At 44.3% G+C, this 72,089-nt stretch overlaps 1 protein-coding gene across 2 annotated transcripts; it reads right to left on the reverse strand.

Annotated features, from left to right (window-relative positions):
- Positions 1 to 55,356: 55,356 nt before the first annotated feature.
- LOC120937530 lies at positions 55,357 to 58,173 on the reverse strand. Of its 2 annotated transcripts, none has more exons than XM_040350820.1 (2): positions 57,237 to 58,173; positions 55,357 to 56,129 (listed from the first exon to the last, which is right to left on the reverse strand). In XM_040350820.1, the coding sequence occupies exon 1, from the start codon at positions 58,082 to 58,084 to the stop codon at positions 57,332 to 57,334; it is 753 nt and encodes a 250-aa protein (XP_040206754.1). In that variant the 5' UTR covers positions 58,085 to 58,173; the 3' UTR covers positions 55,357 to 56,129; positions 57,237 to 57,331. The 2 variants fall into 2 exon arrangements, with proteins under 2 accessions (XP_040206754.1, XP_040206753.1); XM_040350819.1 differs by having other exon boundaries at positions 55,357 to 56,137.
- Positions 58,174 to 72,089: the final 13,916 nt, after the last annotated feature.

Below are 72,089 nucleotides of genomic sequence, written 5' to 3' on the forward strand. Positions count from 1 at the left end.
TAATGCATTTGGATGGCAAAAATATGAATGCAATCTATTCACTAGAGCAGGCATGTCCAAAGTTCAGCCGGGGGCCAATTGCGGGCCGCATTCCGGTTTAATGTGGCCCCACTGGTAATTTAGATATATATCTATTTTGTAGCCCCCAACAAATCCCAGAGCATCGTGCATTCAGAGGCTGCATTCATGTAAATGGTGAGGCTGCATTCATGACAATAGTGAGGCTGCATTCATGGCAATAAGGAGGCTGCATTCATGGCAATAGGGAGGCTGCATTCATGGCAATATGGAGGCTGCATTCGTGGCAATGGTGAGGCTTTGTTCATGGCAATGGTGAGTCTGCATTCAGAGGCTGCATTCATGGCAATGGTGAGGCTGTATTCATGGCAATGGTGAGTCTGCATTCAGAGGCTGTAGTCATGGCACTGGTGAGTCTGCATTCATGGCAATGGTGAGTCTGCATTCAGAGGCTGCATTCATGGCAATGGTGAGGTTGCATTGATGGGCACTGTCCCTTTTTTTGCTTCACAATTCTTTATTTAAAATTAAATTTTCTTCCTGAAACTTCCCTCTTACAGTTAAGGTGCGTGTTATACGCCGATAAATACAGTATATCCAAATAACACGCCCGAGCTCATCCCTAGAATCTTGACCACACACAGCCAAAAAGGCATGAGAATTCTTGTTAGGCAGTGTATTAGTTCATTTGCATTTATTTTAATGGTTCAAAAGGCAAAATGGTCGGCCCTCACTCATGTTCACTTCATCAAATATGGCCCTCTTTGAAAATTTTGGACACCCCTGCACTAGAGGGTGAACCTCTGCGCGAATCTAGGATGGAAAATTACCTGGGGGTCCTAGTAGATGATAGGCTCAGCAATGGCATGCAATGTCAAGCTGCTACTAACAAAGCAAACATAATATTGCCATGCATTGACCTAAAGGTCTTCTTAGATAATCTACAAAACAATATTTACAATTTGAAGTTTACACACAACTGTAGCCAAGAGCGGATCACTTTCCTAGATGTGGAACTGTATGTGGACACAAGGGGAAACCTTTGTTTAACACTCTATAGGAAACCGACAGCAGGCAACACTTTGCTTCATGCCTCCAGCTCACATCCCAAGTCATTAGTTACCAGCATTCCTTTCAGTCAGTATCTGAGACTTAAGCGTAACTGCTCGCAGGAGCAAGACTTCAAAAAAGAATCAAAACAGCTTTACGGCCGCCTTAGAGCTAGGGGCTAAACTAAAAGCTGCCTTTGCAAGGCATACAATAAAGTGAACGCTCAGGACAGGAATGCCCTGATTTATGCGTCTAAAATAAAAACGAGCGCCTCCACCCTCGGCCTCTGATCTCCGTCAGCTCCACATCACACCAGGTAGGACGCTCCCCCCTTCCCTCTATCCAATCCCATGGCTAAGATACTGTCCCCGAACGTACATGGTCTAAACTCAGATAGGAAGAGGCATCTGGCACTGAGGGAATTTAGACAGTCGGGCGCTGACGTAATTTTTGTCCAGGAAACGCACTTTGATAGCGGGGGGTCCTTCGCGTTCGCCACCAGACAATTCCCACAAATTTACTCCTCCTCGGGCCCTCGTAAACGAGCTGGGGTTGCGATACTTCTCAAACGTGGATCTCCGTTCACCTGTTCTTGCTGCTATAGCGACCCCCTGGGACATTTCGTTATCCTTAGAGGCATGTGGCAGACACAGGAGGTTACTTTTTGCGCACTCTACGCCCCGAATGTCCAGCAACATAGGTTCCTAACTAGGTTACTCACCCGTCTCTTTAAATCAGACCATGGACTACTGGTGGTGGGGGGGATTTCAATTTGACCCAATCTGCAACTGCCGATCGCCACGTGGTGGGCCCCCGGGTGCCGTCAGCTCGAGCCCTCAGAGACTCGAAGCTTTTCCGCCAAATCACTAGACGATATGCTCTCTTCGACGCCTGGAGGGCCCTTCACCCGGGGGATCGGCAGTATACCTTCTATTCGACCCCCCATAGAGCCCATTCCCGTATCGACTATTTCTTCACTAATAGTACCACACTCCGGGCGACGCGTGAGACACAGATTCTTCCGATATCATGGTCAGACCACGCTCCTGTCCTCCTAACACTGGACCTAGGTTCCCCCACCCGTAGGCCTTGTAACTGGAAACTAAATACTTTCCTCCTCCAGCACCTGCCTTCCAAGACAGAACTCACTTCCACTCTCCAGCTTTACTTTGCGGAGAACAACACTCCTGACATTTCTGTTTCCACGCTCTGGGAGGCCCATAAGGCAGTCCTTCGAGGTAAATGCATAGCACTATCCGCCGCCTTGAGAAAAGATGCACAGGCCGCTAAACAGAGAACTGAAAAGGAGCTAGTGGGTCTGGAGCGCCGCTTGCAGCTAACCCCCTCCATTGCCCTCCTTAAGAAAATCACAAATCTGCGAGCAATCTTGAGGGACTTAGCTCTTGGCTGCATAGAGAAGGCTCTGGTTAGATTGCGACAGAACTACTACGACAAGGGCAACAAGGCCCACTCACTGTTAGCGAAGAAACTACGTGACACACATCTTGCGACGGCACCTCACCAAATCAAAGACAGTTCGGGATGCCTTCAGTCCCACCCCAGAGACATAGCCCAGACATTCTCAGACTTTTACACAAAACTTTATAACAACCCTGACATCCCCGGTAACCCACCTCCCCCGGACGTCTCTCTTAGTATAAGACAATATCTGGAACAGAGTGGGGTCTCCCGTCTCCAGCCCTCCGATCTGTCATCCCTCAACTTGCTGATCTCAGAAGAAGAGATAGAGCAGACTATTAAATCCCTGCCCTCCCGCAAGTCCCCAGGCCCAGATGGTCTACCCTATGAATATTACAAAGCCTTCCTGCCCCTCTTCCTCCCTCACATGTGCAAACTTTTTAACGCTTTCCTCCGAGACACCCCTGTCCCGGCAGACATGCAACGCTCCTTTATTACTCTGATCCCCAAGCCAGACAGGGATCCCATACTCTGCGCTAACTATAGACCCATCGCCCTGCTTAATTCGGACCTGAAAATTTTTACAAAATGACTCTCTATCCGTTTGAAACGGGATTCTCCCCTCCCTTATCCACAAGGATCAAGTGGGCTTTGTACCCCTTAGGCAGGCGGGCGATAACACCCGAAAGGTGATTGATCTGGTGGATGTGGCGAACAGGGAAAATGCGGCGTCCCTGCTTCTTAGCTTGGACGCCGAGAAGACCTTCGACCGGCTTGGGTGGCCCTTCATGTTTGCTACATTACGACATGTAGGGATTCGGGGCCCATTTATGAATGCAATTCGCCATCTCTACCTCGATCCCTCGTCCCAGGTTAAGACACCCTTTGCCCTTTCGCCCTCCTTTCCCATTACCAATGGCACCCGACAAGGGTGTCCACTATCGCCCCTCCTATTCGCACTTTGTGTTGAACCCTTAGCAGCCACCATTCGGGGAAACCCGTCTATTCAGGGGGTGACAGTCCGGGGTAGGGAATTTAAAATATCCCTGTTCGCGGACGATATCATCCTTTCCCTCACGCAACCCAGGATTTCCCTCCCAAACCTCCATGCAGAGTTGACCCGATATGGAGCCCTGTCGGGCTACAAAATTAACACCTCTAAATCTGAGGCCCTCCCTGTCAACATCCCTACCGTGGAGGTCGATCACCTACGGGCCAACTTCCCTTACCAATGGAAGACAACTTCCCTGAAATATCTAGGGATACATATCACCCCAAGCTTCACTACCCTGTATCAAGAAAACTTCCCCCCCCTATTTCGATCTATCCAATCCCTGCTATTACAATGGAAAAAGCATCATATTTCCTTGCTTGGCCGGATCGCCTCGATCAAGATGACGATTCTCCCGAAGCTCCTTTACCTTTATCAAACACTGCCCATTCCGGTCCCCTATAAGCATCTGAGAAAACTTCAAGCTGACCTACTTAAATTTACATGGAATTACAAGAGACACAGGGTACCCCAGAAGGTACTAATGGTAGCGCACTCGGATGGCGGCCTTTGCTTTTTCTAATCTGGTCAAGTACTATCAGGCTGCGCAATTGCGCGCAGTGGCCTCCTGGTTCACCCAACGGTCCTACAACAGGTGGACGGAGATCGAGAAGTTGTGGCTGGCCCCGACCCACCCTAATAGTCTACTTTGGGGCGCGGATGCGGAGGCTCCCCCTGAACGCCTACTGGGCTCAGTGTCGCAGCTTCGACGACTATGGCGTCGACTGTCGCGATCGTGTGGACTCTCAGCGGAGCGCTTGCTTTTGAATTCATTTATGTACAATCCCAAGGTGCCAGATAGCCTCACCCACCAAATGTCTCATCCGTGGACGTCACAGAACTTATTTCATTTTGGGAACCTGGTGGATCCCCTGTCGCGTAAACTCCTGCCCTTTTCTACCATCCAGGCCAAATATGATCTCCCCAAGACGGTATTCTACGGTTACTTGCAAATTCGCCACTACGCTTTGTCTATAACACCCAATCTGCAATTCTCCCCCCCAACCCCCTTCGAAAGATTGGTCCTGGCCGGATCGACCCAGAAAGGCCTAATTTCTGATATCTATAAAATACTAAATACCTATCCCCTGGAATCCCTAGGCAAACACTCCTATATGTTAAAGTGGGAAAAAGCTCTTAATGAGGAAATACCCCTGGAGCAATGGCGGAGTATCTGGTCCCAAGCAGCTAAGAGCTCCCTCTGCTCCCTATACAAGGAGAACACGTATAAAATACTTCTCTTCTGGTATATGACTCCCGATGTGCTCCATGCCATATATCCTGTTAGTTCGCTGCTGGCGATGCCAAGGGGATAGGGGCTCCCTCTTCCATATCTACTGGAGCTGCCCTTTGATTACCCCCTACTGGTCTGAAGTTCAGCAATTGCTTAGCTGCCTCCTAGACACTCAGATCCCCATGTCCCCCAAATTTTTTCTTCTGGGTCTATCCCCCTTGAAGATTTCCACACCTTGCAAAAAACTGCTACGCCACATCCTCACGGCTGCCCGCTGTCTTGTTGCCCTGAACTGGAAAAACGGTCTCCCCCTACCCCTGAGGCCCTGCACGCCAGGATTAAGGATGTGGAGCTGATGGAGAGAATGACTGCCAGGATACAGGATAGACTGGAGACCCACGACACTGTCTGGGAACCATGGCGCCTTCGGGAGGATGCATCTTGATCAGGTAGTTGTACTATTCCGATGATCGATTCCCCCTCTTTCCACCCCTCACCTCCTATCTTTTCTCTGTTCCTTTTCTTTTCTTTTTCTACAATAAATTCTGGTACTTGCTAACGTCAGATGAGAAAATTAGCAAATTTATAAACACATATCCTGAGATTACCTTTAAGAGATCCCGATCCATAAGCGACAGCGCTGTATCAAGCCACTATGCAACTCAGACCATCCCCAAACCGACAAAAACAGGGACCTTTCCCTGTGCAAAATGTAATTTTTGCAGATTCATCATTAAAGGCCCAAGCATCAATCTACCAAATGGGGATGTTTGGACACCCAAGTTTCGAGCTACTTGCCAGACTATTGGAGTGATCTATATTATGAAATGCAGTTGTGGAGCTTTCTATATCGGGAAGACCAAAAGAAACTTCTTCTGTCGGATACGCGACCATATGTCAGCTGTCTCTAAGAAATTGCTAGAAACACCAATTAGTCGACACATGGGCCTTTTTCATGGTCACAATTTGAAAATGATGGGCTTTTTTGCCCTTGAACACATTACCCTCAATGAGAGAGGAGGAGAAGCTGATAAACGCCTCCTCCAAGTCGAGGCAAAATGGATATACACTTTAAAGGCTACCAAATACCCAGGCCTAAACGAAAGTATTAGTTATAAACCATTTTTATAGGAACAACTATGGTTACTGCCATCTTGCACTAAGTCATTGGGCATGCTCTGTAGACTTCCCCTTTTTAACATCTATACATGCTACTGAAACCCTTAAATTTAATCTAATTTATATTATTTTATATAATTTCCACTTCCTTTATTCTACATCCCCCTTACTCTTGTCTGTATGGCTATACCAACCTCGCATTAGGCATGCCCTCTATGGGTCTCCCTGGGCACAGCCATGTTCCTCTAATCGGGGGAGGATATGCTGCTCCCAGATACCCACTGTAATATGTAATTTAATATCCACCTAAGATATATGCATGTAATGTAATAACCTTTGTCTTTATACAACTTTTTATGCTACCAAAGATTGGTGTGTAGTGTATGTATATTTAACTCCGATTATAAAGGGTTTCTCTCGATCCAGCATTAATTTGCTCAACACATTTAAACTGTACATTTTTTTATCTTCGCAGACCTGAGGCAGATGCAGGACTCCCATATGATCGTTTATCCTCCTCATATTATGCTTTACTTTATTCCATTCTTCACCTTCATCCCTATCTAACATCGGAAGGGTATATGGTGACTCTATTTTCCTAACCAACATGGACATTAGTTTATATATTGAAGATGTCATTACAATGTACCACCGTGACCCATGTGCCCGTACCCAGCCACTGCTAACTTGGTAAGTGGGCGCCCAGGGGCAATCACCAGCATTTAGTAACATAGTGCTGAATCCTAGCGGAGGCATGGATGTTGTGTTTGCCCTATTTTGTGTCAATCCCAAGCATCCATCCTTTCTATCTATCCGCATCTGTGTGCAATATTTTGCTGCACACATCCCGCCCCTTGCATGCGCAAATAGTGGGACACTTCGGTGGAGAGTCCCACGTCATCAATGCTGCACCCACACACGCGCTATGACGCCCTCCGCATCACACGCCATTGCCTCTCCAACGCACGCGCGAGGACGATATATAAGGGCTCGCCAGCTTCTCCAGCTGTACGGGCCCTGCCGGGTGAGACCACGCCGCATACCACTCTGGGAAAGGTAATTGCCTTTACTTCACTATTAATTAACCTCTGGTATTTGCCTAAGTCCTGTGCCTCAGCTGTAAGCACAGTGACTATGTAATACCGCTGGACTAATGCATTGGTATACTTGCACTCTTCCAACTCTAGATCTACACTTCCCTGAGGAACCAATGGAGTAATCCATTTCCCCTCTGGGACAACGATCTATTTAGAGGTATCTACCTAATCCTCTTAATATATTCTCTCTCATTAGATATAATATACAAATATAAGCATTTTGACCATTTTAATATCACTTCTCATTTGTACCTTACTTCATCTAATATATCCTTTAGGTAGATGTCCAGGTAAACCCTTAGCGTTCTGCAGTATCCATCCACAGGTGCATTCCATGCACCTGTTGCTCTCCCCGACATCAGTGTTTCCTAGCAGTTCATACAATCATATGTAAGTGGCCATTAGTATCCTCATATAATTGATCAAACACTTTGTGCTTTATCGCTACTGTTACAATTTATATATATATTTCTTTCATCTTCCTTTGGTTGATGACAGAGATTACACTTGGTAAGCAACAATAATTGTTTGCTATCAATCAAGGTGGGCAACGGTAGGGACTTGTGGTCCCACGGAGTGCCCATTTAAATATCTTATTATTTAATTATTAAAAAACGTTCTATCTACCTATATACAATCATGAACAGTAATATACCAATTATTGAGGAATCTCTTCCCACTCCATATAGACAGACTGCTTAGACCACCCTCTCACATATATATATATCTCTCACACCAGGTCATTTGGTTGGATGCGGTTCACTCGGGTCAAATGTGATGTACTGCTGGTTGCACACCTACACAACAGATCACTCTGTTGTGATTGGGACACATACACTTCATATACTAGAAGGATTCTTGATCACTTTGGAGGTACTTACCTGCTTCATGCTCATGCGAAGATTATTACAATGATGATATTTGTGACCACTCTATCTACTTTATATTTATATATTTACCTATTTCGTTTTTGTTTTCTTTTTCCCTCATTTTTTGCTGTATGTAATTAACTTCTGAGAATTCTATATGGACATTTGCGCTACGGCGCATCTCTCTATGTTTACTTATGAAGTCTCTATTTATTTTAGATTATTTTCTATGTCCGTGCGTCCCTGAAGAAGCCCCCTGTAGGGCGAAACATGTAGGACTACTAGCATGAGACACATATGAAAGTTGCTGCACGGTGTTGTATTTCTCCTTTATGTGATCCTTTTTATCTTATGTACTTCTGTACAAATAGATTATATTTATTATTAAACATTTATATTTTTTTATTACTACAATTTCTGAATGATTTCTGTGGTCATCAAATCGATGATATAATTTATTATTTAAATATTTACCATATTAATCCAATATGCATCCATTAAAACCCATGCCATACCCCATTATTGGGGATCTCTATATATTTTTTCCATATCAGGGATGGTAATGCAGTTGGCTACTACTACTTATTTCTAGTGCATGCTCTATATACTTTTCTCTATTTCTGTAAGTCTTTCATAATGTGCTAGTATGCATTGCATACTAGCACATTACGCTCTTAACTTGATTTTTTTTCAGTTTTCTACTGTTTTAACCAACAAAATGTTTTTCTATCCCTCTGTCCAGCTCATGAGATGGAGATTTCCCTTTATTGTCTTGATGTTGTTTACACTGTATGGCCCGGATTCACAAAGGACTTACAACGGCGTATCTCCACGTATGCCGTCGTAAGTCCGAATCCGAGCCGCCGTATCTATGCACCTGATTCATAGAATCAGTTACGCATAGATTTGGGCAAGATACGAGCGGCGTAAGTCTCCTACGCCGTCATATCTTGGGGTGCATATTTACGCTGGCCGCTAGGTGGTGCTTCCGTTGATTTCCGCGTTGAATATGCAAATGAGCTAGATACGCCGATTCACGAACGTACGTGTGCCCGGCGTATCAAGATACGTTGCTTACGTAAGGCGTCTGACCGGCGTAAAGTTACCCCTCATAAAGCAGGGGTAAGTCATGTTAGGTATGGACGTCGGAAACGTCCGAACAGCGTCGTATTTTACGTCGTTTGCGTAAGTCGTCCATGAATAGGGCTGGGCGTAGGTTACGTTCACGTCGACTAAGCATTGAGCGGGCATAATTTATTTTGAAAATTCGACGTGATACTGAGCATGCGCGTGCATGCGCCGTTCGTTAAGCGCGTCATTTACATGGGGTCACGAATCATTTACATACAACACGCCCCCTACCAGCCTACTTTGAATTAGGCGGGCTTACGCCGGCTCATATGCGCTACGCCGACGTAACTTAGGGAGCAAGTGCATTTTTTTAGGGGTCCGGAGGTTCCCAGGGGCCCGGAGGCCCACAGGGCCCCAGATGGCAACCCCCCATTTTTTGATTTTTTTTTTTTTTACTTATCTTTTATTTATATTTTTTCCAACAAATAACCAAAAATACTACAACTGACAAGATGTAAATACAAGTTCAATACATTCTCCTTCAGTACTTTTTCCCTTAACAGTCATCATTCCTATTACCACGTTTATTTAATACCCCCAAACAACCGACCTCCTCCCCCCCCCCCCAAAAAAAAATTAAAAAAAATCCTATAGAAACCCCCCCCTCCCCCCTCTCTCCTCTCACGAGACGTAGGACTAGTACTTTTAAATTCCTTCTCTTCACCTCTGCCTTTACTCTAATAACTTCCTCCGATCTAATAAATACATTCCATCCTGACCATGTTTCTTCATACTGTGTCCTCCTATTCTGCGCTGAATGCACCAAATCTTCCATTGCACCAACCTCTTGAATCCTTTTAAGCCAACCTGCAATAGAGGGGGGGCACAAGTCCCTCCACCTCAACGTTATTCCTGCCCTTGCTGCATTAACCATATGGGGCACTACCGACCTCCTGTACTTCTGCACCGGTATCTGTGAGCTATGTAACAGAAAAAAAACAGGATCATCCGGGATCAACTCTTCCTCAAATTTTTGTGAAATTCTTCTCACCCCCTCCCAATAATGTCAAATTTTTTGGCAGGACCAAAAGATATGGATCAAAGTTCCTTGCTCTCTGCCACACCTCCAGCACCTTTCATCTGCTTCTTTATCAAATTGATGTAATCTTTCTGGGGTGTAATACCATTGTATAAGGAGTTTGTAGTTAGCTTCTTGTATCTTTGAGCATACCGAAGAGTTGAATGCTAGGTATATTATTTGTTTATGCTGACTTGGGGTGAAAGTTCTCCCCAAGTCCTTCTCCCATTTCCGCATACCCGGCATCACAAATTCTTCCGCTGGCATGTTCAAAAACCCATACATTTTAGATAATACTCTTGATAATGGTTCCACCCCATTACAACAATTCTCCATTGTTGTCAGCTGCCTTTGAAATTCTGTTACCGAGCCCAGAGATCTTAAAAAATGGCTTACCTGAAGCGCCTGCCACATTGAGAGTTCAAATAAACCTCCTGCCTCCGTCAGATCTCCGATTGATGGCCAAGCATTTGGCTTTAAAAAATCCGAGACCTGTCGGAGGTTCTTTCCTTTAAACTTTTCAACTATGTCCTTCTCCATCCCTGGGATAAAATTAGGATTACCAATTATGGGTAACAGTGGTGATTTACTTGATGTATATTTCTTATCGCCACATACTTTTGCTGAGATTAACAGTGTGGGGCCTATTATAGGGTGTCTCTTAAGTTTTCTAGGGAGAGCCGCATAGCACCAAGGTGCTCTACCTAAAGGTATCTGACTTATGTACTGCTCTATATTTACCCAACGTTTAAACTCCCCATGTCTACACCAATCTACCAACCTGGTCAAGTGTGTTGCTCTATAGTATTTTATTATATTTGGGACTGCCATCCCTCCTGCACTTTTAGGCATTCTCAACAGATCTCTTTTAATTCTGGCTTTTTTCCCTGCCCAAATAAATTTCATAAACAAGGTATTCACCTGTCTAAGAAAGGTTATTGGTATAGAGATTGGCAGTGCCTGAAATAAATACAGAACCTTTGGCAAAATGCACATTTTAACTATACTTCCTCTCCCAAACCAAGAGTGCATTCCATTTCTCCATTTATCTAACAAAATTCGTATTGCATTGTACAGTGGGGGAAAATTCAATGCGTATATATTTTTGATCTCTGATGATATATATGTGCCTAAATATTTTAATACCTTCCCCCATTTAAACTTAAAATTCTGTTTTATTATGTCGCCCATAGGTTCTGGGATCGCCACCTTCATTGCCTCAGATTTTGTATTATTTATTTTCAGGTTCGATATTCTCCCATATTTCTCTATTTCTCTTACCAGGTTGGGGAGTGATACATGAGGGTTGGTCACTGAAAAGAGCAGGTCGTCCGCATATGCAGCTACTTTATGTACCTGATCTCCCATCTGAATTCCCTGGATATCCGCATTTTGTCGAATTCTATTTAGCAGGGGCTCTAATGTAAGAGCAAACAACAGGGGCGATAGGGGCATCCCTGTCTTGTTCCGTTCGTAATTCTAAAAGGGGGTGATATTACTCCATTAACCCTTACTGAGGCACGTGGGCTTGTGTACATACTCATGATCTATCTGACCATCCGTTCACCCAGGCCTACTTGTCTCAGCACTTGCTCCAAAAAATGCCAACTCACCCTGTCAAACGCTTTTTCTGCGTCAGTGTTCAAAAATACACAGGGAATTTTTTTCTTTCCGACATAATGCACCAGGTTAAGGATTTTAATCTTATTGTCTTTTGCTTCCCTCCCTGGCACAAATCCCACCTGGTCCATGTCCACTAGCTGTGCTATCAATGGTTGCAGTCTAGACGTTATTATTTTGGAGAAAAGTTTAAGATCTGCGTTTAACAGTGATATAGGCCTATAGCTACCACACTCCGCCGGATCCTTCCCCTCTTTAGGGATCACAGTAATATGGGCCAACAGTGCCTCTGGGGGAAAAACCGCCGTACCCCCCACTGCATTAAAGAATTTTGTCATCTGCTCATTTAATATTCTGGAGAATTCCCTGTAGTAACTTATCGAAAATCCATCAGGACCTGGAGATTTCCCTAACTTCACTTTCTTTAGGTTTTCCCCTACCTCTTGATTTATTTTTTATAAAAAAAATATATATTTTTTAATATATATTTCTATTTTATTTTTTATTAAAAGGGACAATTTTTTTTTTTTTTTAGAGGTCCAGAGGTCCCCCCAGGGCCCCGGATGGCAACGCCCACCTTTTTTTTATTTTATTTTTATAAAGAAATGGGACAATTTTTTTTTTTAGGGGTCCGGAGGTCCCCAGGGGCCCGGAGATTTCCAGGGCCCTGGATGACAACCCCCTTTTTTTTTATAAAAACAATCTTTTTTTTATATATATTTTTTATTTTTATATATATATATATATATTTATTTTTTATTTTTTTATAAATGTTTATTTTTTTATATATATTTTTTTATTAACCACTTAAGGCCCGGACCAAAAAGCTGCCTAAAGACCCAAGGGGGTTTTACAGTTCGGGACTGCGTCGCTTTAACAGACAATTGCGTGGTCGTGCGACGTGGCTCCCAAACAAAATTGGCGTCTTTTTTTCCCCACAAATAGAGCTTTCTTTTGGTGGTATTTGATCACCTCTGCGGTTTTTATTTTTTGCGCTATAAACAAAAATAGAGCGACAATTTTGAAAAAAATGCAATATTTTTTACTTTTTGCTATAATAAATATCCCCCAAAAACATATATAAATTTTTTTTTTCCTCAGTTTAGGCCGATACGTATTCTTCTACCTATTTTTGGTAAAAAAAATCGTAATAATCGTTTATCGGTTGGTTTGCGCAAAATTTATAGCGTTTACAAAATAGGGGATAGTTTTTTTGCATTTTTATTTTATTTTATTTTTTTACTACTAATGGCGGCGATCAGCGATTTTTTTCGTGACTGCGACATTATGGCGGACACTTCGGACAATTTTGACACATTTTTGGGACAATTGTCATTTTCACAGCAAAAAATGCATTTAAATTGCATTCTTTATTGTGAAAATGACAGTTGCAGTTTGGGAGTTAACCACAGGGGGCGCTGTAGGAGTTAGGGTTTACTTTGTGTGTGTTTACTAGTGTAGGGGGGTGTGGCTGTAGGAATGACGTCATCGATCGTGTCTTCCCTATAAAGGGAATGACGCGATCGATGCGCCGACACAGTGAAGCACGGGGAAGCCGTGTTTACACACGGCTCTCCCCGTTCTTCAGCTCCGGGGAGCGATCGCGACGGAGCGGCTATAAACAAATAGCCGCGCCGTCGTCCCGGATCGCTCCCCGAGCGGACCCGACCTCCGCATGTACCGGGGGGGGGTCCCGATCGGACCCCCCACCCACGTCTAGCAGAGGACGTACAGGTACGTGATTGTGCCTGTCCGTGCCATTCTGCCGACGTAAATGTACATGAGGAGGTCGGGAAGTGGTTAAAGGGCCCAGAGGTTTCTTGTTTAATTAAAGGGCCCCAGATTGTAACCCCCCTTTTAAAAAAAAAATATATATATATATTTTTTATATCTTTTTTTTATTTCTTTTTATTAAAGGCCCCCCCGCTTCTCAAATCGCGGCAGCCCCCCCCCCTTCTCAATTTCAGGCGGCAGCACCCCCCCCCGGTTCTCTGCTCCAGGAGGGCCCATGCCTGAAGCTGTGTAAGGGGCCCCATAATTCCTGATGGCGGCCCTGCCTCCAGCACAGCATGCACTAGAGCTTTGTTACATTTTTTTTTTTTCGGTTGCCAATATTTTTATTATCATGCAGTTCATGCAGATTTATTTCTATAGAAGATTCATATGTAAAATACAGAAAAACAGAAAAACCAAAGATCATTAGAGAAAAACACATTTTAATTTAGGCATGCCTTTGCTTTGCTAATGTATGTTTGGACACTAGCACTTCACTACATGGTGAACCACACAGCCTGTGCACACATCTCCACATGCATAGTAAATGTCTTCCATAACCTTTAGTAAAACAAGGTCTTTTGGCACACAAACAAAAGCTATGAGGGACCACATTTTGCAGGTTACTTTATTTATTGCTGGCAAGGGAAAGAGAGCCTATTAACCACTTAATAGAAATCTATATAGACCTCATTGTCCCCTGCTTAGGAAACACATGACCTTAAAAAGAAACAAAATGTGGATGTTTCTTTCCATTTTTTACTTTGTGTCAGCCAGGACCTTGGGGGCTCCTTGGAATCTATTTATAACTGACGGCCCTCAGGAAAAATAAATTGCTCTCTATTCATAGAATCACCCTCTCATTGGCACTTGTCACATCTCATCCGTATATTGGAATGACTGTGCTAGTGCTGCAATATTGAAACTCCAAACATACAGTATTAAACCTTCCAAGACAGATGCAAAAGGTGCCTGATTATTATTGAAATTACTGCTTGAGCTAATTTATCTTCTTAGCTGTTTCTCAATATGAAACTAAAGCTGTGAATCTGTGTTTATTTACAACAGAAGCTAGAATCACCATGGCATAAATTTTACTTCTAAGCATATTTTTCATGGTTAAAGCAACATAACATATCTTGTTCTCCTACTCACATTGTTCCATCAAATTTATAGAGGTTTAATAAAACAAAATGCATGTATTTCCATGAGTGGAGCTCCAGGTCCCACGGTGGTCTGTCATGTGATCAAAAGGAGATTAGAGAAATTATAGGAGAGGAGAGTCAATCAGTGGCTCTTTCACACTTAGATATGCATCTTTAGAATATATCACAGAGCCTGAAGGAATGTTCTCTGATATTTTATTTTGTATTTTAACATCTTTGAATTTAACAGGTTGATCAGAAAGGCAGTAGGGTTTTTTTTTTAACTGTAAATCTATCTTACATTAAGCTGGCATTACACGTGTAGAATTTTGTTCGAAAATTGTTGTTTTCAGAACATTTATTCCATTATCTAAAAATTAAAAAGGACATTTCCATAAATCGTTTTGACCAGAATGAGCAAAAAAATCGCAGGGCAAGGATGGAAAAGTTTTGTAGAATCTAATGGGATCAAACACATTTCTATTTGCTGAAGCAGCAGATCTCCTGGCCAATCTCTCGGCCAAGAAAAACTTGTCTTACTGTATGTACATGCACTTGACTGACAAAGGTAATCTGGAAGAAGAATATTAACCTCCCTGGCGGTATGATTCTTTCAGATTTTAGGTGCTGAAAGCGGTACCATTATTTTGCATGGAAATTTGGCGTTTTATATTGTAGGCCTGTAATTCTTAGGAATAACGCACTTAAGTTTGTCCAAACAAGAGTCTAGTAGACTCATGCAACTAAACCTCTGTTTAATGCATACAGCTAGACAGATTAATTTGGTTTAGTGCTTTTTTGGTTGGTAACTTTGAGCCTGGCTAGCATGGAAATTGTTTTTATATCCCATATATATATATTTAATCGCATACTGCTAAAAACGCATCTCATTTAAAGTCCCAAAACCTCCCCCCCTTTTATCCATTTACAGGGATGGAGGCCTGTGGTAGTTCCTATCATATGCCTCATATAAAGTCCCAACCCTATCTCCCCCTTTTTTGACACTATCCAGGGATGGAGATGCGTTTCAGGAGTGGAATAAAGTGCCTCCACAGATCTACCACCGACAGTTGATTATGCATTTTCATTTTTTGACTGGCTGACCCAGTTTGATGTGGTCCGCCTTTAGTTTGGTGGTATTTTGGTTTGGTAGGCATGTTTGGTTCCACTCCTGCATTTCTTTTGTTTTTCCAGTGCTCTTTTTTGCCAGACCAACTATAGGTAGGGGCGGGTTTAGAAGATCACCTTCCCCCTATATATTGATTAGCATGCCTGTGCTCCTTTTTAGGAGACTTAAAAATTCATTGTTAGGACTGCAGCACACGGAGTGCCTTGACGTTGGCCTGCAGCTTACTACAGGTTTTTGCAAATACATGCAACTAAACCTCTGTTTTTAATGCATACAGCTAGACAGATTAATTTGGTTTAGTGCTTTTTTGGTTGGTAACATTGAGCCTGGCTATTATGGAAACATTTTTTATATTCCATATATACATATTTAATCGCAAACTGCTAAAAACGCATCTCATTTAAAGTCCAAAAACCTTGCCCCCTTTTATCTATTTACAGGGATGGAGGCCTGTGGTAGTTCCTATCATATGCCTCATCTAAAGTCCCAACCCTATCCCCCCTTTTTTGACACGATCCAGGGATGGAGATGCGTTTCAGGAGTGGAATAAAGTGCCTCCACAGATCTACCACCCACAGTTAATTTTGCATTTTCATTTTTTGACTAGCTGACCCTGTTTTTAATGCATACAGCTAGAGAGATAAATTTGGTTTAGTGCCTTTTTGGTTGGTAACTTTGAGCCTGGCTATTATGCAAACCTCCCCTCCTTTTAAAGAGTCTAGTAGACATCCCGGGTATGATAAAGTTTGAAACACAAAATCATAAATTATAATATAATAAATAACTTTAAATAATTATAACAAATAATAATATAAAAATAATAAAAAAATATTCAATAATGTAATCAAATAAAAAACACTGAAATGTGCTCAGTTGCAGAATTGTCGCTGTCATTAGATTTAGTATTTGATGACGAATTTCCCCACAAATCACAATCCCTCAATTCTGCAAGTGATTGTAATTTATTATCGCTGTTTTCTAGCTGGTCTAAAAGCACTTTTGACATAAAGGGACACTTTTTGGTTGCTATGGACAATCTACAGTTTCCAGGCAGAAAGAACAGTTTTTATTATATACAAGTGCATGCAGGGTGCTGGACAGACTACTAGGGACAAAGGGGGTGTGTATTTATTTTATACAGTACTGTAATCTGTAAGAATACATGTATACTGTATGTGTATTGTGTTTTAACTTTTTTGGATTTGGTGCCGATCTCCGCCTCCGTGTGTCATAACGTCGAAGGGAATGGAGCTCGGCGGCACTGGGCACTGTGTGAATCGAGCTAGGAGACAGCTCGATCACACAGCGGGGAGGCATCGCAGGATCCAGGGACAAGGTAAGTAACTCCCTGCCTGTATCCTGCGATGCAATCCCAAGTCTGGCTCGGGAATATCACTAGGCAGGTTAATTCTAAAAAATTTGAAACAATGACATGGTACTCAAATGAAACATTTTTCAAAATTAGTTGAGTCCTAGAAGGCACCATTAAATGGCCAGACAAGAAATTTTGTATACTTGCTTTTCTAAACAACTTTTTACAGGTGAAAGGCTAGCATTAGAATATAGAAACTTCATTTTGTGGCTGTTTTCATACTTGTTGTTCAGCTGGACATGGATTACTTATTTATTTCCCAAGTAATTCATAAGATTTAGACCCAATCCATGGTAGGGGTGGTACTATTATATTAAAGTAAAAATATATGGAAAAAGTGTAAACATTTACAGGACTTTATGGGGCACCAAAATAAAACACATATAGGGGTATGTAATGTTAATACTTAATAGTAATACATAAGAGTGATTGCTAAGAACAAAAAAAAAACAATCATATGACTAGGACCAGGGATCCTAATATATTTGGTTAGAAAAAAATCTCAGTAGAAATTGTGTATAAAAAGTTACATAAAGGTGTTTACAGCAGGTTAGGGACCAAACTCATAGACTGTACGAAAAAGGTATGTCTAAAACCTGTCCCAGGTTTAAACACCCTCCCTCTTTCTATTGTGGTGGCAAACATGCCCCAAACAATGGGTGGTGACTATCACAAACCATGCATACCTGCACAGAATGTGTTCCAACACCCAGATACGACATCAGACCAGACACCAGAAAGAATTGATGCATGGAGAGCAGGCAGAAATCTGCCTAAATCAGTGGGAACTATGGAGATACCAAATCGAAACTAGATGTCATGCCACAATTGGTAATATTGATTTATATAGTGCCAATGTTTGCGCAGCACTTTACAAAATGAGGGCAGACAGTACAGTTACAATACAATTCAAAATCAGAGGGCCCTGCTCGTCGGAGCTTACAATCTAATAAACCAACCTTACATCTACTGGCCACACTGATGTCACAAATATGGTATCACAGAAGCAAAAAGGACAGTGCAAAAGCAACATACCAATAGCACCTCCCCCAAGTTCAAATTAAATGGATTTTCGGCTTGAACTGTAAGTGTTGATTCACCTAAAGTTGTTATTTCAGCGTTAAGTACATTTATTTAATTTGGATCACCATCCCGCCTCTTTAATCTGCAAAATTCATGTTCTTGAGCTATGAGGACCCCCTCTTCCTGTTTTGAGAATTCCTTATTCCCTTGCTGGACTATTAATTTATTTTATACTATATAAAATGGTATTTAGGGAAGGGATGCTTACTGGTACATGGCAAGTGTTCACCACAGAAATATTGTTCTAATTAGTACCCAGATAGCAAGCAATTGTGTTGCAAGTTTGAAAATGACTTGCTAAACTATTGCTAGACTTGCCAGGCTTCACAAGTTTGTTGCAAAATTGCAGCAATTCTGCATTGCATGACTCCAAATCAAATTTCTTTGCAAACATTCTGCAAGTCAGCTGCAAGTTCTAGTTCAGTTATTTGTAGACTTTCAGAGCTCTCGCTGTAGACATGCCACACAAATTTGCTACAAATTGGAAAAGTATCAACTAGAACTTGTGCTTCAAGTGCTCTGCAAGTGTACAACTTGCCAGTGAAAATATGCAGAAAGTTAACAGACTTACAATTTAACATTGCCACAGTGGCAAGTTATCATTGCTTTCTGTGTATGGAAAAAAATGAATAAACATGGTAATGTGAAAGAACAAATGCACAAATTTAGGGCTAGATTCACGTAGAATCGTGCAACTTTGTGCGGGCGCAACGTATCCTATTTACGTTACACCTGCGCAACTTTTACAGTCAAGTGCCATATTCTTAAAAGAAAGTTGCGGCGGCGTAGCGTAAATAGGCCGGCGTAAGCCCGCCTAATTAAAATAGTGAAGAGGTGGGCGTGTGTTATGTAAATTAGGCTTGACCCGACGTGATTGACGTTTTTCCCGAACGGCGCATGCGCCGTCCGTGGAATTTCCCAGTGTGCATTGCTCCAAAGTACGCCGCAAGGACATCATTGGTTTCGACGTGAACGTGAATGACGTCCAGCCCCATTCACGGACGAATTACGCAAACAACGTAAAAAATTAAAAATTTGACGCGGGAACGACGGCCATACTTAAAATTGGTACGCCGCACTTACGCCACCATATAGCAGGGGTAACTATACGCCGGGAAAAGCTTAACGTAAACGGCGTAAATGTACTGCGTCGGCCGGGCGTACGTTCGTGAATTCACGTATCTTGCTGATTTACATATTTCGACGCGTAAATCACCATACACGCCCCTAGTGGTCAGCGTAAAAATGCAGTTACGATCCGACGGCGTAAGAGACTTACGCCTGTCGGATCTAATAGATATCTAGAATCAGGCGCATAGATACGACTGGCCGGACGCAGAGATACGACGGCGTATCTGGAGATATGCCGTCGTATCTCCTCTAAGAATCTGGCCCTTAGAGAATAGGCAAAATATTTTTCAGCAAGACTTTGCATCTTTTTTTTTATTTCACAAAACTTTTTATTGAAAAGAAAAAAATAAGGTTACATGTACAACATATTTAACATATTGAACATTCCCAATGTAAGTAAGACATTTTGATCAGGCCACAGAAATCATAGGGAGTATAACAATAGGAATGTGGATATAAAAAGAAGGTCCTTTAAGCTTATGGGAATTTTATGGATTATCAACATGTAAACCAAGTTGTAACAGGAATCTAAGTGAGAGCAAGTACGCCTGCTAATGATTGCAAAGACCTGCATAGACCAATATCAACAGGTCTATCCGTGGTCATGGAAGAGCTCTCAAGCTCGATGTTACTATGGCCTTATAACCATTAGGAACCTGTGGCAAGGTTCCTAGCCAACATATGGTCAATTATATCGTTATTGGGAAAAAGAATTAATAATTAATAAAAAAAAAGGGGGGAGGGGGAGGAAGACTTTGTGTACTTTAAAATTTTAAGCGTCGTATCTTTAGTTTGAATCCTCAAACCAAGATACGACGGCATTTCGGTAAGATCCGAGAGGCGTACGGCTTCGTACGCCTTCGGATCTTAGATGCAATACTTCGGCGCCCACTAGGTGGAGTTCGCGTCGTTCTCCGCATCGGGTATGCAAATTAGCGATTTAAGACGATCCACGAACGTACGCGCGGCCGTCGCATTTTCTAACGACGTCTGTAGTCGGCTTTTTCCGGCGTATAGTTAAAGCTGGTATTTTGCGGCGTATAGATAGACTTGCCATGTTAAGTATGGCCGTTGTTCCCGCGTTGAAATTTGAAAAAAAAAAATTGCATACGTCGTCCGTGAATAGGGATGGACGTAACTCACGTCTAAGTTAAAAAAATGACGTCGTTGCGACGTCATTTCGCGCAAAGCATGGCAGGAAATTTCTGGACGACGCATGCGCAGTTCATTCAGCGCGAGGATGCTCCCAACCCGCCCAATTTGAAATCCGCCGCCAGAAATACACTACGCCGCCGTAACTTACGGCGCAAACTCGCTGAGGATTCGAATATACGCCAGGTAAGGTACGGCGGCGTAGTGTATCTCTGCGATCCAAATGTATGTGGATCTGGCCCTGTCTCTTTAAGGCCTTACAGACATGTGTATCACAAGCGGTAAAAACATGTTTTCAAGCGGTAAAAACGTGTTTTCAAGCAGGAAAAACACGTTGGAGTGGTACACGTGCGGGGGGGCTATATAAGCCCACCGCTCTGAGGCTTAGGTCAGATGATTATTACAACAGCGTGCTGTGCTCCACTGAGTATTTACTTTTACCTACTGTCATGAAGACTCGTCCAGAAGGTCCTTGCGAGAGCGGCAGCCGAAGGAGGGGCAGAGTGGCTAAAGAAATACCTGTCAGAAATAAATACGGAGTCGGCTCTTGTCCCGGAGATGGCGCGGCGGGTCCATGGGCTCATGAGGCGGCTTGTGACCCTCTCCAGCTGCAGCCGTCCCCATTACCGCGCTCTCAAGCCCGCAGGATCCCTAGAAGCCACCCACCTAAGCGTCCTGCGAAAGCTTCGTCATCTCGCGAGTGTGAAGAATCCCACCCACTGGAAGCCGAGGACATATCAATGCAGTTGCGGAGCAGCCAGCGTATCAACAAGAAGAAGAGGCTTTCATCCCTGTCTCCAGTCTGTGTCACTACAGGGTGGGGTAGAGCTCATCAGGCTACAACTCCAGGAAGGCAGTGTGCTTTTTCTTTTCAGGTGCCGTCAGATACAGAAGAACATGCAGCGTCACGTGTATCCAGGCAGCATCAGCTGGATCCTGTGTCGGCTCAGCAGCGGCAACAGTCTCCTACTGGACCGGCTGTGTTACACTCCAGGGCACAGAGCAGTAATACTCCGGTGCTTCAGCCAGCTTCAGGAGCAATACAAAATGGTGAGTCTGCTAATCAGCAGCTAATAACACAGTTGTTAATTTCCTTGAATAAGTTAAATGAGTCTTTAAATATCCAAAAATCTTCACCTACATTATCTCCTGCTAACGTTTGGTCAGAGCAAGTTTTACCTGTTGTTTCTCAGGATGCAATCAATCTAGCTAATGTTGACTCTTTACAGGAACCTGTGAGCAATGTGCCAAATTGTTCTCAGGTACCTGAGAATTGTTTTAAAGAGCCCCTGCCTTTTGAAATATCTCCGTTGGGTTTTCATTTAACAACTAGTATAAAAGAGAAAATATAGAAAGGTGATTTCATTGATTTATTAACTTTACTGCCAGGTTCAAAGGGAAAAAAACGGAAGAGGTTTCAGAGGGCAGGCGTCGCACAGCCCCAAGGTCTTTTCACAATTGGTTGCAGGCCTTTTGTATATATTCTGCTATTATGGGTGAAAACTTTTCTGAAAAGTGTAGTGGTTTATTTCAACACCTTGAGAATATTCTTGAAGCTTACAGAAATTTTGGCGGGTTCGGTTTTTATAGTTATGATGAATCATTCAGCCAAAAAATGTCTGTTTATCCCAACCTTAAATGAGGGATGAAGGATGTTGGTTTATGGTTAAACCTCATTTTACCTTAAAAAACGGTCTTTTCAAGAGAGCCACCAGTTAGTCAAAATAATTCTTCAATCTACAAGAAGGGTATTTGCTATGCTTTTAACGAGTCCCAGTGCAAGTGGTCAACGTCATGCCGGTACAAACATGAATGCTCCTTTTGTTACAAAATGTTACAAAATGTTTTAAAAGAACCTATCCTCATACCCAGAATAGAGACAATTCCAAAAGCTTGCACGCCAGTGAAGCTGGAAAAAATGTACCCGTGGTTAATACTGTACCCAGACAAGGAGAAGGCAGAGGTTTTAATTGAAGGTTTTTCCTTAGGTTTTAAGTTGCCATTTTTTTCTGGTTACGGTTGTAATGTGGTAAGTAACCTTAAATCAGTTTTGATTCATAGTCAGGTGGTAAGAGAAAAATTGTTAAAAGAAATTGCAGCTGATCGTGTTGCTGGTCCATTTGTCTCTCCACCTATCAAAATATTTTGAATTTCCCCTTTAGGTGTTGTCCCCAAAAAGGAACCCAATTCATATAGTTTAATACATCATCTCTCTTATCCCAAAGGGGGTTCTTTAAACGATGAGATTGATAATTCATTATCATCTGTGTCATATACTAGCTTTGACGATGCAATAAAACTTATAAAAAAATTTGGCACAGGCACTTTATTATCAAAATATGACATGAAATCTGCTTTTAGGTTATTACCCATTGCTCCCGAATCATTTAATTCATTAGGTTTTTGTTTTGATGGTACATATTTCTACGATATGTGTTTACCCATGGGCTGTTCACTGTCATGTCGGTATTTCGAAACCTTTGCAACCTTTTTTGCAGTGGGTTTTCATTTATGAATCGGGTTGCGAGGGAATTATTCATTATTTAGATGATTTCCTTTTTATTGGTCCCCCTAATTCTCCTATTTGTTTTTTGTTATTAAAATAATTTTTATCCATCGCCCAGACTTTCGGTGTCCCTATTGCTTTTGAAAAAACTGTTCTTCCTGTTACTTTAATTGAATTCTTGGGTATCAGCATTGATACCACACTATGTCAGTATCAGCTTCCTTTATTAAAAATAGCTAGGATTCAAAACTTAATTTGTCTTTTTTTTACGCAAAAAAAAAATTTTGTTAAAAGAACTTCAGTCTATTTAGGATTACTGGCTTTTGCTTCTCGGATTATGCCATTATGCCAGATTCAAATCTCCTTTTTCTCATATTCGCCTTACCTCAGTGCTCAAAGATGATCTTTTAGTTTGGTCTCAGTTTTTGATGGATTACAATGGTCGGACTTTCTTTCAGGAAGATTTCATTTTTTTCAGCAGATTTGGATCTATATACGGATTCAGCAGGTTCTCTTGGTTTTGCAGCAATTTGGAGTACTCATCGGTGTTGTGGTTCTTGGCCTCCTTTTTGGGTGGCTAACAAAGCAACCAAAAACATTGTGTTGTTAGAACTATTCCCTATAGTAGTAGCTTTTGAGTTATGGGGGGAATTTTTAGCCAACAAGCAAATTTTGGTTTATTCAGATAACAAAGGTGTACTGTTCGCACTGAATTGCCTTTCTTCAAAATCCATATTGGTGATAAAATTGTTAAGATATTTTGTATTATTATGCTTAAGATTCAATATTTGGGTGAAAGCGGAGTATGTTCCTGGAAAGCTTAATGTGATAGCTGACGCATTATCTCGTTTCCAGATGGCTCGTTTCAGGCAGCTTTTTCCCGAAGCGGACCTAGTTGGTTGCACTTGCCCAAGTCATCTATGGGACTTGATATAACTCCTGTTCTTTTGGCTATTCAAAGCTCTATTGCCCCTAAAACATGGATCGAGTATTCGGACGCATGGAAAAAGTGGCTTTTGTTTACTGAAGAATTAGGGTTATCTGGTTTCTCACCTACTGAACACACAGTATTAGCTTTTCTTTGTTCACTCATGCAACAAAAATTTTCTTTCAATCACATTAATAAGAATTTAGCAGGAATCTCCTTTTTTCTAAAACTTCATAATTTACCAGCTTGCTATAGCTTCTTTTCTGTATGTCAGGCTCTGAATGGTTATAGAAGACAGACCTTTACTCCAGATATGCTCAGACCCATTTGTATAGATCTATTAGGAAGTATGTCGTTCAGAATATGAAGCGTTGCTTTTTCATGCTGCTTTTGTACTGATTTTCTTTGCAGCCCTTCGTATTTCTGAACTGGTACCAAATAATACAATAGGTGATTCTGGCTTAAAATTTGGTGAGGTTTGTATTTCCCTGGGCAAAGTACAGGTTTTTGTTAGCAAATCCAAAACAGATTTGGTAGGTTGAGGTCATTGGCTCACTCTGCATTCTTGTGGCGACTCCATTATCTGTCCTTACATAATCCTTTCTAGGTATGATTCGGTTAGGCCTTCCTGTTTGGGTAATTTTTTTGGTACATTTAGATTTTTCTCCACTTACAAAGTTTCAATTTTCAACTATATTTCAGCATTGCATGGTGTTATTAGGACTGGCACACTTAAAATGTTCTTCTCACTCCTTCCGCATTGGAGCCACCACCGAAGCAGCTAGATTAGGCCTAGATGATTCCGTTATTAAAAGTTTAGGTAGATGGGAGTCTAAGAGGTTTAGTTTATATATCCGTCCTAATTTATCTCTCTAATTCTAGGGCCAAAGTCGTCCGTCTGAATTATTGGACATTCTTTTGTTCACTGGGCTCAAAAACTAGCCTGTCAACGTTGTTATACTTCTTAGGCCTCGTACAGATGGGCAAACATGTACGATGAAAACGGTCCGCCGAACCGTTTTCAGCGTACATGCCCGCCCGGAGATTTCTTTATGATGGCTGTACACACCATCATACAGAAATCCGCGCGTACACGATACGCGGAGACGAGGCCGTGCCGTCGCCGCGGCGATGACGCGGCGACGTGTGCGGCCCGGGCAGTTCAATGCTTCCACGCATGCGTCAAAGTCATTCGACGCATGCGAGGGATGGTGGCCGCTCGGACATGTACGGTAAGTCTGTACAGACGACCGAACATGTCCGACGGACAGGATTCCAGCGGGCATGTTTCTAAGCAAGTTTAGAAACATTTGCCCGCTCGAAAACGGTCTGGCGGGCAAATGTACGCTGGAATCCTGTCCGCTCGGCTGTTAAGACGACCGAACATGTCTGCTGAAACTGGTCCGCGGACCAGTTTCAGCAAACATGTTCGGTCGTGTGTACGGGGCCTAATTTGTCTTTATCTCCTGATTCTTTTGAAGTTTTTTGGAAGGGTATACGTGGACTTCATTGGAGCAATCTTTTCATTCATCTTTCTTCGTTAGTTCAGTTCTGGCCCTATACAGATATTTTGATAATTCATCTCGGAGATAACGATGTAGGTAAAAGTACAACGTTGGATCTGATTTTCATGATAAAGCGTGATTTGCATCGTATTCAAGTTTCTTTTCCTGGTACTAAGGTAATTTTTTCAGGGATAGTCCCACGTCTAGAGAATAAATCTTTGGAAAAGATACGGAGACATGTTAACCACTCTATTGAAAAATGTATGCCTAGTTTGAATAGTTTCTCCTTCCGGCATATTGATTTGGAAGGAGTGTTGCGGGCCTTTACAGACAAGATGGTATTCACCTGTCTGATGTAGGCTTAGATATTTTTAATCTGGATTTACAAACTATGATAGAAATGGCAGGGGTGGTGGGGTAGGCCGTTTTTGTTAGCTGACAAAACCGGCTGGTGGGGACTTGAATTTTTTTTATTATTTATGGTATTCGCTCGAGTTCTATGACTGAGCGAGATCTTGAGAGATAATTTAAATGTTTTGAAAGTTTTATTCATTAATGATTTAAATAAAATAAATTAAATATTTATGTTTATATACCAATGAAAGGTGCCGCGGCCAATTTTATTACCAAAAAAAAAAAAATTATGAATATTTATTAATAAAGTTTGTTAAATCTATATATGGTGTGTTGGATTTTTTATTATTTATTTATTCATTCTGAAGTTTTATTTGTACGGCCAACACTCCTATGAGTTTTCTCTTCAACCACCAGCGCTACATTTATATTTCTATGTGTGTGTTTATGTTGACTCCGGTTTCCATATCCCTTGCGTTCCCTAAGAAATACATCTAGAAGTTTTATTTTATATGTACACTCCCCACTTATACCACTTAGGCCCCGTACACACGATAGAATCTATCCGCAGATAAATCCCATCGAATGGGTTTCTGCGGATAGATTCTATGGTGTGTACACTCTGGCGGATATTTATCCGCGGATATTTCCGAATTCCAGCAGATAAATATTTGTCGACATGCACAGAATATCTATCTGCTGGAATCGGATCCCACGGATGGATCCGCTCGTCTGTACAGACTCACCGGATCCATCCGTCCAAAGGGATTCCCCGCACGCGTCGTAATGATTTGACGCATGCGTGGAATTCCTTATATGACAGCGTCGCGCCCGTCGCCGCGTCATAATAGCGGCGACGGCGCGACATGTCATCGCCAGAGGATTTCAGCGCGGATTTCAATGCGATGGTGTGTACACGCCATCGCATAGAAATCTGCTGAAATCCTCGAGAGGATTTATCCGCGGATACGGTCCGCTGTGTGTATGGGGCCTCACTGTGGAAGGAAGTTCTACATCTTTACAGCTCTAACAGTAGGTAACTATTTACGCAGTTTAAGATTGAACTGCTTCTCGTCCTTCATTTTGTGGCTGCACGTCTTCTTTAGAGACCTTATATTAAACTATATTTTACCACGATTAATAAAGATTTGTATATTGTGATCAGCACCTCTTGTCCAGGGAGAATAAGATTGATTTTTGCAGTTGTTCCTTTTAACTGAGGTCCTCCAGCCCTATTGGAAGTTTGATATCTTTTAGATATGATTAGATAAGGATTCACAGAAATACTATAAGAACATAAGACATTTGTTCTTGTTGTATCACGTAGAATGTTGGATGATATAAACTAGGAGTTGCACCTCTCTCAAGAAAAAAATTCCCATTGTGTCTGTTAATATGGGCAGTAGTGTATTTAGATTTTATGCTGCCCTAGGCCTGACTAAACTTGTGCACCCCCTAATTTAAATATGACCCACCCCTTTCTGGCAAGGCCACACCCCTTGCTTTTTAAGACCCGCCCTGAAATTTTTGAGTGGGGACACTAGTTCTGAGGGCCTGGGGGGAGCAATTAATTCCCTTAATTTACATGGATTTCCTCTCACTTCCTGTCTGGCTATGGAGCAGGAAGTGAAGGGAAATCTCTGCAACAGGACAGGGATGGTAAAAAATAAACTGACAGGGGCTATAACCCTCCTTTACTCTATCCAAAATGGGAAAAAAAAAGTGTTCCCTATAGTTTGATTTTAAGCACACATTTCTGATAATTTACTAAGAAGATATAACCATGCCAATGGTGCAGCAGAAACATATAGGGGAAGGTTTGTGGTCCAGGACGATAGAACAGTCAAAATTAGAAGCAGCACCCCCCAGTTGCGGAATGCCAGTTGCCTGCATACCGGAATAAGTGCGGCTGCTTTATGGGGGCACTATACTAATTTGCCTCTCAGCCCAGTCCGCCCCATAAGACTGGCGCTACACTAACACTAACTGTAGCGCAAGCCTGCGGGGACTCTTTCCGTGCTGCCCCCCTGCAAAGTGCTGCCCTAGGCCTAGGTCTTTTTGGCCTAGGCCAGGATACAATGTTGGATTTGTGATGTTAGCCTGCATAGTCATACTTACAAGCTCAGAGCATCCCAATTTGTCCACTTCTCACTCACCAATCTTCTGCTGCAGATTCCTTCCCACTCTGCCATCTTTGTTTTTGTCATTGGGAGTCAATGGGGTTCATTTACTAAAGGCAAGTAGACTGTGAACTTTGCAAAATGCAGTTGTACTTTGCAAGTGCAGTTGCTCCGGAGCTTAGTAAGTTAGGTAAATCTTCACTTTGCATAGAATACCCAATCACCTGCAAGGAAAATAAAAACTGCATTTTTCCTTGCACGTGATTGGATGATGGAAGTCAGCTGTGGTTTTTCTCATTTATTAAGCTCTGGAGTAATGGCACTCGCAGAGTGAAACTGCACTTTGCAAAATGCACAGTCTATTTGGCATTACTAAATCAATCCTAATGTGTCTTCCTGGTGCTTTCAGCTGGCCCCCAGTGGTTTGAATTAGGAAATATTTTTTTTTTTATTTCCTTTACACATGATGGGATATGTTAAACTATATTAAATATGGTCAGCCTTCTATTTTATTTCTGATTACTGTATTATTTGAATTAGTTCTTCACTTATATACATTACCTTAGTTCTGGAATTCTCAACTTCTGTACCAGGCTAGGATAAGAAAAAGTGCCAAAGGCTTTTATTAAATTTCAAATATGTAACATTACCATAATTTCCTCATCCAATCCACATATTGCTTCATCAACAATTGAATCATGTATAGCCATTACCTATATATCATGAAACCGTGCCTCTCTGTTGTTTGAATATTCTCAGCTGTACATTTTGGTGTATCATCCCTTTGTATACTTTCAGAAATTTGTATTTGACAGATGCCATACTTACTGTTTTACAGATTTACAGATTTTGGTTACATTTCACCTTTCCAAAATGAGGATACAACAGCAGTTGTACTTTGTTTTATGTAGATATATACCCAGTTTTAAGGGAATTTAACAAAAAAAGGCATTAAGTGACCTATAAATTTCATTTCCACACAGGATGTCATATAGACCAGGTGCTGTGCACATCTGTCTTGATATTCTAAGGTGTAACCCACCTGGCAACAAACTTCCACCATATGTTCTGAAAACAGTCAATTCTTTCTGCAAAAGGAAGTAAAAAGGTCCTCAGACTTTTCTTCATCATATACAACATTATTTCTTAAAAGTGTCTTAAATCATCAAATAATATTCATAGAAACCTGTTTACACATTTTGAAATTTAACTTAACATAATTAGCTATTGGCTTTCCCCCTTTAGAGCCCATTTAGAATTTTTGTTAAATACTGTACTTTTTATTGGTTTTCACAAAAGGCGTTACATAGACCAGTGGTTCTCAACCTCAGTCCTCAAATACCCCCAATATGCCATGTTTGCAGGTTTTCCTTTATCTTGCACAGGTGCTTTAAATCAAAGTCAATGTTTTGGTATTTTGGAATTTTGGACAGCGATTTTATCTAAGAAATTCCCAAAACATGGCCTGTTGGGGGTACTTGAAGACTTATGCCTAGTACACATGATCGTTTTTTCTGTCAGGAAAACTGCTGTGTTTTCCTTTGGCCGGGAAAACCGGTCGTGTGTATGCTTCTTAGCAGTTTTCCCGACAGCAAAACTGCAGGTTAAAAAATGAGAACATGTTCTATTTTTTGTCGCCGCGAATCGCACCGTTTCTTTCCCTGCAGTTTTCCTATGGGAAACACTGCTAGGGAGTATACACACGGCCGGTTTTCTCGACCAAAGTTATCCTGGCAGTTTTCCTGTCGGGAAAACCGGCCATGTGTACAGGGGAAAAAGGACCAAGCCGATTCCCGGTTTTCCCCTCGGTTTTCCCGGTGGTCTTTTGACCACCGGGAAAACTGATCGCGTGAACTAGGTATGAGGTTGAGAACCACTGACATAGACCATGCTGGCTGTGATGTTGAAACAGAGTACTAATAAGGTGGAACATCAAAGTAAAATTACATTGGCAAAGGACATAAAACTATATATGGTAACTATGGGGGATATTTACTAAAACTGGAACTACTGTGTTTGGTAGCCAAGCAACTCCTAAATTCAGCTTGTTCAATTGTTGTAAGCTTTGACAATAAAACTTGTAAGCTGATTGATTTCTGTGCTGAACTGCACCAGTTTTTGCATGTTCTTGGTTCAGTAAATCCTCCCCCGATGTGTTTTAAATTGAGCATTTACAATTTTGCATTGTGATAATGCGATCGATAATGCACATTATGTGCATTGCGACATCACACATTTAATGCCTTACTGCATTGTGGTGCCATTCATTTTGAATTAACCCCAATATACTAAGACAACCCATGTGTGCTGCATTGCATTATAAATGTTATGGCATATCCAAATTCCAATTTCACTTTTTCTTTACCATAATAACAGTCCCCTGTTCAAACATTGTATTGTTTCTATACATATTAGTACTATATAGGCAGCTTTTTCCTTTTACAGTATATCAGATACCAATTTAATTTCCCCTCAACAGAACTTTTGTAATAGAATATTAAATACAGTAATTTTATTTAACATCATTATACATTTTACAGTCTGTCTGTACAATCTTTCTAAAACCAATTTGAGATTTACCAAAATGATGTAATCTGAAGACCTACCTAATCTTGTATAATCAGATTGCAACATGTGCGGTAAACTCTATCTACACTTTGTCACAAAATTTGTCTTTTCTTGTTCAATAAGTTCATTGAATATAAAGACTGACAGAACAGTACAGTTTGCCATTCTTGAGGTAGTGCCATACCAAAAGATAACAAATAAATATTACAAGAAAAAAGCACTAAAGTTCTATTAAAAGCAGAGCTGAACGCAGGAGATAATCATACACGTCTTTTGTTGAGGAACCCGACTCTCGGGGATAACCTTGCTTAAAGCGGAGTTCCACCCAAAAGTCTGTGCCATGGAGCTGTGACATCACCGCGGGGCTCCCTCCTCCTCACCCGGGCGCCGGGCCAATAGGAGAGAGGAGCCGGGGGCCTCGCGCCTGCGCAGTAGGGTTCCCGGCATGAAGCCGAAAGGCTACATGGCCGGTTTCCCGTACCCGCAATGCCAGTGGCAGCATCTGACAGCTGATGGAAACATCAGTTGCAGGTGCCGAGATCGCTGGACTCCAGGACAGGTAAGTGTCCTATTATTAAAAGCCAACAGCTGCAGTATGTGTAGCTGCTGGCTTTAAAAAAAAAAAAATTGGGGCGGAACACTGCTTTAAAAGCTCCACACTACTGGAAGTGCAAAATATTATTTCAAACTCACACTGCGCAAGAGAATAGTCAATGGGGTAAAGAAACAAAGAGAAAGAAGAGGGGTACAGTGGTAGCCGCAACCACAAAATGTGTATTTTAAAATAATTATATTGATAAAATATTATTCTTAGAAACCTGTGTACACGTTTTGGAATTCAAGTAAAAAGAAAAAAAAAAGTTTAACATTTGCTTTACTGGTTTGGACCAGCTGTACTAAAAAAAATTCTATGCATCTATGGGCAACTACAACAGACTGTGTATGACCAGACATGTAGCACTATACTTTGCTGGTTCATTGGTGTATTCTACAGATGCGTCGGGATGCCATACAAAATGAATGACAAAATACCGCACTGTGCTTGGCACATGATACTACAATGCAACAGTGTGAATAGGCCCTCAATGAGTTGTGAAAAAGATGATTGCCAACAAGCAGTTATGGCTGGTGCTAAACTTTTTTGGGGGCGGAAAACAAACCCCCCTCAGTTCCGCACTCAGCCCTCCACGGTCCCCTCACCTGCACTCAGCCCCTCCACGACTTCCTCGGCTACTCCTCTTGGCAAGCCCAATCCGCCTTTTGTCCTGATATGCCGGGAGGAGAAGTCGGAAGACAATATCGAATATTGATTCGCTAGTGTCACAAGTGGGTGGGTTTGAGGCACAGTGCTCTGCACCCCAAGCCCAACCTTTTTCAAGCTTGAAAAAATCCTCATACAAACGTATGAGTCCGGAGCGCTGCATGCATCCCTGCATGTAAACTAGGGGGGCAGCACCCCTGTGCCCCTTATGGACCGATCACCTCTGCCAACAAGCACTAACATCTCCTGTGTGCATAGGTGTTCACAGCCTGCTGCATTAGGGTGTGCACCTCAAAGCTCAAACACACATCATGCCTTTCTCTGCAGCCACATCTGCACTGGACAGTGAATAAATGGGAAGTTTTGTGCTTCCGGTTCATTCACAAACTGAACAATAGTGAACAGAGTTTTTTTTTTAAATCGGTAAAGTTTTTATTTAGAAAAAAAAGAAAAACAGTAGCAGTACAAAATAACAGACATGTACATTGCATATAAATGACCTAAAGAAAGCAATGCCACACCCGGGGCAAAGCTATTCAAGCATAAAGCCAAGGAGCAATACATTAACACAGTAATAGTTCTGATGCGATCTTTCCATACATCTGGTGTTCCAACTGTAGGCACTTTAGACATAATATAAAAAAAAAAGGGGGTAAAAAAGCAAAACAAAAAAAATATATAATAAAAGAAGGGGGGCAAAAAAGGAACAAAGAACAGGGGAAAAAACAAAAACAATAGGGGGGAAAACCAGCAAGCCTGATGCCATAGGTACAACATTCATTAGGTCACACAGCCCAATTATTTCTCACCCAGTAGTTTATAGAGATGACCCCATCGCACCATTCTACTTAACCAAGATTTTAACCCATTAACAGCCTATCAAGTACCAGTTGTGGAGGGGCTACTTCCGGAGACCCCAGCCACCCCTGCCATATGTTGGCAAACTTCTGTGGTGCCTTTCTATGCAAGTATGTGTTCTTCTCCCTTATAAGGATCCTATTGACCTCCTGTACCCACTGTCGGCTCGACGGAACCCGAGCAGACAACCAGTATCTTGCTATAAGTTTCCATGCCAAATATAGCAGTCTAAGCAAGGCAGTGTAGACAGGAGGCAGGTACAGGTCCTCATCTATACCCCCCAGCAAGCACACCAGTGGGCTTACCGGCAACTGGACCTGATAGGTAGAATTAATGATTTTGAGCACCGCATTCCAGTACCTTACTAGCTTGGGGCACCTCCAAAGCATGTGGATGAGGTCTCCCGGATGTGCCTGGCATTTGGGACATATGGGTGTATCTCGTCTACCCCACCGGTGTAATTGTACTGAAGTTCGATAGACTCTGTGAAGAATAAATAAATGCGACAGTCTTTGGGCCGCCGAGACTGAAACCAAGGGGCCAATACTCAGTATTTGCTCCCATTGTTCCCCATCTATGGGTCCTATGTCACTCTCCCATTTCCCTCTACAGGGAAGAACATCGGGTGCTTGTATGGGTGCGAGTAGCTGTAGATATGACCTGGAAATAAAGCCCTTTTTTTCTGTATCTGCAAAAACTGAGCCCAAGAAGCGAGACTCTTCCTGGCGCAGCGCGGAACAATAACCCTGTGCTCTAATCGCGTGGGCTAGTCTAATATATTGATAATGTGTTCCTCCCCATAAGGGGAATTCCTCCTTCAGCCTTTCGAATGATTTTAAGGTCCCCCCATCAAAGATTTGACTTAAGTATAGAATGCCCGCAGCCTCCCATCTAGAACAGTCCTGTATTTTAACTAACTCGGTGTAGAATCTATTCCGCCAAATGGGCGTACTAGGCAGGAAACCCGTGATCCCCATCCTCCTCCTGACAGCGTTCCACAGTTTCTTAAGAAGGCAAACCGTAGGACACGTGGCCGGGACCCCAGGGAAACCCATTTCCATGTAAGACATTGCAGTGTATGAAGTGGTTGGATCTATGAGCAAGGCCCTAGAGGGGTCTGTTATTTCTGTCTGGTTCCAACCTACAAAGTGTTGTAGTTGGGCTGCATAGAAGTAGGTCTGTGCATGGGGAACAGCCATTCCCCCCTGATCTTTAGGGTACTGCAAGGTATGTAGTTTTATTCTGGCTACCCGATTGTTCCAAATAAGGGACCGGAATTGGGAATCTATGCGCTGGAACCAGCATTTCGGGATCCACACCGGGGCATTGTGCAAAATATATAGCAACTGTGGGGCCCAGATCATCTTGATCAGGTTTACTCGTCCCGTCACCATCAGAGGCAGCTTACACCAGGCAGAGCATTTAGTTCTAAATTTGTGCAGTAGAGGTTTAAGATTTAGGGACACATAGTCTGTTGGGTCTTTAGTCACCATTATTCCCAGGTATTTGAAAGATTCCACCATTTGTATTCTAGACGCTATCCCCGGTAGTTCTGAGGGCGGATCATCAAGAGGGAGGAGCACTGACTTATGCCAATTAATGGCAAAGCCAGACAGTTCACCAAAACTCCCGATGAGTTGCATCACGGCTAGCAGGGATCCCTCCGTGTCCCCCAGATACAGTAGTGCGTCATCCGCATACAAGGACAGTCTGGTCTCTCCATGCCTGCGTCGAAATGCCACTATGTCTGGAGACGTACGTATCCTAGCGGCCAGGGGTTCCAACGCTAGGGCAAAGAGCAGGGGTGACAAAGGGCACCCCTGTCTAGTGCCCCGGAACAAAGGAAAGGCCCCGACAGTTCGTCATTTATTCTAATTCTCGCCGTTGGGGCCACGTACAAAAGTTTTATCCATTTGACAAAATTCTCCCCCAGACCAAATGTATTCAACACCGACCAGAGATATCTCCACTCAACGCTGTCGAAAGCTTTGGCAGCGTGAAGCCTGACTGGTCCACATGAACCAGCCTGGCTCTCACCGTGGAAAGCCTAGTTGCCAACACCTGTGCCAGAATTTTAACATCTGAGTTTAGTAACGATATAGGCCTGTAAGAGTCGGGTTGCAAGGGGTCCTTGCCTGGCTTAGGAAGTACCACTACCACAGCCTCACCCATAGAGGCCCGCAGTCGACCTGCCTCAAAGGATGCATTGAGTACCCCTAGCAGCTCTGGCAAAAGTGTTCCTCCATATCGTTTGTACATTTCTATGGGTAACCCATCTGTGCCCGGCGCCTTGCCATTCGCCATTTGTGACACAGCCAGTGACAGTTCCTCCACTTTAAGCGGAGCATTTAGTAACTGTACTTCCTGGGCCGTGGCCTTGGGTAAGGTACACTGGTCCAGGAAGCCAGAGATCGCTTCCTCGCTGGAATCCACCTTGGATGTGTATACGTCCTTAAAGAAGTCTGTGAAGACCGAGGCAACATGGACCTGGTCTCGGACCGTGTCCCCAAGCGGTGTCTGGATGGTATCTATGTGCGCCTTGCTCTGCTGTGATCTTGCGATCACCGCCAGAAGGTGCCCAGTATTTTCCCTTTCGTTAAAATAGGATTGTTGGATAAAAAAGCGTTTATTTTCGGCTGCATTTAATGTGACTTGTTGATATAAAGTTTGGGCCTCCAACCATTTCCTTTCTGTAGTATCCGTGGGATCCCGAATGTACTGTATCTCTGCCTCCCCTGCCATAGTCATAACCGTATTTTCCCATTCCTTGGTTTTAGACTTAATGTTGGATATCTGTTTAATGATAAGCCCCCTCAAGCGAGCCTTCAAAGTGTCCCATACCACTGTGAGGTCGGCCGTTCCTTTATTGACTACTAGAAACTCGGAGATTTCCTTGGAGATCGGGTCAGGTACGGGGAACAGTTCATACCAGAACGGATTTACCTTCCATAGTCTAGGTTGTGGTCGTTGGGCAAACCTAACGCCTATTACCAGGGGGGAATGGTCTGAGATATTCCTAGGAACATAGAAAGCTGACGCTGTCCTATCTTGTGCAACTTCATTCCCCTAGCAAAGGTCAATACGTGACAAGCAATGGTAAGTAGCTGAGTAACAGGAGTATACCCGTACCCCGGGGTTTTTTTCCCTCCAAATGTCCCTTAAGCCCAACTCATTGATCAGTTTAGCAAATGGAGTCATGCCCCCCACACCCGCCCCGGTCACCGTCCGTGGCGAAAATCTGTCCAGACATCTGTTGATTACATTATTAAAATCGCCCATCACCCATATTGGAACATTAGAGTGCAGGGACATAAATTGAGCTAGCTTAATTAAACACTCGGGCATGTATGGGGGGGTATATACAAATTAGCAATGATACAACATACTCCCATTACTTTACAGAGGAAAAACACGTATCGACCCTGGTCATCAATAACTGATTGAATCAGCACAAAGGGGGTGGTATTGGCTATGAGAATGCTAACGCCTCTGGAATATGCAGTATGGGTAGAGTGAAACTGAATTTGGTAGGAGCCTCTTTTAAGGGCCGTCAGAGTATCAGGCTGCAAGTGTGTTTCCTGCAGGCAAACAACTGCCGCTGCATGTTTTTTCAAAGCAGTGAACAAGGCAACCTTCTTCACCCCGTCACTCAGCCCCCGCACATTCCAGGACACAAGATTCAGTTCAACCGCCATATTCTAAAAGGACAATAATAATAAGCTTGAGGTACAGTAATTGCAGGCGTAATAACAGTACTGTATAAGGCCCGAGGTGCAAAAGTAGCCTCCATACTCGCCATAAGTTCTTATATACAGACCAGTACGTATCAGATATACCAGCACAAGTAATTAAGTACATACCACCCCCCGTTAACACTTGTAGAAGTCTATGTAGATGACAGGTATTAGACACACCATGTCTTGAGTCCGCAGGAAAGTACCGGCAACAGGCTGAAAAAAAAAACAAAATCAAAAAGAAAAGGGGGGCAAGAAAACAAAAAAAAACAGGGAGAGCAAAATAAAGCAGCAAAAGCGGAACACAGCCTTGCTGCACGGGCTGGTCCTCGCAGGACAAGTGGGAAACCTGGGGGGCCCCAACGTCTCGATATAACCCAACGATCGAAGGAACTTGCATCCTTGCTCTTCACATCAGGACGCAACAAAATGGTGTCTTCCAGAGTTCCATCTATCCGCCTTTACAGGAACATATAACAAAAAGCTGTATGCAGATTCAAAACTCCCCCTCAAATCTCAACCTCAAACAGGGAAAAACTCTTGACAGTCGTGCTGATGTAGATGAAGCTTCAACGAACAGGAGGGGGTGCCCCTCTCAGCGAATGTTCCATTCTGTCTAGCCAGGCAGACGCAGCGGCGGGATTTTCAAAGAAGTGGGTTTCGTTGTTAGCAACAACACGCAGTTTAGCAGGGTAGAGCATAGCGTATATCACCTCGTATTTTCTGAGGCGCCTCTTGACATCAGTGAACTGGGCCCGGCGACGCTGCACCTCCGCAGAAAAATCCGGATAAAAGGAGATCCTGGTATTATCAATTTTCATGAGGTCGCCCTTTGTTTTTGGCACACTGTAAAATAGCATCTCGATCTTTAAAATTCAGGAGTTTAAAGAGAAATGGGCGCGGGGGTGCCCCAGGCCTAGGAGGCCTAGCTGGGACTCTATGAGCCCTTTCCACTGCGAACATTTTTGAGAAGGCCTGGTCCCCAAATGTATCAGTCAGCCAGCCTTCTATGAAGGCTACTGGGTTCTTCCCTTCCGCTTTTTCGGGGATCCCCACTGCCCTTATATTATTCCTCCTCAGTCTGTTCTCCATGTCCTCTAAACGGGCAGTGTGACCAGAGGAGTGAGACTGTAAATGATGAACCTCCCTCAGTAATGGCGCCACATCATCCTCCACATTGCTCATCCTCCCCTCCAGGTCAGCGGTGCGGTCGCGGAGCTTTTGCATATCATGCCTGAGGAGGTTAACCTCAATTTTCACCCCCTTAATCTCGGTGGTCAGGGCAGTGATGGCGACTTTGCAGGATGTGACTGCCGTTAGTACGTCCCTTAGAGTGGGTTCCGCCGTAGGCCCCGAGGGACCCGGCTCCTCCACAGTTGTGGGAAGGGGGGCCTGTGTACTCACTGCGTCCCAGGCTGTAGTGTCCGCGGCATCGTCGGACCAGACTAGCCCAGAGGCTTCCATCCCCTCATGCTCCGAGTGGTCCGCGAGCTGGAGGTCCGATCGGGGAGGGATATCCTTAGCACCCGGCTTGGTGAAAAGCCATATGGCTGCCTCCTTTGCTGAGCGCGTGGAGCGGGCGCCATCTTGCGCGGCATGGTCCGCTGCGGACGAGGAGTCCTTCCCCCTCCGGGACATGGTTTCACGCTGTCACCGGTTCTCTGTAGGATAGCGAGCCTGTCTGGGAGCCGGGAAGTCGAGTAGCGGGGTCTGCGGCAGTGTAGGATAGGTGGTTCAGGATCTATTTCAGGATACCCGGCGGAGCTAGAGCTCAGAGCGTCCTACTCCATCGGCTGCAAGCCACGCCCCCCAGTGAACAGAGTTTACTATGCTTCAGTCATGAATGGAGACAGTGTGCTCTGTGTTCATTTAAAAAAGGAAGGGGTCGGTAAATTACATATTTACTGGCCCCTTCCCCTACTCTCCATCCTAAAAAATTCCCTGCAGCAGCCGGGGGAAAGAGGAGAGGAGGGAAGCCAGCAGCACTGCAGGGTGGGGGGCCAACAAGGGCGGGTGGCAATAGGGGGAACAGCAATGCACTTAGTGATTAGGGTGTGCCCAGGCACACCTGGCACACACCCTGCTGATGTCCAAACCACACAACATGAATGAGGCCAAAACTTAAAGCCTCAACCTGTATGCAATCAGGCAGGCACCACATGGTCCCGGCAAATCTAAAGGAAATCAGACAACAAAAGTTGCAGTGTTTATGGGGACTTTAAAGACATGAAAGCAAGAGAAAGAAAAAAGTTTTATAGTAATTGACAGACCTGGAAAGGGTTCCATAGAAGAGAGGGCATCATGCAGTCCCAGCTTGCTTAAATCAGACTCCATCGCAGGCAATGCCAAAGGAGGACTTTTGTCTCTGATTAGAGAACACCTCAACCCCAGAAGACCACCAGAAGGGGTTCCCCAACTTGTTGGTGCATTTAGCGTGCCTAAGATGTGGGACCTCGCACTGGGAGAGGCTGAACCCAGCCGGAACTTCGACATAGTCGGTAGGTAAGGGCTTATCCTGAATGTAACGGTCTGTAGGTTGATCTTTGAGGACAAAAAGGAGAATGGGGAAGGTAGCTCTTAGTCAGACTTTTAACATGTCCTGTGGGTGGATATAGGGGTGGGGCTATATCATATGTAATGCTGCCATGTCTGGCGTCAGGAAAGTTTGTTTAAATTGATCACCCAGTGGGGATTTTTTTGTCCACAACAAATGTGCAGTTACACTTTAACCACTTCAGGCCCGGAAGGTTCACCCCCTTCCTGACCAGGCCATTTTTTTGCAATACGGCACTGCGTTCGCTTTGCTAAGAATTGCGCAGTAGTGCGACGCTGTACCCAAATAAAATGTATATGTTTTTTTCCACAAGTAGAGCTCTTTCTTTTGATGGTACTTGATCACCACTGCAGTTTTTCTTTTTTGCTCTATAAACAAAAAATACTGACCATTTAAAAAAAAACAATATTTGTTACTTTCTGCTATTAACTACTTGCCTACCAGCCGCCGTCATTCTACGGCGGCAGGTCGGCTCTCCTGGGCGAGAGCCCGTAGTATAACGTCGGCTCTTTGAGCGGCCACTAGGGGCGTGTGAGCGCGCGCCCCCCGCTTGCTCCCGACTCCCGTGCGTGTGTCCGGCGGGCTCGATCGCCGCCGGGCACCCGCGATTGCTCGTTACAGAGCGGGGACCGGGAGCTGTGTGTGTAAACACACAGCTCTCGATCCTGTCAGCGGGGGAAATGCTGATCTTCTGTTCATACAATGTATGAACAGAGGATCAGTGTTTCCCCTAGTGAGGCCACCCCCCCCACAGTAAGAACACACCCAGGGACATACTTAACCCCTTCCCCGCCCCCTAGTGTTAACCCCTTCACTGCCAGTGGCATTTTTATAGTAATCCAATGCATTTTGATCGCTATAAAAATGCCAATGGTCCCAAAAATATGTCAAAAGTGTCCGAAGTGTCCGCCATAATGTCGCAGTAACGAAAAAAAATCGCTGATCGCCGCCATTACTAGTAAAAAAAATATATTAATAAAAATGCCATAAAAATACCCCCTATTTTGTAAATGCTATAACTTTTGCGCAAACCAATCAATAAACGCTTATTGCGTTTTTTTTTAACGAAAAATATGTAGAAGAATACGTATCGCCCTAAACTGAGGAAAAAAAATGTTTTTTTATATATTTTTGGGGGATATTTATTATAGCAAAAAGTAAAAGATATTCATTTTTTTTCAAAATTGTCGCTCTATTTTTGTTTATAGCGCAAAAAATAAAAACCGCAGAGGTGATCAAATACCACCAAAAGAAAGCTCTATTTGTTGGAAAAAAAGGACGCCAATTTTGTTTGGGAGCCACGTCGCACGACTGCACAATTGTCAGTTAAAGCGGCGCAGTCCCGAATCGCAAAAAGTGCTCTGGTCTTTGGGCAGCAATATGGTCCGGGGGTTAAGTGGTTAAACATACCTAATCAAAAAATTTAAAAAATCTATTTTCTTCATCAATTTAGGTCAAAATTTATTCTGCTACATATTTTTGCAAAAAAAAATCCCAATAAGCGTATATTGATTTATTTTTACTAGTTATGGCAGCAATCAGCAGACAAAATCGGACACCTAACTGAAACTTTTGACACTTTTTGGGGACTAGTGATACTAATACAGTGATCAGTGCTAAATGGCACTGGCAGGGAAGGGGTTAACACCAAGGGCGATTAATGGGTTTAGTGCAGCCTTAGGTGATGCTTTCTAACTGTGGGGGGGATGCTTTGACTGGGGGAAAACAGAGATCTGTGTTTCTGCTTAGCGGAAACACAAGATCGCCATTTTCCCCTGTTGCAGAACAGCAATTTGCCTTGTTTACATAGACAGACCGCCATTCTTCTTCTCCTCAGGACCATCGCATCCACCGGACTCTCTGATTGGCTCCCTCTCTGTCCATTTACAGCTGCAGCGAGTCACCGGCGGCGTCTGCGTGCGCCCCAAACCCTGTGCGCGAAATCACATACAGGTATGTGATTTAGCGCAGGAGGGACACCCTGCGGCAATATATCCGCGTAGGGCGGTCTTAACCACTTGCTGCCGGCCTGACGACTTTCTACGGCCACAATGTGGATCCTAATAGCCGGGAGGCCGTCTTTATACGGCCTCCAGCCACTGGGGAGCGTGCGAGCGCCACCGGCGCATCACTGAGATGCCGATGCGCGTGCCTGGTGGCCGCGATGTCCGCCAAGCTCCCGCGATCGGCAGTTACACAGACAAGGACGTGGATCTGTGTGTGTAAACACACAGATCCACGTCCTGTCCGGGAGAGAGAAGACCGATGCTGTGTCCCTTGTACATAGGGACACAGATCGGTCACCTTCTCCAGTCAGTACCCTTCCACCACAGTTAGAAACACTATGCAGGGTACACATTTAACCCCTTCCTCACCCCCTAGTGTTAACCCCTTCCCTGCCAGTCACATTTGTACAGTAAATAAAAATATGTAGAAGAATACGTATCGCCCTAAACTGAGGAAAAAAATGTTTTTTTATATATTTTTGGGGGATATTTATTATAGCAAAAAGTAAAAAATATTCATTTTTTTCAAAATTGTCGCTCTTTTTTTGTTTATAGCGCAAAAAATAAAAACCGCAGAGGTGATCAAATACCACCAAAAGAAAGTTCTATTTGTGGGGAAAAAAGGACGTCAATTTTGTTTGGGAGCCACGTTGTGCAATTCTCAGTTAAAGCGACGCAATGCCGGAAGCTGAAATTTCGCCTGGGCAGGAGGAGGGTATATGTGCCCAGTAAGCAAGTGGTTAAAGTGGGTAAAGCCATCACAGACATCAAGACTCCTTGGGCCAGATTCACAGAAGAAGTACGCCGGCGTATCTACTGATACACCGGCGTACTTTCAAATTTGCCGCATCGTATCTTTAGTTTGAATCCTCAAACCAAGATACGACGGCTTCTGGCTTCGATCCGACAGGCGTACGGCTTCGTACGCCTTCGGATCGTAGGTGCAATACTTCGGCGCCCGCTGGGTGGAGTTTGCGTCGTTTTCCGCATCGGGTATGCTAATTAGCTTTTTCCGGTCGATCCACGAAGGTACGCGCGGCCGTCGCATTCTCTTACGTCGTCGCTAGTCGGCTTTTCCTGGCGTATAGTTAAAGCTGCTATTTTGTGGCGTATAGATAGACCTGCCATGTTAAAGTATGGCCGTCGTTCCCGCGTTGAATTTTTTATTTTTTTTTTGCGTAAGTCGTCAGTGAATAGGAAAGGACGTAACTCACGTAACTCACGTCTACGTTCAAAAAATGACGTTGGTGCGACGTCATTTCGCGCAAAGCATGGCGGGAAATTTCAAAATGGAGCATGCGCAGTACGTTTGGCGCAGGAACGCGCCAAATTTAAATGATCCATGCCCCCTACCCGCATCATTTGAATTAGGCGGGCTTGCGCCGCAGGGATTTACACTACGCCGCCACAACTTTACAGGCAAGTGCTTTGTGAATCAAGCACTTGCCCGTAAAACTTGCGGCGACGTAACGTAAATGCGATACGTTACACCGCCACAGATGTACCTGAATCTGGCCCCTTATTTCTAGCAATTACCCTGTCTTTGACAGGAATAGGAACCTTATTTGCTTAAAGCCTCATACGCGATCAGATTCTCCGACGGGAATTGTGTGATGACAGGCTGATGTCGGAAAATCTGACCGTTTGTACGCTCCATTAGACAATTGTTGTCAGATTTTCCACGGACAAATGTGGGATAGCATGCTTTAAAATTGTCTGCCAACAATTGTATTTTGTCGGACACAAGTCCGTCGGACAAAACTCCAAAGTACAAACACGCATGCTCGGAAGCAATGCTCGCCATAACACATTAGCAGAAGTTGTCTAAAGGGTGGTGCTAAAGAGCTGAAAAACCACATTGTTTCATGTTTGTTGGCCAACAATTCTTTGCCGTTTGTATGCACGACAAGTTCCGGGCCAACGCCCTTCGGACAAAAGTCCTACGCTTTGTCCGATGAAAATCCAATTGTGTGTATGAGGCTTAACAATCACTCTATCCGACTACAATCTACAAGATTGTTGAAAGATTTTTTTCTGCATGATAGAGCTCATAAATGATTTTTTTCTCTTGAGGATTTTTTCAGTGTCTGAGATTAATGGTCGTTCGTGTAGCTCTAGCCTTAAGGTTTCCATACAGCTAAGAATACTTATCTCTTGGCTGTCATGAATAGTAAGCCTCACTTTGTTCAACTCTCTGTTCACACATTTGGTCTCATAATAGCTTTGTACTTGTAGAGAAATAATTACTTTATTAAAATGTTATTTAATTTGCCTTCAAATCCTTAATCTCATTCGTTTGATGTCCTTTACAGCTAGTAATTCATTTAGGGACTGCACCGTTCAGTTACTTAATGCACTCATGTTAAATATGTATATTTTATGTGCTGCACTGTGTGAGAACAGGAGATGGCAGTAATAATTAGGGAAGAAAAAATAGACGTAAATGTCAACACGTACAATAAAAAGCGTACGACAATGATTTCTGCATTACCTGCATCATTTATATATTTAACAAGCTCTGGAAAGAGATAAGTGCTATCAATCTTTATGGGAAGATCGGCATCAAAAGCTGTTAAGATTTTGTTTTGTTCTGGCCTGGAGGTAAAGAACTGAATCATAAAGTGGATAGAATGAACTGTCATTCTGCAACTCCTTCCCATGTTTGCCATTCTTATTAGCCTGATGGATTGGACAGTAGCCAGCAGGAACTTGGAAAAAAATGACAACGCTATCTAGTTTTGTTCTCCGTTGTGTTTTGTGGATGTATCTATAGTGCTATAATAATAGGCAGCTGTAATGAAAAAAAAAGTTTAATTTTACTATTGTTTAAAATGTAACAGAAATGAGACTGAACATGTAGTTATGGGAATATGATCCAATCTGCCTCCCTTCCTGTCAGCAATAGAGAAATGATTTTAGAAAAAGGTTTTCTATTCTAGAACACTAGGTGTTGTGACAATCAGTGTCTGCACACTACAGATAAAAGGAACATAATCCCATAGTAAACATAGCTTGACAGGCAAGATTTGTGTATGCCTGGGGTAAGGCTGAATACGAACAAACTATATACTTTGGTATCATGCAAATGTTAGAGCTGTGTTCATTGAATTACATATGAATCTATTTGTTGACATTATCTATCATGTGTGCGTTATTGGGCTTAAAGCGGATTTCCGGCCACAATTTCACTTTTAAATATAAATACCCCTGTAATACACAAGCTTAATGTATTCTAGTAAAGTTAGTCTGTAAACTAAGGTCCGTTTTGTTAGGTTGTTACAGCATTTAGACACTTTATAAAATATAAATTGACTGGGGCCATCTTAAGTGTGGGCATCATGAAGCCAGACTGTATGACTTTCTGGATTTCAGCCTTGCAGATCTCGCACATGCTCAGTGCTGCACAAGCAGTGTAATAGGTTTCAGATCAGGTTTCAGCACCTGTACTGTCCAAGTCACATGATTGTTCGAGACTGGGGAGTGCACAGACTCCTGGAAAGTTACACCCACTTCATTCCCAGGAGTCTGTGCGGTGTAGGTTAGGCACCTAGGTGCAGGAAGAGGGAAGATTAACTATTCTGCCTAGCAACAACACTTTGAAGGCATCTAAAAAAAAAAAATTCTTAAAGGACTAATGACATTTTTTTAAAACTACTGATGTAATGTTATATTTATGGGTGGAACTCCACTTTAATATGCTGCATTTAGGAACTGGAGTGCAATGCTTAGGTAAATAGTTGCATAGCAAACACCAAAACAACCCAAGCCATAGGCACACTGCATAGCGCAGAGCAACAAATGTATCAGGAGAATGAATGAAACAACAAATATTCCACCTATCAAACTGCTCCTGTGTGCACAGACTGAGTTAGCATGCTGGTCAGTAGGGATGAGCTTCGAGTTAGAGTCGAACTCATGTTTGACTCGAACATTGCCTGTTCACCGAACAGCGAACAATTTGGGGTGTTCGCGTCAAATTCGAAAAGCCGCAGAACACCCTGGAAAAGTCTATAGGAGAAATCTAAAGTGCTAATTTTAAAGGCTTATATGCAAGTTATTGTCATAAAAGTGTTTGGGGACCTGGGTCCTGCCCCAGGGGACATGTATCAATGCAAAAAAAAGTTTTTAAATAAAACGGATGTTTTTTTTGGGAGCAGTGATTTTAATAATGCTTAAAGTGAAACAATAAAAGTGAAATATTCCTTTAAATTTCGTATCTAGGGGGTGTGTAAAGTATGCCTGTAAAGCGGCGCTTGTTTCCCGTGCTTAGAACTGTTCCTGCACAAAGTGTCATTTCTGAAGGATAAAAGGTCATTTAAAATCACTGCTCCCAAAAAAACTGCAGTTTTTAAAACTTTTTTTGCATTGATACATGTCCCCAGGAGCAGGACCCGGGTCCCCAAACACTTTTTAGGACAATAACTTGCATATTAGCCTTTAAAATTAGCACTTTAGACTTCAAACGTTCGAGTCCCTTAGACTTTATTGGGGTTCTAAAGTTCACACAAACTTTTAATCTGTTCGCAGGTTCTGGTGCGAACCGAACGGGGGGTGTTCGGCTCATCCCTACTGGTCAGGGATAATTGCTGCTGGTTAAACAACTGGAAAGTCTCCAACAAAGAATTTTAGGAGATGATATGGCATGATCCCAAACCATGGAGTAGCAAACAAAGTCCTATGACCACCATGAATCTTGGGTGGCAGGGTGGTCATAGTAGATTGTTTGCTCTTCTACGTAAGAGTAATGCACCGATCGGTTTTGCCGTTGGAAAAAGTCCGATGAGAGCTTTTGGTCGGGAATCCCGACCGTGTGTATGCTCCATCAGACTTTTTCCAACAGAAAAACTGCTGGAAAAAGATAGAGAGCAAGTTCTTTTTTTTCCCGTTTTTCCCTATCGTGTGTACAAATTCCGACGCGCAAAGTTCCGACGCATGCTCGGAAACAAATCGACGCATGCTCAGAAGCATAGAACTTAATTTTCTTGGCTTGTCGTAGTCTTTTAGTCTTGACAGTCAAAAGTTTACTGAACTTTTGTGTGACTGTGTGTACGCAAGACAAGCATGAGCGGAATTCTGTCAGAAAAAACATCCGTTTTTTTTCAGACGGAAAAACCACTCGGGTGTACGGGGCATAAGCCCCAAAAAATAAGTTAACCTCATTCAAAAGAGTAGGCCAGTGCTGATAGGAACTAAGGGCCAGATTCTCGTAGAGCGGCGCATATTTAGATCGGCATAACGCATGCCTATTACGATACGGCGGCTCAATTTTGTGACATAAGTCCCGTATCCACAGAGTATTTGCGCCCAAATTTGCGCCAGCGTAACGTAAATTCCGATGCGTAAGGCGGGTAATTGAAAGTGGGAAGGAAGTGGGCGTGCTCCATTGAAATGAGCTGTGACCCCATGCAAATGAAGGGCTGGCCGTACTGCGCATGCGCGCATGGTTATGCACCTCACTAGGCATGCTCAGAACTCGGCCCGGCGCAATCAGTGAGATAGGAACTAGGCCCAGCGTACTTAGTGAGATACGCCCTGTGTGTAAATAGGCCCAGACAAACGCCCTTCCACTGCAAAAGTACATCCCTGTGTTCCCCTTCCTGAAAGCGAGGTGCTTTTGTTCAGTTGTCTGTGGCTGTGTGTTGGTTTGTGTAGGAGTGTTGTAGGAAAGATTTATTGGAGAGTGTTAGGCCTCGTACACACGGCCGAGGAACTCGACGTGCCAAACACATCGAGTTCCTCGGCCAGTTCAGCACTGAAGCCGCCGAGGAGCTCGGCGGGACGAGAGCTCCCATAGAACAACGAGGAAATAGAGAACATGTTCTCTATTTCCTCGCCGAGCTCCTCGTCGGCTTCCTCGGCCGAAAGTGTACACACGGCCGGGTTTCTCGGCAGAATTCAGCGAGAAACTCGGTCGGAAGCTGAATTCTGCCGAGGAAACTGGTCGTGTGTACGGGGCCTGAGAGGAGTTTGTATTAGGTGTTTTTTTTTCTGAGTGTTTTTTGTGTCTGTTTTTTCTGCGTGGTTTTTGGAGTCTGTATTAGCTGTCTGTTTGTGGTTTTTGGTTTTTGCTGTCTGATTTTTGTCTCTATTTGTTCTGTGTCTTTTTGTCTCTGTTTGTTCTATCTGATTTTTGTGTCTGTTTGGTGCTGAGTGTTGTGTGGTGATATGGCACCAAAGAGGAGAAAGCTCAACTTCTCGGTGCGTGAAAAGCAAATCCTTGCTAGGGCCATCACCCGATATGGGCGATTTTTACATGGCCCTGAGAGCCGGGACACCACCCGGCCAGAAAGAAGGCGATCCTTCAGGAGATTACTGATGAGATCAATGCGGGGGGGAGAGGGGGACCCCCAGTGGGATCGCAAAGAAGATCAATGATCTGAGGAGCCTGGTCCGTGATAAGCTGGCCAAGGTTACAGCACATGCCAGGGGCACTGGCGGGGGACCACCTTGCACCATCAGGTGGACTGATGAGAAGCGTGTGGTGGCCCAGTGCTTCCACAGCCAGCAATTGGTGGGCCTGCCTGGCTTTGACTCCGATGAGGCCGTGAGGACAGGTAAGTTAATTTTTTTTTCTATCTGGCGAGTAGCATGTGTGGGGGGGGGGGAGGGAATATGTGCCAAGTGTGTGGATCCTCCAACCTGTGTATGTTTTGTGTCATCCACAGATGACCAGGAGAGTGCTGGGCCATCTGGCCAGTCTGCTCCATCCCCCAGACAACAGGCTGCTGAAGAGCCCCAAGAAAGGCAGGAGTCTTCAGGGCAGGGGAGTGGCCACACCTCACCTCATGAGGAGATTGAGGGGGAGGAGGAAGAGGGGGAGGTTGAGGAGGATCAGCTTGACCTTGCCAGGGAAATAATTGGGCTTTTGGATGATGCTCCCCCTGAGGCTGGCAGCAGTCAGGCCTCCATCAGGGGTAGCCCCTCCCACTCCTTCCCCAACAGGGTCCCCCCCCCAGGGGGCTCCCCTCCTCCCAGGCCCCAAGCCACATCTGCAGGCAGGAAGGCCACCCAGAAGACCAGGGGGGTGGCAGACTTTCTGCCTGCAAATCTGCGGAGGGACCAGGCCCGTCAGACCCGCCATCTGGGTCAGGTCACCAGGCTTTGGCCCAGATGGAGGTCAGCCTGGGCTCCATAAAAGACTCCGTTAATGATGTGAGCACCAACTCATTGGCGATCAACACCTGCTTTTGTGACCTGCAGACCGCCACAGCAGGCGTGGCCCTGGAGGTGAATGCCCTGACCCAGGCTGTCCAGGACAATACCCAGGCTGTCCAGGCCAATACAGCAGCCCTCACTCTGGGCCTGAACAGAATAGCCGTGGCCTTGGAGGGCAGGCCAGCAGGTGTACAGACACCAGGGGAGGCTCCTCCTTCCCCTCCCCCCCCCCATGAGTCTCCCCTGTGTGGCCATGGCCGTGGCCGGCCCAGGCGTAGCTCAAACCGTCGTTAATGTGGCATGTGCTTTTGATTTTTTTTTTTCATATTTTTTAGGGATTTGTACTGTGATTATGATTTGTTTTATGTGTGTGAATGATGTATGAATGTGGGGGTGACATTCCTGCCAGAAAAGGGGTGTCACCCTCATTGTTGGTGGAGTAGGGATCCCCAGGACCAGGGAGAAGTGATCCCAGGTCCATGTGAATGGTGTATGAATGTACAGTGACATAATTGGAGCCTTGGCGGGGCGTTGCTGCTCCCTAGTACCATGCAGTGTACTTCGGTCTAATCCAATTAGATGAGGATGTGGGGTGTGTGTGCTAGGGACCACAGTGGGTGTGCATGCATGCATTCTCATTGTGCCATGATTAATGTGTGTGTTTACTGTGCAAAGATGCCTTCTGCAAGGCGTCTCCTGGCTGCTCTTCCCTCAGAAGACGGGGTACCCTCGGTTAGGGGGGGAATGTCTGGTTCGGGGGTCAGGTCCTTACATATGTCAATCTCCAGGCCCCTTCTCACTGCGAAGTTGTGCAGCATGCAACATGCACCGATGATCTGGCACACAAAGTTTGGGGAATACAACAGGGTACCCCCAGACTTATCCAGGCATCGGAAACGGGACTTCAGGAGGCCAAAGGTGCGCTCCACCACTGCACGGGTACGTATGTGTGCAGCATTGTAGTTTTCCTCTCCTGGGGTTTGGGGGTTCCGGAATAGAGTCATGAGATGGGGTCCCAGTGCATATGCAGATTCACCTGGAAGGGAAAAGACAGGAGGATGTTAGTCATGCATGTGCCCCTCGTGATGTCTGCATCATGGGGGGGGGACAGTCATGCCTGACACCCATGTCACTCACCAACCAGCCAGCTGTCCTTGTACACGTTCTGTTCAAATTCTCTTGGGATGTTGCTTTGACGGTATATGTAGCTGTCATGGCTAGACCCTGGGTGTTTGGCACGGACGTGCCATATGAGGTATTGGGCATCAACTATCACCTGTACATTGATTGAATGCCAATGCTTCCGATTGCGGTACATGTGCTCTGTCTCATGGGGGGGCTGTAGTGCCACATGTGTGCAATCAATGGCCCCCACGGTGCGTGGGAATCTGGCAATTCTATAGAAATCTGTCATTGTCTTCAGCCGCAGGTCCTACTGGGTGGGTTTGATGATTTGGTTGGCCATGCGTCTCAGGATTGCAGGGACAACCTGGTGCACACATCTGCTAATGGAGGATTGTGCCATCCCAGCCACCACTCCACTTGTGCGCTGAAAAGAGCCAGTGGCAAGGAAATGGAGTGTTGCCACTACCTTGACCAGTGGCTCCAGTGCATGTGAGCGGTGTGTTGGGCTGGTGATGTCATCTTCCAGGGTTCTGGTTAATTCCATGATGACTTCAGGGGTGAATCTGAAGTTGCGATACACCTCAGAAGCAGCCATGCCAAAGACATCTATGCGTCTGCGGTATATCCTCTCCTGTGTCCTCCTCCTTCTGCGTGCCTCTAAAGTCACTAGTATAGCTATGACTATAGATGCCCCTGGCATGTTGGCATACAGATTGTTGTCCTGCAAGTGTGGATGCTCAGCTCGTCCCTAATGGTGTTGCTTTAGCTGACCTGCACACGTCTGGTGTAAAGTTAAGGCAGCTTTTATAAGGTGTAACTTTACACCGGGAAAAAAGCAGATGCGCACACGGCGTAGCCTGCGCTGCACAAGCGTACTTTTGTGGATCGCCGTATCTCCCTCATTTGCATCTTTGCCTAGCAAATCCATGGTGCGTCTAGCGTATTTTGCGTTCCAAGATGCGCCGGTGTAATCGTTTTACGTCGGACGGAAAAAAATGGTTTTCAGGCGTATCTCGTTTTGAGGATGCGGCGCATAGATACGCACGGCGCATTTTTCAATTATGCCGCGCATCTCTAGATACGCCGGCGTAAGTGCTTTGAGAATCGGCCCCTAAACCCTTTGGCACCATCAGTACCCTACTGAGAGGGTCAGATCTGCTACTTACTCACCCAACACAACCAGAAGCAGCGGTATATCTAATGTATTTGACACATGAGATGGATCATTTTTTAAATACCCCCTCAATGAAATCAAGCAAATAATAATAATGACCTTGTAAATTGGTGGCCAGTCAATAAGTCTCCCCTTACGTTGGTGGCCTGAGGAAATTTGCCACCTTATACTGTTGGTCACTGGAAAATTTCCCTTTTACGTTTGTGGTCAGTGGAAGGAAAAACATCTGCTTTTTGTAGCGGTCAGTGGGGGCAAGAAGGTGTCCTTACATTGGGGGTCAGTGGTAGGCAAATTGTGCCTTTTTATTGGTGAGTATTGGGAGCTCATCTGAATAAATCACTGGTGTAAAGGGTCACGTGCCTAAAAATAAAGGAAAAGCTTAGCTGGACACAAGAATTTAAATGTAGGGTCTTGATAATCAAGTTGTGCTGTATGCTCTGCACACATCCTGATTTATCATAGAAAGTTAGTTAAAGTGCTTGTAAACCTATTTATTTTTTAATAACAAACATGTTATACTTACCTGCTCTGTGCAGTGCATAGAGCAGCCCTGATTATCCTCCTCTGGGGTCACCCCACCAGTGCTTCTGGCTTCTTTCCACTGCCAAGTGTCCACCATAGCAACTTGCAAGCCACTTGCTATGGGGGCACACTTGCAGGCTTGCTCTTGAGTCGCGCTCTGTATGTCCATTGACACACAGAGCACAGCTTGGCCCTACCCCCTGCTTCCTCTTCACTGGCTCCCAGTGCTGTCTCTGAGCCTATTGAGAGGGAGAGAACAATGAGAGCTGCTGCTCTCATGCACAGAACTGTATCAAGATTGGTCTCGGATAAGTATAGAGGGGGTGGGGGAGGGGGAGCTGCACCTTAATGCAGAGTATGTATTAAGGTAAAAACTTTAGCATTTAGAACTGGGACATGGGCTTAAAGTATAACTATAACTATAACTTTTTGTTTTAGATATAGTGGTTATGGATTAGAACATCTATTTGTATTGCTGTCTGTGCCCCCATTAGAGATATTCACTCTCTATGTGTCCTGTTTACCATTATCCTTGAAAGTAAAAGAAAAATCACACATTTTGGATTGTCCCCAGAAAAGTAAAAGAGGAAAATCTTCCACTAATTCTGGTTATCTGGGGTGCCCCAAAAGTTTTCCCTATTTTTCAGGGACTTTCTCTCACTTCCTGTTTAAATCTCTCTAATGGGGCACAGATGGCAAAAAAAAAAAAAAAAAACAGGGGTTATAAGCTTCCCTTACTCTACACAAAATGAAAAAAAAGTGTTGCCTATAGTTCTACTTTATCTACAGTATGTGTGTATGCATGTGTTCATTGCAGTCATTTATGGTTTATTTTGGGTTATTTTTGTGGCCATTGACAGCAGTGCTGAAGGCTAATATTGTAGCCTACTGACGCCAACGGTTAGTGCTGCTTCAGCCACTAACATGAATGCTGGGAGTTTATATTGTGGCCATTTACACTAGAGCTCTGTGTTATTATTTTGGTCAATAACACAAATGCTGAGAGTTTCTGCCACTAACACTAAGGCCGTGTACAGACGACCAAACATGTACGATGAAACCGGTCCGCCGGACCGTTTTCACCGTACATGTCTGCCCGGGGATTTCTGTATGGTGGCTGTACTCACCATCATACAGAAATCCGCGCGTAAACAATACGCGGGGCGTGTCCTCGCCGTCGCCGTGACAATGACGTGGCGACGTGGGCGGCCCTGCCAGTTCAATGCTTCCACGCATGCGTCGAAGTCATTCGACGCATGCGAGGGATGGCGGGCGCTCGGACATGTACGGTAGGTCTGTACAGACGACCGAACATGTCCGAGCGGACAGGATTTCAGCGGGCTGTTTTAAAACAAGTCCAGAAATATTTGCCCTCTGGAAAAAGGCCCGGCGGGCAAATGTATGCTGGAATCCTGTCCGCTAGGGCCTACACACGACCGAACATGTCTGCTGAAACTGGTCTGCGGACCAGTTTCAGCAGACATGTTCGGTCATGTGTACGGGGCCTAAGAGGCGATTCAGTTTGCATGCGTTGCGCTATATAAGTTTCTCACTCACTCACTCAACACCAATTATGGGGCTTCTCTTACTTACATTAATCATTTGCATTAAAAATACTGTAAAATCAAAATTTTTAGACGTGAAGAATAGATTATAGGAGGTATCAAGTAAGGTGGATAAGGACTGGGAACATCTGGATTCCAAAGACAAATGCCTAGTACACACGATCGGTTTTCCTGATGGTCAAAAGACCGCCGGGAAAACCGAGGGGAAAACCGGTAACCGGCTCGCTCCCTTTTCCCCTGTACACATGGCTGGCTTTCCCAACAGGAAAACTGCCAGGAGAACTTAGGTCGAGGAAAACCGGCCGTGTGTATGCTCCTTTGCAGTGTTTCCCATAGGAAAACTGCGAGAGAAAAAAACGCATTGATTCGCGGCAAGAAAAAAGAGAACTTGCTCTAATTTTTTAAACCGCAGTTTTCCTGTCAGGAAAACTGCTAAGGAGCATACACACGTCCGGTTTCCCGATGGGAAAAATGATCGTGTCTACTAGGTAAAAGAGTTGCTATTGACCACACTACAGCCCTCAAAACCCAATTTTCTTTTTTTTTTTTTTTATATCTAATACCTAAAAACATTGTACCTGTATATTGTTTTCATTTTGATTAACAAAATCTTTCAGTCTGGACTGTGAGCAGAAGGATACACAAAAGGATAAAGAAATTCATGATGATCATCGAAGACCGCAATGAAAGCATGGTCAATAAACCACAAGAGAAGAAATCTGTGCAAGATGATTTAAAAGGTGTCATTCAAATTGTATTGTAAAGATTCTTGCATGGCAACCTGTCAAATTAAATAGATGAAGTGTTTTCTTTTGTCCTTTACGAAAAAATAAAGGAAATCCCATCAGGAAGCAAATTTCATATAAAAATAGAAATGATAAAGAATGAAAGATTGCGAAGTATTCCAATTAAATTGAGTAAAAAAAAAAAATAATAAAAAAAATACATCAATGCTGTCAACTCATCCTTCTTTCATGCATTTGTACATGGAAAAAAATACTCCAGCATCAGTCATTACTAGTACAGTGGGTGACTGCGATATTGTGTCAATCTCGCTCCCTTTCTCGGCGAGATTGAGCACCTACGAGCCCCATCGCGGGAGCCAGCGCCGAGCTGGCTTGCCGCGATAGAGACAAAGCCGTCATAGAAGCGACGGGAGATCCGACTTGGATTCCCGCCAATTCTACACGTGTGCGGCGTTTGGTATGAATCCTGAGGGGGAAGTCCCCGCCGGATTTTAACTAAAAATCCGGCATGGGTTCCCCCCTCAGGAGCATACCGGGCCCTTAGGTCTGGTATGGGTTGTAAGGAGACCCCCCTACGCCGAAATAACGACGTAGGGGGGTCCCCCTACAATCCATACCAGACCCGTATCCAAAGCACGCTACCCAGCCGGCCAGGAAAGGAGTGGGGACGAGCGAGCGCCCCCCCCCCTCCTGAGCCGTACCAGGCTGCATGCCCTCAACATGGGGGGGTTGGGTGCTCTGGGGCAGGGGGGCGCACTGCGGCCCCCCCACCCCAGAGCACCCTGTCCCCATGTTGATGAGGACAGGGCCCCTTCCCGACAACCCTGGCCGTTGGTTGTCGGGGTATGCAGACGGGAGGCTTATCGGAATCTGGGAGCCTCCTTTAATAAGGGGGCCCCCAGATACCGGCCCCCCACCCTAAGTGAATGAGTATGGGGTACATCGTACCCCTACCCATTCACCTGCAAGAAAAGTGGTATAAACACAAATAAAAAAACACAGGGTATTAAAATATTTTATTAGTCTGCTCCGGAGGCCGCACCCTGTCTTCTTTAGCTCTTTTCACCAGGGGGGGGCTTCTTCTTTGACATCTTCGGGTGGGGGCCGCTCTTCTTCGCCGCCGTCTGGTTCTCTTCCACCGCTGGGGGGGGGGTCGCTTTTATAAAAGCGCCCACCCCCTGGCAGGTTTCCTCCGACGTCTTCGGCGGGGGGTGGTGTGCTTCTCAGGGGGGCTTCTTCTTCCGCTATCCGGGGGGGTCTTCTCCGCTATCCGGGGGGTCTTCTCCACTCTCCGGGGGTCTTCTGCTATGTTCGCCGCTCTCCGCTGTTGACTCGGCGTACCCCGGTTCTTCCTCCCGCTGTCCGGTGCCTTCTCCTTCAGCGCTGAACGTCTTCATCTTCTTCTTCTTCCGTGCTGTGACGTCTTCTTCTTCTTCCGGGCTGTGACGTCGTCTTCTTCTTCTCCCGATGTTGACACGCCGGCTCTTCTCGCTGCAATGACAGGTGCGCGGCTTGCATCGGACTTATATAGGCCTCACAGTCCCATCATGCTCCGTACCTACCCATGTGATACCTACCCACGTGGGTAGGTACCGGAGCATGATGGGACTGTGAGACCTATATAAGTCCGGCGTAGTGGGGTCTCCTTACAACCCATACCAGACCTAAGGGCCCGGTATGCTCCCGAGGGGGGAACCCATGCCGGGTTTTTAGTTAAAATCCGGCGGGGACTTCCCCCCTCAGGATTCATACCAAACGCCGCACACGTGTAGAATTGGCGGGAATCTCCCGTCGCTTCCATGACACTCTTGCTGGGATGTGCTTTTACTATTCCAGTGAGTGCGAGATGTCGGCACCCTGTCGCCGAGAATCAGTGCGATGCCGTCGTGCTAAAAACACATTCTCGGCGGCAGGCACTGTAGTTCTTGCACTTGCACACTGCCAAAAAATAGTTCTGTGTATTTTTTTGGAATGCTGACTCTGATTACAAGAAGTGCTATAGTAATCCTAGATATACCAAACTGGTATAACTGATTATTCACAGCAGAAGAGGATCTGCAGGTACCAGCCAATGGATGTCCGCTGTCACACGCTGATCATCAAGGATAGAGGCTGGACTAAGCTCTGCATATGTAAACAATGCAGAGCTCTATCCTGACTGTAGGGATGTCATGGCTATTCTTTCTCTGCTTTGCAGGGAAAGAAAATCTATCACATTGATAAGTCAGTCTTTGAATGTAAGTCATTGACAGCAGACAATTGCATTCGTCTTCAATGTAAGTTTACTTCAGAATACACTGCATACAGGATCACACCTCCCAAAGCCTTGGGGAGGATTGTGATGATACATAAGGTTTATACAGACATTTTATAAGAAATTGATAACATGAGAGTCTACGCAGGGCACGAAGCCCAATGTTTGGATTACACAAGATTTCACAAGATTCCATAAATCACACATATATAATGAGTAAAACTGACATCCGGTCATCCTGACCTAATTAGCGCATCATGTGAAATGGTTATTTTGATAGTTAGAGAGATGGATTATATGTGAGGGGTAATTATCAAGTAATAAAAAGGAATGGAAGGGTTTTTCCAGACACACTGTTTACTGTTTACATAGACTTCTTATCAGCTCATTAAGGCGGAACATCTCTTATTTTACATGAGACATTTGTTCGGCCATGAGAATGGGAAAAACATGTTATTGAGAATATGTTGAGAATATGTTGCAATATATTGCAATGTGTAATACCAAATAGAATTTAGAAACATAAGCTTATTTGCAGGGAAAAGACAGAATATGGGAGACCTCTACCCTACTGTTCTGTCTAAGATATTCAATTTTACATTCTAACCCTAGTAAATATACAAGGTAGATCAATGTAGATTTTCATATCTTGTCAGTCCCTCCTGTGTTTCAAATTCTTTGGTATTCTCTGTTAAATTTCATGCTTCCGGGGGGTTCTCAGGGTCTTTCGGTAGAATCGCAGGAATCCGGGTCACCATTTCATGAGCGGTCTTAACTCTGGACCTTGAGGGCTCAAAGGAACCAGCATTAATACAAGCACCACAACATGCTTTATAGGTATGTGTGGTCATCTTCATGCAACATTTGCAGATCATAGGTGCACATTTGATTATAAGGATAAAAAGTACAATAATTCCAACAATATAAAGAATACCATGTAGTATACCTGAAAACCACCCACCAATACCTGAAAACCAGTTGAGCGGATTGATCCAGGAAAGACAGCTTTCCCAGCTACCATCGATCCAAGCGGTTTCGGTATGCTCCTTGCGAAAGTTAACCTTTAAGCGCTGTACTTTTTCTATATGAGCAATGATGGCCTCTTCGGCCCTAGTATCATTCCTAATATAGTTACAGCAGGCAGTTCCCACTATGGTGCATATTCCTCCTTGACTTGCAGTGAGATAATCCAACACCAGCCGGTGTTGCAAAACCTCTTTCTTGATCATTTTTAGCTCTGTAGCCATGGCTATAAAGTTTCTATCATATAGGGCAGTGACATTATCCATCAGGTCTGCCAGATCTATGATGAAACTGAAAGCCTTCTTAATACAACATCTATTGTGTGTGTGTGATCATGCAGTTCTTGGTATCGATCAGTACTCCACACAGTGTCCTTACCCTCAAACCAATATTTAATATCGGCCTTTTCCATGCAATGGGAATCTCCAAGTGACTTTGTAGTACTCCGATAACCTTGATCACGCTGTTCAGGAGAGTAGTTTCGGGTGAAGTTGATACAAACTGCAGGTGTTCTCATTGGGGCATTTGTGAATAACAACAGTGAAACAGTTCTTTCAAACATGTTGGGGCTTACTTCATCGAAATGGGCACTATCCTCCATTTCAACCAAAGTGCTGGGTATGCCTATCAAGGGTATAGTCTTGTGTGAAATAGGGGCATGTGTGCATATCCAACAGGTAGTAATGTTCAGTCTTTTAGCTGCTTGCAGATGCATGGACACAAAGGAGTTATGGAAAGGTTCTGCCAACCTATCATGGAAATCATGTGTGTCTCTTCTCAGCCTTTGGCCTGGGGTTGAAATAGTTCCAAGCTGCAATAACTTTTTCATTATAGTAGCATTTAGTAGGACAGTGTCATGTGTCTTACCCATCGCTTTCTGGTGCGTCCATTCATACGTCATAACCGTTATCCACACCAACGCTCCTCCACAGAGGATGACACACCAGAGCTGAACATCTGGTTTAGGCCCTAGAAGATTCATCTTGTTGTCTTCTGGCTCGAGCTCGTGTCAGCGGTGGAGACCTGGAAGGTAAAGGTACAGAATAATCCTGGCCAGTGGTACACTGGCTACTTTTTGGAGCTACTGTTTTCTTACAATGGGAACCATGCACCCAGTACTTATAGTCTTCCAGCTTTACAGCAGTAGGAGACACCAGAATGATCTGGAAGGGTCCTTTCCACTTAGGGGACAAAGTAGTCCGGGGTGTATGATTCTTGATATACACCCAATCTCCTGAGTTTAGTCCATGAGTTGTCTCATTCGTATCCACCGGTTGTCCTGCTTTGGCTCTGGAAAAGGTATCAGAAAACACGTTTGCCAATTTGCGTACATACTCAATCATGGCATCTTGACCATTACCTAAAGTCACTGTTTCAGGATGTATCAATGTAGCAGGAAGTCTTTTGGGTGGTCGCCCGAACCAAATATCAAAAGGTGATAACCCATGTTTCTCCTTGGGGGTGGTTCTGATAGTTGCTAAGACTATCGGCAAGGCCTCTACCCATGAGCTTTTCCCATTAGCAGTTATCTTAGCCAAATACCTTTTGATTGTTTGATTAGTCTGTTCTACCATCCCACTAGCCTGTGGTCTGTAAAGGGTGTGCAATTGCTGCTTTAACCCTAAAATATTTACCACTTCAGCCATAAGTTTGTTATCAAAATGAGTACCTCTGTCTGATGAGAATATATTTCCTATCCCAAACCTGGGAATCATCTCTCTAGTAAGGCATTTTACCACTGTCCTGGCATCATTTCTCACCGTTGGGTATGCTTCTACCCAACCCGAGAACTGATCCACACAAACTAGTAAGTACTTAAATCTACCACAAGGTGGCATGTCTGAGAAGTCTATTTGTGATAGGTACCTCCATGGGCCAGAGAGTGCCAATACCACCGTGGCCAGGAGGAGGGAGATCCTGGCATTGATAGCAGATGATGTGAATGCTTTGGGGAGTGAGGCCAGGACCCCAATGAGATCTTAAAAAGGATCAATGATCTGCGGCGCGTGGTTCGAGGTAAGCTGGCTAAGATGACCACTCATGCCAGGGGCACTGGAGGGGGACCAGCCACTACTATGACGCTCACTGCTGAGGAGCGGGTGGTTGCCCAGTGCCTCCACAGGCATCAAGTGGAGGGAGTTCCAGGCTTTGACTCCATTGAGGATGTCTTGAGGACAGGTAAGTGTTTTTTTTTCTATCTGGTGTGTAGCATGTGAGGGAGTCGAAGGGAACATGTGACAAGTGTGTGGATCCTCCAACCTGTGAATGTTTTGTGTCATCCACAGATGTGCAGGAGGGTGCTGGGCCATCTGGCCAGTCCACACCATCCCCCGGACATGAGTCTGAGGCAGACCCCCTGGCAAGCCCGGAGTCCTCTGTGGAGGGGAGTGGCCACACCTCTCCTCATGAGGAGGTTGAGGAGGAGGAGGTCACCAGTGGCAATGAGGTGAGGCTCCATTTGGAGGAGTCTCCCCCTGTTGCTGGCACCAGTCTGGCCTCCATCAGGGGTAGCTCTTCCCACTCCTCCCCCAACAGGGTTTCCCCCCAAGGGTCTCCCCTTCTCCTAGGCCCCAAGCCACATCAGGACCCAGGAAGGCGACCAGGAAGACAAGGGGGGTGGCAGACGTTCTGCCAGAAAACCTGCGGAGGGACCAGGCCTGCCTGACCCGCCATCTGGGTGAGGTCATAAGGAGTATGGAGCACATGGCAGACAGCATGGCCTCCATAAAGGAGTCTGTGCAGGATGTCGGATGTAACTCCTTAGCTGTGGTCACCTGCATGACTGACCTGCAGACCACCACAGCAGGCGTGGGTGAAGAGATCCACGCCCTGACAGAGGCTGTCAGGGCCAACACGGCAGCCATCCAGGCGGGGGTGAGGCTGCAGGAGGACACCAATGTGGTCCTCACCCACATCGCCCTGGCGTTGGAGGGCAGGCCGCCAGGTGTGCTGAGATCAGGGGATGCTTCTCCTGATTTCCCCCCCCCCCATTGAGTCTCCCCTGAGGAGCCGGGGCCGGGGGCCGTGGTCGCGGCAGGCGTGGGGCACGGCGGCGCTGTTAAGTTTTTTTTTTTATAATTTTGACTCAGGTTATGAGTTTTTTCTGTTTATTTTTCTATTCTACTCAGATTATGAGTTTTTGTATTTTTTGTAGCCCAGGCAGGCTACAGTGTGACTGATGTATGAATGTGGGGGTGACATTCCTGCTGGAAAAGGGGTGTCACCCTCAGTTGTTGGAGAGAAGGGATCCCCAGGACCAGGGAGAAGTGATCCCCAGGTCCGTGTGAATGGTGTATAAATGTCCAGCACCATAATTGGAGCCTTGTCGTGGCGTTGCTGCTCCCAAGTCCTGATTGGTGGATTTGGGCTAATCCAATTTGATGAGGATGTGGGGTGTGTGTGCTAGGGACCACAGTGGTGTGCATGCGTGCATTCTCCTTGTGTCATGATTAATGTGTGTGTTTAACGTGCAAAGATGCCTACTGTGAGGCATCTCCTGACTGCTCTTCCCTCAGAAGACGGGGTAGCCTCGGTCAGGGGGGGGGATTGTCTGGTTCGGGGGTCAGGTCATCACGTATGTCAATCTCCAGGCCCTTTCTCATGGCGAAGTTGTGCAGCATGCAACATGCACCGATGATCTGGCACACAAAGTTTGGGGAATACAACAGGGTCCCCCCAGACTTATCCAGGCATCGGAAACGGGACTTCAGGAGGCCAAAGGTGCGTTCCACCACTCCACGGGTACCTGCGTGTGCTTCATTGTATCTCTGCTCTCCTGGGGTTTGGGCATCCCGGAATGGAGTCATGAGATGGGGCCCAAGTGCATATGCAGAGTCACCTGGAAGGGAAAAGACAGGAGGATGTTAGTCGTGCATGTGCCCCTCGTGATGTCTGCATCATGGGGGCGGACAGTCATGCCTGACACCCATGTCACTCACCAACCAGCCAGCTGTCCCCATACATGTTCTGTTCAAATTCTGTTGGCATAGGGCTTTGACGGTATATGTAGCTGTCGTGGCTGGACCCTGGGTGTTTGGCATGGACGTGCCATATGAGGCATTGGGCATCAGCTATCACCTGTACGTTGATGGAATGCCAGTGCTTCCGATTGCGGTATATGTGCTCTGTGTCACGGGGGGGCCGTAGTGCCACATGTGTGCAATCAATGGCCCCCACGGTGCGTGGGAATCCTGCAATTCTGTAGAAATCACGCATTGCCTTCACCCGCAGGTCCTCCTGGGTGGGTTTGATGATTTGGTTGGCCATGCGTCTGAGGATTGCGGGGACAACCTGGTGCACACATCTGCTAATGGAGGATTGTGCCATCCCAGCCACAACTCCACTTGTACACTGAAATGAGCCACTGGCAAGGAAATGTAGTGTTGCCAGTACCTTGACCAGTGGCTCCACTGCATGTGAGCGGTGTGTCTGGCTGGTGATGTCATCTTTCAGGGTTGTGGTTAATTCCAGGATGGCAGTAGGGCTGAATCTGAAGATGCGATACACCTCAGAATCACACATGCCAAAGACGTTTATGTGCGGTCGGTATATCCTCTCCCGTGCCCTCCTCCGTGCCCTCCTCCTTCTACGCGCATCTAAAGCCAGTAGTATAGCTATGACCATGGATGCCCCTAGCATGTTGGCATACAGATTGTTGTCCTGCAAGTGTGGATGCTCAGCTCGTCCCTAACGGTGCTGCCGAAGCTGACTTGCACACGTCTGGTGCAAAGTTAAAGCTGCTTTTATGAGGGGTAACTTTAGACCCTGTGTGCTTGATTATACATGCCTTCACAATCCTAATCTCTTTGTTCTTATCCACATAAACATCATCGGGTATATGCTAGACCAGGCATCTAACGATATCTCGATAATATCCCAGAACCCTAATTAGTGATGGCTCTAGGATATTATTGAGATATCGTTAGATGCCTATTCTAGCATATAGCTCTGGATGCTGTTTATGTGGATAAAAACAAAGAGATTAGGATTGTGAAGGCATGTATAATCAAGCACACACAGGGTTAATATTCTTGGTATGTGCTGGGCTGGCCTATATGAATGAGCAGTTGAGCAGTGTCGTTATACCCTCTAATGAAGTCTCCTACAAAATGCATTAGGGTGCGAACACGTGATTGATCTGTACAAACGTGAGTGTGCCTCTCAACTCGGGAACTACCTTGTTCCTTTCAACGGAAGAGTGGTGAGAGTCATACCCCCCAGTTTGATGTTATTAGAGAAAATGATATGCTTTCGAACGTTTTTATCTTTGGAAGTGCAATATATTAAGGTTTTTTTATGGATTAAAATGATCACAACACAATCACGCTATGCGAGTATCTCTTTTATGGTGGCATAGATAAAGAGTTTGATCTACAATAGACCGCAAGTCAAAGACATATTATCGTTTAAAGCTCTGCTTTTGCTGCGATCTGGTGAGTCGATACCCATTGGGAGGTCCAGGACAAGGTGTGGGGTTGGGAAATAGGATTTTTGCAACAACCCATTTAACCAAGATGGGGAACAGGCTCACAGTTCTCATGCTCATGGAGTGTTAAACCCTGTACACACGATCAGATATCTGATGGAATATAATCCGATGGATTTTTTTGTCGGATATCCGATAAAGCTGACTTTCATCAGTCTTGCCTATACACCATCGGTCAAAAATCTGACCGTGTCCAAACGCGGTGACGTAAAACACTACGACGTGCTGAGAAAAATTAAGTTCAATGCTTCCGAGCATGCGTCCACTTTATTCTGAACATGTGTGGATTTTTGACCGATGGACTTCCACACAGACGATTTTTTTTCTATTGTTTTCTTATCCATGGGAAAAATTTAAAACATGTTCTATTTTTTGCACCGATGGAAAACAAACCGATGGGGCCCACACACAATCGGTTTGTCCGAAGAAAACGTCCGTTTTCATCAGTCAAACCGATCGTGTGTACAGGGCTTTAAAGAAGGAAATTTTTATATGTTGATCTGAATGTTAAACATCTAGCGTTGCTAAAGTTTGTATTTGCTTTTAGGAAGTTCAAACTTATTTGTGTAGTATCTTTATTTGTTATAGTAGTGGCTCTGGAGATATTGATACATGTGCGCTGGGAAGAATTATTTAATTGGTTCCTGTAACGAGACCCTTGCTCGCTTCCGCTCTCCCGGCACACCTCTGCTACTATTGAGTCAGCTTGCAGATCGCAACGTCTGATGGTTCGGTCATCCAAGGCTCTGGGATCCGAACTACAGCTATGTGCCGTTCGGGATCCATAAGAACAAAACACCAGGCAGGCTGTATGTAAGTTGCAACAGGAAGACCTTTATTGGAAGTACACAACACACTTTTAAACATAATTTGGAACATCCCGCCCCAACAATCGCTTTCCTATTGGTCAATTGTAAAGTACATCGAGTTCTCCTTCAGGTCCTCATAACCATGCAAATGAGGACTTGAACATGAGTCAGCCGGGATTGGTCCGATAGCTTTAATGGAGGGACTGTTATGTGTATTGAGACAGAAGCCCCAGGGGGCAATCAATGTACACAATGGCCAGACACAGAACAATGGAGCCGTATGGCCTTAAGACAGAGCAGAAGACCCCCCACTGTGTAACAGATTTCAAAAAGATACCCTTCAGCATTCCAAGGTCCATGACAGTTCCAATTGTGTTTAACATTATATTATGCAGCATGTTTCTCACCTGCAGGTAATAGAGAAAGGACAATTCTTGCATTTTGGAAGTAGTGTTCTTTTTTTCAAGTGACAAACACTTTTAATGCTTTCTCTTAGCCCAGGTTCACACTGGGCTGCGGGAGTGAAATCGTGCGAGTTCAGCTGAACTCGCACAATTTCACTCCAGCTGGCAGTTCTGATTTCGGCTGCAATTTCAGAGACATCTGTGCACAGATATCAATGTAAATCGCGGCCCGAAATCGCAAAAAGTAGTACAGGAACTACTTTTTGAAATCTGTGCAGCGCCGCAGATGCGGCATCGCACCGATTAGAACGGTGCTATTGCCGACAATTGCCGGCAAATGCCGCAGATTTGAGATGCGATTTGATATCTCAAATCGCATCTCAAATCGTACCAGTGTGAACCAGGCCTTAATCAGATATCACATACATGACAGCTTCCCAGCACAGTTATGCTCCACTCTGAGCTTTTGTGTAATCTGAAAACTGGTGGTAGTTAAAACTACTTGAATTTGTCACACGTCACCAGAACTGGTGCAAATACTTGCCAGAATTAGGCTCACTGCCATAAAAGTGTCATTACTGCTTTATTCAAAGTGAGAGCAAGTCAATTGTCTGAACTATTTGATGTTGTCAGAGCACGGCTTGTTTTCTTTTTAACAAAAAAAAATGTTTAGAACCTATCCAAGTGAAAGTTTAATTCTCTTGAAAACATAATTGCAAAGTCGAGCAGCAGTGCATTTATATTTAATTTGCAATGTTATGTAATGGGCCATATTCAGATAGGTGAGCGGATCTTTAGATCCGCGTAACCTATCTTATTTACGTTACGCCGCCGCAAGTTTTTGAGGCAAGTGCTTTATTCAGAAACTTGCGGCGCCATTGCCGACAATTGCCGGCAAATGCCGCCGATTTGAGATGCGATTTGACATGTGAAATCGCATCTCAAATCGTACCAAATCGTACCCAGTGTGAACCAGGGCTGAAGGCACAGTGGCTGTATTCGAGGGGCACAAGTGGCTGTATATGATGGGGCACAAGTGGCTGCATATGATGGGCATGAGTGACTGCATATGATGGGCACAAGTGGCTGCATCTGATAGGCACATGTGGCTGCATTTTACGGGCACGGGTTACTTCATATGATGAGCACAAGTGGATGAATATGATGGGCACAGTGGCTGCATATGATGGGCTCAGTGGCTGCATATAATGGGCACAGTGTCTGCAATTGAGGCTAGGTTCACACTGCTGCGAATTCAAAATCTCGGTAAAATCGCGATTTTACCTCAATTTCGAGGCTGCGATTTTGCCGCGATTTCGGACGCGATTTAAGAGACATCTGTGCAGGGTTTAATGTAAATCGCGGCCCAAAATCGCAAAAAGTAGTACAGGAACTACTTTTTGAAATCGGTGCAGCGCCGCAGATGCAGTGTCGCACCGATTAGGACGGTGCCATTGCCGACAATTGACGGCAAATGCCGCCGATTTGAGATGTGATTTGACATGTGAAATCGCATCTCAAATCGTACCAAATCGTACCCAGTGTGAACCAGGGCTGAAGGCACAGTGGCTGTATTCGAGGGGCACAAGTGGCTGTATATGATGGGGCACAAGTGGCTGCATATGATGGACACAAGTGGCTGCATTTGACAGGCACACGTGACGTGGCTGCATTTGACAGACACAAGTGACTGTATATGGTGGGCACAATAGCTGCAATTGAAGGCACAGTGGCTGCATTTGATGGGCACAATGGCTGCAGTTGATGGGACAGTGGCTGCATTTGATGGGCACAATGGCTGCAATTGTTGACACAGTGACTGCATTTGATGGGCACAATGGCTGCATTTTTTTATTCAGTATTTTGCAGTTTGTTTGCGTCCCCCCCATACATTTTTAGCACCAGTTGCTACTGCATGTAAATTAGTAGAGTACACTTATCAAAACGTAATAATATAGTCAGAGATTGACCTGAAAGTAACCAATGCGCATATATTCTTGGGTTGTTGTGATTACATGGTGTAAGATTGGGGAGATCAGACTCCAGCGGTAGGTGCCTTTCTAGTGGGTCCAGAACTGAATTGTTAAGGGCCTGGAAGCCCATTTTTATTTAACCTCTTGCTGACCGCCTAACGTCTAAAGTTGTCCTCATAGAGCTACAGGCAGAGTCTCTATGATCGTCGGTGGCTGGGCACGATGTTATGACATCACGCCGGCCTCTGCATTCAAACAAATGTCGCCACTTTGGCTAGGAAGCAGTGATCTTTATTTAGGTTTTCCAGCCTAGAGGTGAGATGTGGGGTCTTATTGACCCCATATCTCACTGTAAAGATGTCCGATCGTGTCATATACCTATAACAAGGGATGTTTACGTTCCTTGTAATAGGAATAAAAGTGATCAAATATATATATTTTTTTAAAAGTGTCAAAATAAAAAAAATGTAAGTAAAATTAACAATAACATTTTTTTTTTTACAGTGCCCCTGTCCCCGTGTGCTCGCACGCAGAAGCGAACGCATACGTAAGTCCCACCCACATATGAAAACGGTGCTCAAACCACACATGTGAGGTGTCGCCACGAACGTTAGCGTGAGAGCAATAATTCTAGCCCTAGACCTCCTCCGTAACTCAAAACATGTAACCAGTAAAACAAATTAAAATTTCGCCTATGGGGATTTTTAAGTACCGAAGTTTGGCGCCATGCCACAAGCGTGTGCAATTTTGAAACGTGACATGTTAGGTATCTATTTTCTCGGCATAACTTCATCTTTCACATTATGCCAAAAAATTGGGCTAACTTTTTTTTTGTTTTTTTTAAAGCATGAAACTGTTTTTTTTTTAAAAAAAAAAATGCGTTTGAAAAATGACTGCACAAATACCACGCAAGATAAAAATGACCGCCATTGTATTCTCTAATGTTTGGGGGTTCTGTGTAATTTTCTAGAAAAAAATTATGATTTTTACATGTAGGAGCAAAGTGCCAGAATTGGCCTGGTTGTCAAGTGGTTAAAATGACAGAAAAGTTCACAAAGACATCAGTAGCCCACACAATTGGGTCCCACCATTACTGTATCTTGCAGACTCAAAACTTTAGCCTCCTCGCTTACATTCTTGCCATACGGCTGCTTCAGGCCTTTAGCCTAGACCTTACATCCTGTTCCTAATTATTCTGCCAATTAAATTTTTCTCATTTACCTAAATAATTGATGTAAACAACAGTCAGCATAATTCTCATGTCATATTAACCACTTAACCTCGGACCATATTGCTGGTCAAAGACCAGAGCACTTTTTGCGATTCGGCACTGCGTCGCTTTAACTGACAATTGCGCGGTCGTGCGACGTGGCTCCCAAACAAAATTGGCGTCCTTTTTTCCCCACAAATAGAGCTTTCTTTTGGTGGTGTTTGATCACCTCTGCGGTTTTTAGTTTTTGTGCTATAAACAAATATAAATATAGACAAAAATAGAGCGACAATTTTGAAAAAAAATTATATTTTTTACTTTTTGCTATAATAAATATCCCCCAAAAATATATATACATATTTTTTTTCCTCAGTTTAGGCCGATACGTATTCTTCTACATATTCTTTGTTAAAAAAAAATCACAATAAACGTTTATTGATTGGTTTGCGCACAAGTTATAGCGTTTACAAAATAGGGGGTAGTTTTATGGCATTTTTATTAATATTTTTTTTTTACTAGTAATGGCGGCGATTTTTTTCGGTACTGCAACATTATGGCAGACACTTCGGACACTTTTGACACATTTTTGGGATCATTGGCATTTTTATAGCGATCAGTGCTATAAAAATGCATTGGATTACTATAAAAATGCCACTGGCAGTGAAGGGGTTAACACTAGGGGGCGGGGAAGGGGTTAAGTATGTTCCCTGGGTGTGTTCTAACTGTAGGGGGGTGGCCTCACTAGGGGAAATGACTGATCGCTGTTCATACATTGTATGTTCCCCTAGTTTACACACACAGCTCCCGGTCCTCGCTCTGTAACGAGCAATGGCGAGTGCCCGGCAGCGATCGTGCTCCCGGGGGGGCACACGCGCGGGAGTCAGGGACAAGCCGCTTAGAGAGCTGACGTTATAGTACGGGCTCTCGCGCAGGGGAGCCGACCCGCCGCCGTAGAACTGCGGCGACTGGTCGGCAAGTAGTTAAGTGTACAATTCAAATTTTATTGAACAAACCTCCTAATGATAACAGTTTTTTTTTTTTTCAAAATAAAAAACTTACAATGCACTGTTCCAAATTATTACACACAGTAAGTTTCAAAACACTTTATAGGTTGTAAAGAACTGAAAATTGTCATTTGTTGTGTTTGCAGCATATTTACGACATTTCAATAAAACTTTGAACCACGTTTAAACTTTTTAAACATTTTAATATGTCACGGTTCATTTTAACATAGGACCCCTTTTTTGATAGCAGATTTACAAGTCTTGCATCCATTGAACTTGTGAGTTTTTGGACAGTTTCTGCTTAAATTTGTTTGCAAGACGTCAGAATCGCCTCCCAGAGCTGCTGTTTGGATGTAAACTGCCTCCCAGCCTCATAGATCTTTTGCTTGAGGATGCTCCAAAGGTTCTCAACAGGATTGAGGTCAAGGAAGGGTGGAGGCCACACCATGACTTTCTCTCCTTTTATCCCCATAGCAGCCATTGATGCAGAGGTATTCTTTGCAGCATGAGATGGTGCATTGTCGTGCATGAAGGTGATTTTTTTACGGAAAGCATAGTTCTTCCTTCTGTACCAGGGAAGGAAGTGGTCATTCAGAAACTCCACATACTTTGTAGAGGTCACCTTTACACCTTCGGGGACCCTAAAGGGGCCAACCAGCACTCTTTCCATGATTCCGGCCCAGAACAGGACTCCATCACTGCCTTGCTGACGTCGCAGCCTTGTTGGAACAGGGTGGCCATCCACCAACCATCCATCCTATCTATCTGGACCATCCAGGCTTGCACGGCACTCATCAGTGAACAGGACTGTTTAAAAATTAGTCTTCATGTATTTTTCTGCCCAATGCAGCGGTTTCTGCTTGTGAGCATTGGTTAGTGGAGGCCGAATGGAAGGTTTATGCACAGTTGCAAGATTTTGGAGGACTCTACACCTGGATGTCAGTGGGACTCGAGAGGCACCAGCAGCTTAAAATATCTGTTTGCTGCTATGTAATGGTGTTTTAGCAGCTTCTCTCTTGATCCGATGCATGGATCTGGCAGAAAGATTCCTCAATGTGCCTTTATCTGCACGAAACCCGTCTGTGCTCTGAATCAGCCACAAATCTCTTAATAAATTATACCTCGTCCAAGGCATTGAACTATTTCACTATTTTCGGCACCAAAAAGATCCTTATTCTTCCCCATATTGCTTGATGGTGCTCTGCTTAATAATGTGGAACACCCTCCTTTAGTAGTTTTTCCCATAATTGGGCTCACCTGGCAATCTAATTATCACAGGTGTCTCAGATTGTTTTCAACGATCAAAAGAGCCCTGACACACAATGCCATCCATGAGTTAAACTGAATAACAAAATATTTAATCTTTGTGACACTGAAATAGAATGTGCATAATAATTTGGAACAGGGTGTAGATCTGCTCCTCAGAACAAAAAATTTTCCTGGAGTTAAGCTTACTCCTGATCCGGGGGGTTATTTTCAAAATGTTAAAAAATTGGTTGTGTATTTAATATGCTTATGTGATGCACACTGTTTTTTTGCTTTTCTTTTTGATACGCAAACAACAATAAAAACTGTATTGGATTTGAAAGCTTTCTCCTGATCAGCACCTTTCTTCTCTATCATAAAGGACATCTGCCTCCTGCAGACATGCATGCTCTGGCTGCACCCATGCAGCCTCTGACTCCTCTCAGAGGGATGGGAGTCCACCTGACTCCCATGCACAGATTTCCTGTCAGTTGGGTGGAGCCCTGAGCCATAGTCAGGTCACAACTAAATAGCCCAACACACAGCTGTGCAATCAGTGTGTCTTTCTCTATAAAATCTGGAGTAAACCAGCAATCTTTAACCACTTGCTTACTGGGCACATAAACCCCCTTCGTTCCCAGGCGAAATTTCAGCTTACGGCACTGCGTCGCTTTAACTGACATTTGCGCGGTCGTGCGACATGGCTCCCAAACAAAATTGACGTCCTTTTTTTCCCTACAAATAGAGCTTTCTTTTGGTTGTATTTGATCACCTCTGCGGTTTTTATTTTTTGCGCTATAAACAAAAGAAGAGCGACAATTTAAAAAAAATATATATTTTTTTTACGTATATAATACGTAATAAATATCCCATTTAAAAAAAAAAATATATATTTTTTTCTCAGTTAAGGCCGATACGTATTTTTCAACGTATTTTTGTTAAAAAAAATCGCAATAAGCGACTGGTTTGCGCAAAAGTTATAGCGCCTACAAAATAGGGGACAGAATTATGATTTTTTTTATTTTTTACTAGTACTGGCGGCGATCTGCGATTTTTATTGGCACTGCGACGTTATGGCAGACACATCGGACACTTTTGACACAAATTTGGCGCCATTCACATTTATACAGCGATCAGTGCTATAAAAATGCACTAATTACTGTATAAATGTGACTGGCAGTGAAGGGGTTAACACTAGGGGGTGAGGAAGGGGTTAAATGTGTATCCTAGGTGTGTTCTAACTGTGTGCGGAGGTGGGTGACTGGGGGAGGTGACCGATGCTGTGTCCCTATGTACAAGAGACACAGATCGGTCTCCTCTCCTCTGACAGCACGTGGAGCTCTGTGTTTACACACAGAGCTCCACGTCCCCGCTGTCTTACCGACGATCGCGTGTACACGGCGGACATCGCGGCCGCCAGGTACACGCATCGGCTCCCGAGCGATGCGCCGGGACAGTGTTTACCCACTGCGCGCCCCCCAGTGGCGCGCGCGGGTAATGCATTTAAATGACGTCCAAAGACGTCCAGTTGGCACTTGAGAGCCGCGCTGTTGACATCTTTTGTCAATAGCACGGGTCTCAAGTGGTTAAGGTAGCACGGGGTCCCACTGCCACAAGGGTATGACATTTAATACTCATTGTAATGTCCTACATGACCAGAACATTACAGGTCTCTACTTTACTTATTAGTATAAAGTATAACTGTACCCAGTGGCGGCCCAAAATGCAGGGTGCAAGGGCGCCGCCCCCCTAATCCATGCGTCCTAATCTACATGTGGGGAGCTAGACGCTTGGATTCCAATGAGGGTTTTTTTTTCTTTTGAGCATGTGAATAGAGCCAGAGGCTCTAATAAGTTTAAATAGAGGCATCCCAAGCTCTCCCAGTTGTGTGACATTAACAAATTAATATTTGCCATTGTCTTCCTGATTCTCCTACAGGCAAATCCGGATGCGGGTCCTGGGACCCATCACCTAATTGGCTGCGAGGAGAAGTGATCCTATTGGCTGCTATGGAGGAGGAGGGAGGAGATGCAGGGGAAGTCCCTGTGAATCACCAGGAGGAGGAAACGCCACCCAGAGGAAGCGATGCCCACGACCTAGATGGGGTAAGTGCTGGGCTGGTGACCGAATGACCGGGGGGCACCACTGGCTCCGAAACATTGCACTATGTCTTCTGTGAAGTGATCATTCTTCAATAAAGATTTGGATGTAATTGACAATCTGCCGTGTGCTGGCAAATATGTGCATTTGATCTGTGATGTTTCCAGTTCCAGCTGGTTGTTGCTGCTGTTGCACTTGTTATCACTAAAGCTTTATCCAGGAAAGTGTGCAATGGGAATATTGATACTTCTCAATCACAGAGATCATCACAATAGTACACAATGAATGGCTATGAATGAAAGCCATTCATTGTGTACAACTGTCATGTTATCACTGTGATTGATCACATTGATCAAATGACTGATCTGGCAGATCATGCTGAAGCTCGGCCTCTAGGGTATGAATGAAAGCCATTCATTGTGTACAACTGTCATGTGATCACTGTGATTGATCACATTGATCAAATGACTGATCTGGCAGATCATGCTGAAGCTTGGCCTCTAGGGTATGAATGAAAGCCATTCATTGTGTACAACTGTCATGTGATCACTGTGATTGGTCACATTGATCAAATGACTGATCTGGCAGATCATGCTGAAGCTCGGCCTCTAGGGTAAGTACGAGGTGCATGACAAGGGGAACGTCATATGACATCCATCCAGAACTGTAATGCTCCCGCTCAACTGTCATTTGTCTATAGGCAGGCTGGATGAGAAGTGGTTAATGTAGGATATCTAGAAAACAGGTACACCCTCAATTCCTTGCCAGTATACTGCAAAAAAGGACACATGCTCTTTCTCTAGAGGTCCAGCATGCCCCCGATGTGTAAGAACTAGAGCTCTACGATCAGTAATAAGGATTATCTTAGCTAGTTGAAGAGACCGAGCTCTACAAAAAAATGCAAACTGCTTCAAGCCGATTGGAGAGCTTTAGAGAATCTATCAGTCGTGGTGATTTCAGGCCTTTTTTTTTACTTTTTTAGAAAGAAAGATAATATCTTCCACATCAGTAAGCTGCAGTCTATAGGTGGTGGGTGGGAATGCACAGATGTACTTTTGGATAAGAGTGATAGTGAAACAAGATTAAAAGGACTTCTATTGGGACTGACACTGATTATATACTGTATGTTACTTTACATTTTTTTGTTTTTAGGATTTTTGTATTTATGATGAATTGGTGATATTGGTGAGAGTTATACTCACTTGTAGGTCCTTTCTCTTTTATTTGGTATTTATATTGTATTGTATTCTTGTTACACATTTAAGGCAGCAGTTCACTTGTAGTTTCTCCTAATTTGCAAAAAATATACACCATTATTTTTTCTGTTTTTATTTTTACAGGACCTAAAGAGGATGATTCAAGGCAAATAAGCTGTTCACTTTGCAATGGATTTTTCCTCAGAGCTTAGTAAATGAGGTAAAAATTTCCTTTGCAGAGAATTACCAATATAAAATAATAAAGAAAAACAGTATATTTGGCAGAGCTTCACC

The sequence above is a fragment of the Rana temporaria genome, chromosome 4 (genome assembly GCF_905171775.1).
Source record: "Rana temporaria chromosome 4, aRanTem1.1, whole genome shotgun sequence".
Taxonomy (NCBI): Eukaryota; Metazoa; Chordata; class Amphibia; order Anura; family Ranidae; genus Rana; species Rana temporaria.

Bases quoted from the DNA above. Each gene is read 5' to 3' on its own strand.
- LOC120937530 (XM_040350820.1), bottom strand. From the start codon at position 58,084: ATGATTCCCAGGTTTGGGATAGGAAATATATTCTCATCAGACAGAGGT.